The sequence below is a fragment of the Cavia porcellus genome, unplaced genomic scaffold, assembly GCF_034190915.1.
Source record: "Cavia porcellus strain 051 isolate PalLab524CR breed Dunkin Hartley unplaced genomic scaffold, mCavPor4.1 scaffold_29, whole genome shotgun sequence".
Taxonomy (NCBI): Eukaryota; Metazoa; Chordata; class Mammalia; order Rodentia; family Caviidae; genus Cavia; species Cavia porcellus.
This window is the reverse complement of record NW_026947512.1, coordinates 17,447,863-17,500,862: the sequence shown is the minus strand read 5'-3', so window position 1 is coordinate 17,500,862 and position 53,000 is coordinate 17,447,863. Positions and strand designations below refer to the sequence as shown.

General features: G+C 40.3%; 1 protein-coding gene and 1 long non-coding RNA gene across 3 annotated transcripts; one reads left to right on the top strand and one right to left on the bottom strand.

The window, feature by feature from the left end:
* Positions 1-11,515: 11,515 nt before the first annotated feature.
* Positions 11,516-23,875, top strand: LOC101787735 (apolipoprotein R-like). 2 transcript variants are annotated; one of them, XM_063239734.1, is made up of 5 exons: positions 11,516-11,803; positions 18,742-18,885; positions 21,706-21,876; positions 22,587-22,762; positions 23,593-23,875. In XM_063239734.1, the coding sequence occupies exons 2-5, from the start codon at positions 18,801-18,803 to the stop codon at positions 23,746-23,748; spliced, it is 588 nt and encodes a 195-aa protein (XP_063095804.1). In that variant the 5' UTR covers positions 11,516-11,803; positions 18,742-18,800; the 3' UTR covers positions 23,749-23,875. The 2 variants fall into 2 exon arrangements, with proteins under 2 accessions (XP_063095804.1, XP_005006017.2); XM_005005960.4 differs by lacking the exon at positions 11,516-11,803 and having other exon boundaries at positions 18,643-18,885.
* A 193-nt stretch (positions 23,876-24,068) lies between these two features.
* LOC134473905 (uncharacterized) lies at positions 24,069-31,957 on the bottom strand. The gene is made up of 3 exons (XR_010044386.1): positions 31,784-31,957; positions 27,830-27,937; positions 24,069-27,745 (listed from the first exon to the last, which is right to left on the bottom strand). It is a non-coding gene; the product is annotated as an uncharacterized LOC134473905 (long non-coding RNA).
* Positions 31,958-53,000: the final 21,043 nt, after the last annotated feature.

Here is a 53,000-nt window from a genome sequence, read left to right as displayed (position 1 = left end):
TGGTTGTTCCTGAAGAGGACCCTGGGCATGTTCAGCAGCACTGTCCCTTTCCTGCTTCGGCAACTACTGCCTGCTGTCTGGAAACAGAGCTGGTCTTGACCCCAGGGGGAAGCTGCTGAGACACAAGCATCTTTAGAGTGTCTTCCATTTGTTCTAAAGAATTTCGATGTTCCAATTCTGTTGTCATCAGTGACGCATCCTGAAGGAAATACATGTGCTTAAATTCCTGAAAATGATGCTTACACAAGGAAGTTGCATGGTGGATTCCACTAAAACTTTAGAGTTAACTTAAAGCTGTATGACAGATTGGTTAAGGCTGGATGTGCACACTGAACACTACACGGCTATGATCCCAAAAGACCCCTGCTACCAGGAATATGTTTGGGCTGAGTTACTTAGCCTGACTCTGCCAGCCCTCGGGTTTTTGGTCTAACACTCTCTTTCCTCAGCTTTCTCCTTTCCTGTGTTTTTGTTACGCTATTCCTCCTTATACTAAGTCCCAAGTCCATTTCTCTTCACCTTATTGGGGAAAGGATTCTATCTCTTTCCCTCAGTATCAGGGCTTTTATATTCAAACCCTTGTGCAACTATCACATTATCTAATTTCAGCACATTTTCTCTACCCTGAAGGAAACCCAAGATCCTTTAATAGTTGTAATAGTTGCTTTTCATTCCCCTTCTTCCCACGTGCTGGCCACCACTTGTCCACTTTCTCTTTCTGTGAATATATATATTGTACCACAGAATATATATTGTACCACAATATATATTGTGGTACCAGAATATATATTATACCAGGGATCAAACTCACTACCTCACACTTGCCAGGCAGGCTCTTATGCCCCTGAGCTAAATCCCCAGCTAGCTATATTTTTCTATGGAAAAGTTTCAGGGAGGTTGTGGGAAAATTGGAACACACATATAAGGCCTTTGGGAATGTAAATACCACAGTTATTGTGAAAACAGTTTCACGGGTCCTCAAAAAGTACCATACAACCCAACAGCTCACTCCTATAGAATTGAAAGTGTATGCTCATAAGAACATTTGTATGTGAAAGTTCCTAACAGCCTTATTCACGGTAGCTTGTAAATAGGGAAAAACCTAACTGATGAGTGGATAAACAAATGTACATATTTATACAATGGAGCACAATAGCCATAAAAAAGGAAGCACTGTACTGAGGACATAGCTCAGTAGAACCTTAGGACAAGGTAGAACCTTGTCCAGCCCACTAGCATACCACCCCCTGTACCACAAAAAGGAAAAAAAAGCACTCATCCATACTGATACATGCTACAGCACAGATGAATCTTGAACACATTGGGTTAAAGGAAAAAAGTTAATTACAAAATACCACATACTGTTTGATTCCCTGTATAGATGAAATGGGCAAGTTCACAGAAAGGGAAAGTGGACAAGTGATGCTATTTGCTATAAATAATTTTACTACTTTAGCTGGGATGTCCTATCTGTTGTAATCAGTTGTTCTCCCTTCTGTAATAATACTGAGAAGTGCTGGGGTAACAATCTCACCACAGCCATACACCAAAAGGGTGGGGACTGAGGCAAAAGATACCTACATCCCTGATCCAGCACACGGATCGGTCCGTAGGCCTCGCCTGGAGAGGGGACGGGGATGAAGGGGTGGGCAAGAGAAAAGAGAGACGGAGACAGGATGAGATTCCAATCGAGTCTCGTTTGTTCAGGAAGTGTACATGGCTTATATAGAGTCAAAGGGGATGTGGCCTTACAGGATGGGCCGGCTTGGATCTCCTCATATGCCGTGGGCCTATCAGACTAGCAGGAAGTCATACGTAGGCACATAGGTAAGCGGATGTGATGTCAACAAGAGGGGATGATGGGAGAAGTAGGCTGAAGTGGGAAGGTGCTTACATCATGCACATTGTAGGCAAGGGGAGGATCATGGGAAATGCAAGCTGACACACACAAAATGCCCTCAGGTGGGAGGGGCAGGACAGCGGCACCCATTCTGAGCCGCTCCATACACACCCACTCTTTATTCATTGGAAAGGTAGGATGTTGGAATAGACACAAACCAAGAATTTCCTACACTAAGAAGACATAAGAACAGACTTTTCCTACAGAGGCCTTGATTTTAGTGATATAGCTACTCACTACAAAAGCTCACAAGAATGGTCACAGGAAACATAATAAAAAGCTTTTTGAAATAGAAAATGACCAATAAGAAGATGGCGGCTTGCTAGGTAGCTGGGTGGAGAGCCTCTCTGGGAAAAACAGCTCAGACACTGGAATTTGACAATGTGGAGAGGGATTCTCATGACCCAGGAGGAAACTGAGGAAAAAGAAAAAGGGGAAGAGGAAGGAAAAACATGGGTGGAGGGCTGGAGTGGGACATGCTCATTGAGACCAGTCCCGCACTGTGCTGGGTGTGCCCTGGAGTCGGATGATTCATGTCACGTTGAAGCTGCAATTGCCAATAACGGCGGGAGTTGGTGAGTCCTGGGCACTTGGCGGGAGGATGCAGCACAGTTTGGAGTGGAGCCAAGGTGGAGAACTGCATGAATACATGGTGAGTGCTAGAAATTGTGTCCATGGCGGATGTGGCTGGCTAGAGGACATATTGGAGCTGGACAGGATAGGCCTGAGGCCCATGCTACAGGGTCATCAGTCAGCTACCCCTGGCCCAAAGAGGACTGGTGGGATTAGCTTGGGCTGAGTCACGCCCCTGGTTGGGACCCAATAGCCAGGGATGAAACTGTCCTGAACCTGTGACGTCTGCCACAGCACAGCCTAAGTTGCTGGCACTCACCAGTTGACTGGCTCAGAGAAGAGCGCTTAGCCCACAGTCCCTGTGTGCACCTCAGATAACAGCAAACAGGAGAAGGCAGCAAGCCTCCAGCCAGCACACTTCAGAAAAACCATAAGCAGTATGGAGAGGGCCTGAGTCCTCCACCATACCCCTGTCTGAAAGAAACCAGAAACATGACAACAGAAAGAAGTAAGAAAAAACCTCCAGCCACTAACTCTGGGTATTGGAGACCACTATGAAGCAAAGCGGCTCTGAACAGGATTTAAATTTTACTAATTGGCTTTCTATGTTTATCTGTGAGTCTGTCCTAGGCCTAGGTCCCTTGCCTGGCGACGGGAGCTGATTCATAGTAAGTGAACCTCTATGAATCACTGGTAAGCTGAGGCCTGTAGTGGCCTGTGAGGCCAGATATACCTCAAAGGGCACGATAAGGCCACCTCGTGGACACTATGGCTCCAACCCCAATTAACAAGGTAGAGACCACAGCTGCAAAAATTACTCCTACAGTCTCACTTCTACCATGTTTTCATGATAAGGCAGTGCTACTGAATTGACTTAATTCATTACTTGGAGATGTCCTTGAAGTGACTCCCAAGGTTCTGCTCAATGCCTGAACTTTCCTCAGTTTCTTTGCCCTGCCCTGTGTCCTTGGTCCTATTATAACTGGACTGACCCAGAGAATCCTTTGTCTTTACCCTCCAAGCCTCTAGCTTAATTTAAGGGTTTTGACCCTCCTGGAGTCCTACAAATCACACAATTTCTCACTTTTTATTTGACCTCCACTGTATACTCATTTGGGAGATCAGGGTTCTAGGACAGAACCTGATACCAGAGAAAATAAGTCCAGGAGAAGTAATACAGAAGAGATCCAGGGCAGCAACCATGCAATATTAACCACAGCATCAGCAGACATAAAGAAATACCTTTGTGACCTCATAGGTGAACTTAAAACTGAAATTCTAACCCAAGTGAGGCAAGATATAAAAAGATTAATAAAGGAAATGCTAAGCCCCTCTCAATATGACACAGATGGAAGAATGGAGGAACTCAAAAATGGAAGAGAAACCTTTGGTGAAGAACATAAACAAAATCTAGAATATATGAAACAGATCCAAAGAGATTACCAGGAAATTTAAAACTCCATTGAAAGCTGGCAAAATACCCTGACAGAAACTAAAGTTAGCCTTTCAAAATTCGAAGATAGATCTGCAATGTGTGATCATGAAAGAAAAGACCTCTTAAAAATAAGAAGGAATCAGGAAGTAACAATACAAAGGCTAGAATTTGTCAAGAGGATCTATAACTTAAGAATAAAAAATGTGAGTGAATAAGCAGGAGTAAGCACAAATGAACTACAAATGCTATTCACAAAAATAATTAAGGAAAACTTCCCAAGCATAGGAAAAAGATGATATACAGATAAATGATACATATAGAACTCCAGCCAACTACAACCAAAACAGATCTACACCCAGACATATATTAATTAAGATACCAGAATTTACCACAAGAGCAGAGTATTAGAAGCGGTCAGAGAAAAGAAGCAGATCACCTGTAAAGGAAAATCCATCAAAATAATGACAGACTTCTCAACACAAACTATCAAATCAAGAAGAACCTGGAGTGAAGTAGTCCAAGCCCTGAAAGAAAATAACCTCCCGCACAGACTGATGTACCCTGAAAATCTCTCTCAAAATTAATGGGTACAAGGTGTTTGCAAGACAAGCAGAACTGTGGGAGTCATGCCCACTCCTGCCAGCTACAACCAAAACAGAGCTACACCTAGGCATATAATAATCAAGATCCCAGAAATTCAATATAAGAACAGCATATTAAAAACTGTTAGAGACAAGAAACAGATAACCTATAAAGGAAGGCCCATCAGAATAACAGCAGACTTCTTGACACAAACCTTCAAGTCAAGAAGAGCCTGGAACAAAATATTCCAAGCCCTGAAAGAAAATAAAGTCCAGCCCAGATTGATATACCCTGCTAAACAGTCTCTAGAAATCAATGGAGAAACAAGATGCTTCCAAGACAAAGAGGGGAATGCGCAACCACCAATCCAGTTCTACAGAGAATACTGCAGGGCATGCTAGAGAGAGAGAAAAGCACTAGGATTCCAGGAACAGTGGCAGAGAAGCCTCAACAAATGGAGCAGAAATAAGAATGAAGAAAATAAACAGACAACTGAGGGCAAAAAAAAAAAAAAAAAAAAAGAGTATAACAGAAATGAGGCAGAGAAGATTTTATTCAAAACTGATATGATTAATAGTATCAAATCTGAGAATATAGGCAACTACACTGAAGATGACAAGACTCTACAATACCCATTCTGGTTTGATAACTGCCGGTTTTTTGAAGTTCTATACTATATACAAAGTTGTATTTTTATTAATACTGTTATATACTGATATATTCAATTATACTATGTCTGATGATATACCCAATTCTATTGGAGATAACAAGAGACAACACAGGAACCAAAGGAGAACTCTTTGTACAACAGTCTTATATATTTTTTCATTTCATGTGTTTATAAGAATATGTTTTGTTTTGTCTTGCTTTGTTTTGTTTCTCTCTCTAATGAAGAAAGGATAGACATTCATGCATGTGTAGAATCTATAAACAGTTTATGAGAACTGATCTTATGACACATGATGAAATGAATAGATACTTTGAAGAAAAAGAGACACTAAACTACCCAGTGCTGATCCTGGAGTGTCATAATGTGAAACCCAGTAATAGTATTATTTTGTTCAGAGTGATATTAGCCTGCTTAGGTTTATTCAATCTCAACATAATTGAAGATATGGATAACTGCATGTATATTTAAGTGTATAGAATTGATAATCATATTTCTAAGTTTTTGTTGGATAGTTGAACAGAACTGGTTGCAGTCTCACTGTTTGAATCCCCACTTTATATGCTCCACTTTAGTATCTTGAATAACTATTTGTAAGATGATGATTTATAATCATCAACTAGTGATTTCTTACTTTTTATTTTTTTCTTTGAAAGTATGTATTATTTCTGCCTATTTTCTACCTATTTTGTTTAGTCTTTCTTGAAATAAAATTTTTTTAAAAAAGACACTACAGTACCCAGTGCTGATCCTGGAGTGTGATGGTGTGAAATCCAGTAATACTATTATTCTTTGTTCAGAATGATTTTAACCTGCTTTAGTTTGTTTAATCTAAACATAAATGAAGATATGGATAGCTGCATGTATGTTTAAGTGTATAGGATTGACAACTATGTTACTAAGTTTTTGTTGAACAGTTGAACAGAACTGTTTGCAGTCTTGCTGTTCGAATTCCCACTTTACATGTTCCATTTCTGTATTTTGAACAACTATTTGTAAAACAACTATATGTAAACATCACCTAGTGATTTCTTACTGTTTATTTTTTTCTCTGAACGTATGTATCATTTTTACCTATTTTCTGTTTTGTTTAGTCTTTCTTTAAATAAAATTTTAAAAAGATTCCACTGAAAGTTGGCGAAATGGCTTGAATGAAACTGAAGAAACATGCTCAGACCTTGAAGATAAGATCACAACTAGTGATAAAGAAAGGAAAGAGTGCTTGAAAATAATGAAAGATCAGAAAATAATAATACAACAGCTACAAGACAACACAAAGAATAATAATACAAGATTAACTGGAGTCAATGACAAAGCAGGAATTAACACAAATGACAAAAAAACCTATCTAGAAAAGTAATAAGGGCAAAGAATCTAAAATACAGGTAAGAGAGGCATATAGAACTCCAATTAGCCATAATCAAAATAAATCTATACCCAGACATATAGTAAACAAGATCAGAAATTCAGCGAATGCAATATTAAAAACTGTTAGAAAAAAGAAACAGATTACCTATAAAGGAGAGCCCATCAGAATCACAGCAGACTTTTCAACACAAATCCTGAAGTCAAGAAGAGCTTGGTGTGAAGTATTTCAAATCCTAAAAGGAAACAATTTATCACCCACATTGATGTACCCAGCAAAACTATCTTGCAAAGTTATAGGAAAAATAGGAGATTTTCATGCCAAAGAAAAACTGATGAAATTCACAACCATCAAACCAATACTACAAAGGGTACTGAAAGGTATTCTAGATGAGAAATTAAAATGACCACAATTCAAAGAACAACAATAGAAAGAAACCACTAGGCTGTGCAAGCAAAGAATGAAGGAAAAAGCAGGGAATGGACAGCAGGAAAATACCATGATAAAGAGAAGCCAATACATAGCAGTTGCAACCATCAGTTCATCAATCAAAAGACACAGACTGGCAGAATGGATCAAGAAACAAGAACCAACATTATACTGTATATAAGAAACACATTTAAATAAAAAAGAAACTCACAGATTAAAAGTCAAAGGGTGAAAAACAATATATCATGCAATAGGAACCCAGAAAAAAGTAGGAGTAGCTATTCAGTTTTCAGACTATGTGGGTTTCAAACGAAGAATGAAAAAGAGAAATAAAGAAGGTCACTACACACTTGTTAGGGGAAAAAATTAAGAGGAGAGAATGATCTAATTGGATTTGTCTTGCTCTTCTTTTTCTGTTTTTATTTGTGCTTGTTCTATTTTTCTGATGTGAGAATTCACCACTGTAAAGTTTCCTCTTAAAACTGCTTTCATTGCATCCCACAGGTTCTGGAAAGTGATATTTGTATTTTCCTTTGATTGTAGATATTATTTAATTTCTTGTTTAGTGTAACTTGTGGCCTAGTGGTTGTTCAGGAGGGTGTTATTTAATTTTTATATCAAGAAGATTTAAAAATTCTGAATAACCTAATATCAGTTAATGAAATTAAAAACATAACTAAAAACTTATGAAAAAAAATTTCAGGTTCTGATGTATTCACAACTGAGTTTTACAAGAAATTTAGAGAACATTTAATGTAAATACTCCACAAACTCTTTAATGAAATTGAAAGGAAAGCAATTCTCCCTAATTCATTTCTGGAGGCAAATATTACCTTGATACCCAAACCAGAGAAAGATACAAACAAACAAACAAATACTATAGGCCAATCTCACTAATGAAGATAGATGTAAAAATCCTCAATAAAATAACTGGCAAACAGAACACAGCAAGTCATTACACACCATGATGATATACACCATGACCAAGTGGGATTCATTCCAGGAATGCAGGAATGGTTTGATATACCCAAATCAATAAATATAATGTATCACATCAACAGAGCCAAAGACAAAAATAACATGATCATCTCAATAGATGCAGAAAGAGCTTTTGATGAAACTCAACACTCATTCATGATAAAGACCTTACAGAAAATTGAAATAGTCTTTACCTCAACCTGATAAAAGCCATCTATGACCAACAACCAACATCATACTGAATGGGCAAAAATTGAAAGAGCCCAGAACCTGGGACTTTCTTTGTTGGTAAATTTTTAGTTATGTTTTAAATTTCATTAACTGATATTGGATTATTCAGAATTTTTATAACTCTTATTCAACATAGTTTTGCAAGCATTAGCCAGAGAAATTAGACAAGATAGAGAAATAAAATTAATAAGGAGAGGAAAAGAAGAACTTAAATTGTCATTATTTGCAAATGACATGATACTCCACATAGAAGACCCCAAAAACTCTACCAAAAGACTTCTAGAATTAATAAACAAGTTCAATAGCTGGATACAAAGTCAACACTCAAAAATCAATAGCGTTCCTGTACACAAGAAACAAAACTCACTGTGAGTGAGAAATTAGGGAAAGCACACATTTTCACAACAGCATCCAAATAAATGAAATACAGGAATCAATCTAACAAAGGAAATAAGAGTTCTATATATTAAAAATTACAGTACTCTAAAAAAAGAGATTAGTAAGGATATGAGAAAATGGAAAGCTATCTCTTGCTCATGGATAGGGAGAGCTAACATTTGAAAATGGCCATACTCCCAAAATTGTTATACACATTTAATGCAATCCCAATCAAATTACCATTAACATACCTCACATTTCTAAAGAAAGCATTCCTAAAATTCTTTGCAACCAGAAGAGACCTAGAATAGCAAAAGCAATCCTGGGCAACAAAAGCAAGGCAGAAGAAATCACAATCCCTGACTTAAAATTATATTACAAAGTTATTGTGATGAAATCAGCATGATATTGGCAAAATAACAGACCTGATGGTCAAAGAAACAGATTAGAAGATGCAGACACAACTACAAAAGGGCCCAACAAGTTAACTGGAAGATAGTCTTTTTAATAAATGGTGCTAGAAAAAACCTTCCACATACTGAAGACTAATACTAGACCCACATCTATCACCATGCACTAAAGTCCAAATCAATCAAAATCTAAATATTAAAACATAAACACTAAATCTATTGGAAAAGATAGTAGGTAGAAATATTGACGATATATGGTTAGGTAGAGACTTCATGAATAAAACCCAAACTGCATGGGAAGTATCTCAAAGAATCAACTACTTAAACTCATCTTACTAAAAAGTTTTTTCAGTCAGGGATATAGCTCAGTGGCACAGCACCTTCCTGGAAAGCACAAGGTCCTTAATTTGATTCCTGGTACCAAAACAAACAAACAAAAATGGTTTTTCACAGCAAAAGAAATCACCAACAGAGTGAAAAGAAAGCCCACAGACTGGGAAAAAATTTTAGCCAATTGTCCCTCAGACAAATGACTTCTATATAAGGAACTGAAAAAACTCAGACCCCCAAAATTCAAAGACCCACTCCAAAAATGGGGTTCTGAAATGAATACACACTTCTCAGATGAAGTATACTAATGGCAATTAATATATCAAAAATGTTCAACATTGGTTATTTGAGAAATGTAAATTAAAACAACACTGGGATTGTATCTCGAGAAAAATGGCTGCTACCAAGAAATCAACCAATAACAAACGCTGATGGAGCTGTGGAGGAAAAGGATCCCTTCTCCTCTGTTGGTGGGAGTGCAGACTGGTGCAACTACTGTGAAAATCAATGTGGACAGTCTAAAGGTAGGATTAGAAGTCCCATTTGAACCAGCTGTCCCCCTTTGGGCATTTTTCTGCAAGAATTAAAAAACGTCATAAAATGTGGTATTTTTATACAGTGAAGTACTACTCAGCTATAAAGAAGGATAAACGTGAGGCTTTTATAGGTAAATGGATGCAACTAGAGACCATACTTATAAGTGACATAAATCACACTCACGTGTAAATACTGTATTGTCTCCCTAGTGTAAGAAACCAAAAACATAAGTCAGATATAAAATCTGCAAAAAATATCATAAAAGGGAAATAAAGTGCTCAAAATGAAGAACAACTCAGATAGAGGAAAGGAGAAAAGAAGGAAGGGAAAACGAAGGAGAAACCGATGAGCCACTCCTCATTGCATGTTCCTGACTCTAAACCACAGGCTGGTGTCGGGACTCCCCCATGTCCTATCAGACCTCGCCCTTTGGGGCACCCCCATCTTGTCCCATCAGGGGTGACTGCTGGGCATAGATGTTGGCTATCTCTTTCTCTCACACTCATATTCCTTTTCAAAGTGTGACTTGGCTTTTAGCCCTTTGACTCACCTCCAGTTTGGTCACAAAGGGCAAGACCACTTCTGACCAGCAAAGGACACTCCGCTTCGGTGCCTGTTGAGACAGCTGCTTACTCTGTAACCTCTGAGCTCTGAGTAAACACTCTTGGTCTGAGAGACACCTGGTAGCCCACAAATTAGTGTTTTACTACCAGATGGCTTGGCCTCATTATAAGATTGATAATAGCCACCTCCTTCCATGACTTAGATACTTTTTGCTACCACAAGAGCAAATGGTCAGATTCTATATCTTCAGGACTTTCTTGCTCTCAGGGGCCCCCTTCCCTCATTCAGGCATGTGGGGCCGCCCAAATACTTTTGGTTTGCTCCACACTGCCAAAACTCTTACCTGACAATCTCACCTACCTTACAGACAATATGCCCTCCATTCTTGCCCCCCTACGATACCCACAAAACTCTTCTTGTTCTCCACTAATGCTGTTATCTTTTCCTTCACCACCCACCTCCTCGTCCATTCCTCCATCACCATCTTCTCCTCACCCCATCACCCCTTCCCCTTCCTGCTCCTCGTGCATTCCACCATCATCATTTTCTCCACGCCCCCCCCCCACCGGATCGCACTCTTCCACCCACCACCATCTGGCAACCTTCCCACATTCTGTCTCATTATCTCTACCCCACGCACCTTTGACATGGTTCTCACCGCAACCTTTCCTTCCCCCTTGTGAGATAACAGTCACCCAAAGTATCATCCACATTCATGTCCCTTTTTCCTGTTCCAGTCTTTCCCATATCTCCCAGCATTTAATGTCCTTTACTGCTGACCATTACATCAAAGAGTTTAAATTCATCACTCAATCCTACCTACAGAGATATTTATGTTCTTCTCACTTCCACTGTGTCCCCTCAAAAAAACTAAACTCCTGTTTTATTTCCCAAGCAGCTCCAGACATTCAGACTCAGTTCAAAAAGTCAGACCTTGGCCCTCATTCCCCTCAGAGAGATAGGTTTAGAGATGGCTTTCTGTGTCTTCAACAATAGAGAAAAGCAATAAAAACAGGGCCACCTTTAAAAAGGTCGCGTTCCAGGACGACCTTAAAAAGATTGCATTTCAGGCTAAACTCCAAGGCCAATTTCTGGCTGCTTAGGCAATAGCAGCAGCACTTGGGGTTCAAAATAAAACACAGACAAAAAAATCTAAAATCCCGAGCTCCCACTGTGCTTCAAATGTGGCAGAAAAAGAACACTGGATGAGCCTGCCGTGGCCCATGGCCACAACTGGGAACTCATTCCATTTGCAACCAAGAGGGCCAGAGAGCTGGTAAGTCATCGCCTTCCTGCCCTCACAGGATAGGACACTGCCGCCACATGGATCATCACTGGCTGATCTGCTCGGCATCAGCATCTGAAGAGGATTGGAGGCCATTGAGGAATCTCCCAGTGCTCCGAGTCTCACTGGACAGCTCAGGTAAAAGCCTCTCTTTTCTTTTTGACATAGAGGCTACCTATATTATCTTCTTGAGCTTTCAAGCTGATGTTCCTGGTCTACAGTCTCTGCTGTTGGAGTTGATAGCCAACCTACATGACCTCTCCAGACAGGACCTACTCCTTGCAGATTCTAAATTCTTTTCTTTACACATCATTGTCTTGTTATCCCAATCTGTCCTGTACCTCTTTTAGGCAGAGACCATCTCCAAAATCTCAATCTCTCTGATACTCTCTGTCTCTCCATGGCTCTCATAACCCAAACCTAACCATCAGGCCCTGCTGAGTCAGCCCCTTCTCTGCCCTCCTCCCTCATCAACCTTCCAGTCTGGGTCACCTCCCGTCCCACTCGTACCACCCATATTATTTCAGTGCTAACTCACCTCAAACACTCCTGAGTTTTCCCTTGTGTTCCCCAATACCCAGTAACCCCTAAATATCAATGGAGGCTCAGAGCTATAATCTGCTGCTTGTTAACTAATGGGTTTCTAAACGTCACTTACTCACCTTACAACACCACTATTCTCCCTGTCCTCAAATCCAGTGGCTCCTATCTAGTCTAAGATCTCAGAGCTATTAACAATGTGGTAATGCCAATTCACCCAGTGAATGCCAAACCCTTACACTGTACTGTCTCATATTCCTCCATGTGCCTCTTACTTTTCTGTATTAGACCTTAAATATACATTTTTCACTATTCCCTTACACCCCGATTGCCAAGATTTCTTTGCCTTTACATGGACAAACTCGTTCTCATCTTCACTGCCATACTTTGGATAATCTCTCCTTACAAAAGAAAAACTTTTCTATTTCTCTATACCTTTAGACTCAAACACCTCACATTGCCTAAAATAAAGCCCTCAATCTTACTCTCTCTCCTACTATTCCTTCTCATTCTCCTTCTAGGACACATAACTTTACTGATAATCTACTCCACAATTATCAAACTCAGTATTCCTCTTTGCCACATACATCCCAACTTAAAATATCAAGTTCAAACCAAAATTCTCCAGTAATATGATACACAACAAATAACCCCAACTCAAACCAAGCCTCTCCCAACCCTTTATATGAGCTCCGACAAGGCTCCCACCTTCACCTCCACCATCTCCAAAACTGATAACAAAACCCTTGCAATGATTTATTACATGGCCATCAATACATTTGTTACTCTTCATTTCCTGTACCATCAGCTTTACCCTTCCACACAAACATGAGACATAACTATAACCACTAACAAAAACATCACTTCAGACATGATCATCAAAAACATCTCCTTTTACCAATACTCCTTAGGCAAAATAGAGATATGTCTTTTATAACAGAATGGGTTCCCCCTCAGGCCTCATATTTCATTTGAAGTCCTTTAGAATCTCATTCCTAAGTACTCTTGCTAATATTGTCTCTCCCTCTGTATGCCTGGACTCCCCACACCTGGACTCCCCACACCACAGATCTCCATTTCTTCTTTCCTTAAGTAGACATTTGAGACTGTCTCCAGAAACATTAAAGACAAGACTTTTCCATATGGACTTTTCTGAGGGACTGAGCCCCTATCTCCTCCCTTTAATGCGACCTCTCATACTACTCATCATATTTTTACTTATAGACAACTGACTTTTAAAACTTTTTTCAAGACTTCTTCAATCCATGATATGCATCTTCACCACCAGAGAGTTCCTTGTCCTGGATGAGACCCCTGGCACCAGCTCCTTCCTGGGCCTAACCCATCATCCTGACAACAGCAACAGCCCCACCAGGAAGCCCCTCCCCAGCAAAAAGCAGTCTAAAATGACCGCCACCCCTGTTCACCCATAAATCAAAAATATGGAAATAGTAGATTCTGCCAGCCTGAAGTTTAGCGGTCTCTAACATGACATCAGCCCAACTCGGTACCAGGCTCAGAGAAGCAACTTATCTCTCCAAGAGTAACTTCTATCCTTCTAGTTCCGGGAGTAAATTTCTCATTCTCCCTTTTGCACATGCACTGAGCCCTCTCCAACCCTGACTCCACAACCACTGAAGTGCTCCACCCCCACCCCCAGTAAATCTTCCTGTTTCCTGTTTTGCACATGCAGATGCTCCTTCAAGTCAGCCATTGATGTATCATTTTGTCTACCTGCCAAGCCCTTCCTCCAGCCTGACCTGATAAAAGTACTTCCACTTCTGAGGATGCCTACATCTCTTCTGCAGCCCTTCCATGCCCGCAATAAAGGCCTCTTTTCTCCTTTCTTTGTCTGTCCATCGTGCCAAAATCTTATCAACATGTAACCTTGGAACATTCTTTTGTTGCTTTTTTCTATTGATTTTTTTTTATCTGTCTATTCATTATTAAGAGCATACACTTATCCACTTCTAATAACTGTTTAAAAACACTTGTGTGCTAATTCCAATATGTGGGTCATCTTGATTTTCTTTTCTTTTAAGATATAATTTGTTCCCACCAAAACATATGTTGAGTGTTGGTCCCACTGTATTGATATTGAGGAGTGGTGACAACTTCAGGAGGTGCTTGGGTGGTGAGCGACCCATTCTTATAAAAGGGTGAATACCATCTTTCAAGAATAAGGGCTCACTCTCCTGTGCAGATTAGTTACCATGAGGACACCTCATGATAAAGTAAGATTATTCCTTGCATTTTGTCTTCTCCAACATGGCCTTTTCCCCTCCCATTTTCCATCAGGAGTTGATGGGGAATGTGGCCCTTACCAGCTTCATGTTGGACATTCCAGCCCCAAGGATTGTGCTGTGTAAAAGCTCTTGTCTTTGTGAATGATCCATTTTCAGTTGTTCTGCTAGCAACAGAGTATTAACTGAATTAGATGATATGATTTCCCATTTTTCCTGGCTCCTTAATTTCTAGATTCTCTTTCATTTTCCAGTGGTTGTCATTATTCCTCAATCCAGAAAGTCTCTCACTTTCAGAATTTTAGGCCACCCATGTGTTAGGGTTTGTACCTGGATGTCCTCTCAATGGCTCCTGAGTTCACAGGTGGGGCTTTAGGGAAGTGACTGGATCGTGGGTGTGTGGTACTTGATTAGTCCATGAATGGGCTTATAGCTGGGTGCAGTGTTGGAAGCTGAAGCCTTGTGGGAGGAGGAGGGTCACCAGATGTGTGGCCTGGAAGTATTTAACCTTCCTACCCGCTTGATGCCTGCTGCTTCCTGCCCGATATGTCAAGAACTGTTTGAACTGTTTCTTTATGCCTCTCTGCCTAATGCCTGTCTCAGATCCAGCTGACTGTAGATGGAAACCTCTACAAACTGTGAGACAAAGGAAATTTTCCTCCTTTAACTTGTGGTGTCAGGTATTTTGTGCCCACAATAAGAAAGGCACTGCACCATACCCACTTGTATCTTTCTTTAAGCAAAAAGGCAGAACAAATAGACAACTCTATGTATGTTGCTCTATTCTCCTATGAGTGATGACTTCTCTAAAATACATGTGAAATTATTCACTCTATAGTTCCTTCAAGGAAGATCTTTGCTGTTTTCTTCCCTTTGTTCCTCAGAGTTTATAATTGCTGTCATTCAGATGGTAGGACTGGAAACTTACAGAAAATGGAATTCTGTCTTCTTGTTCATGTTCAGTCTTTTGCACTTATAAGACATTAAATTCAATCTTCAGAGAAAGTTTAAATTTGGCTCTTTTCAATGCCCACCCTCTTACTTATGCCAAGTCTTTACTTAAGAATCATTTATTCTAACAGTTCTTCCTGATCTACCTTATCGGGTACCCTGCTCCTGGCACCTCATGCACTACTTTCCAGTCCGTTGAGTGCATTGTTTCTTTTCATCATCTTCTCTTCCTGATTTTATGCTGTATATTGACTTTTCATTCTGTTTTTTTATATTTGTATTCTTCACTAGACAATAAGCTCCATGAGTACTGGAATTTCCATTTCCTTTCAGGAACATAATATTCCTTGCAACTCTGCTCACCTCATAGCAGAGGCTAAATATTCATTCAATGACTAGCTCATGCTAGACACATAAAAATACACCTATACCCAAATAAGTTCAACTAATATATTATGAAAGATAGCTTTTTTGACAAATAGTGGTAGAGCAACTGGACAGCTCCAAGGAAAAAAATGAATACTGATCTAAAACTCATTTTTTATACCAAAATTAACTCAAAATAAGTCCTTTAATTAAATGTGAAATTTAAAAATAAGACAAAATTTATTTTTAAACCAGGAGAAAAATCTACAAGATCCAAAAATTACACATAAAGTAGAAAACTATAACTGAAACTATACACATAAGAAACAGTTGATAAATGGGACCTCGTTAAATGTACTTTGGTCAATTCATAGACTTCTCAGCAGTAAAATAGAACTGCTGACATTCAGAAAAGCCATGAGCATAAATAAAATAAAGGATTTTTGTATGGCATCCAGGGCTTGTATCAGTATCAGTGTTCATTCATTCAGGACTTCCGCTTTGTCCTTTTGTGATGACTGGAAGGAAGGAGGTAGCACTATTTGCTTTCTAGATACCAACCCCATTTCCTTAACTCCCTTGTCTCTATCTACTCACCTATTTCCCCTTGGCAGTTAGTTACAAAATTAAAATGCACTGGATTTCAGTGGAACACACCCTCTGGTCTAGATTCTGGCACAGCCACTTATTATCTGTAGTCATGGACAAGTATTATTTAACTTTATTTTTGGAACTGAGATTTTAAAAGCCATAGAGTGGTTATGAGACAGATGAAAGCAACAGCCTCATTCAGTCTTTGACAGTGGAAGGGAGGAGGGTGGTTGGCCAACAGCGGACGTGTTCCTCCCCAGCTGCTCTAGGACAACTTGCCCCGTCCCTGGGTGTCCTCCTGCCATCCCCCTGAGGTTGCTTCCTGGCTGCTGTCCTAGCCTGTCCAACAGGAGGAGAAGTTTGCAGCCGTGACACCCCCTCCCAGCTCCACTGCTCCGGACTGAAGTATCAGGGAATCACTCTAAAGTGCCTAAATCAGGGAGGGCATGGTTGTCTCCATTCCTAACATCCCAAACTCCCCAAACTCCAACAGCTGTGACAAGCACAGCCAGAAATCCTGAATATTTCTGGGTTTCAGCTCTTGCCATTTTTCTCAAAAACACAGCAGCTGTCAATCAAACAGCTCCAATCATACCACTGCCACCCTCACCCCCAGAATCACTGCAGTGATAGATATAGCTGTCCTGGAGTAATGCACCCATTTGGACTAATCACAGGCCTGTACTTGGGCCAATCAGCAAGCCTGAATTAGAACCAGTCATAGGCCTAAATTTGAACCAATCACAGGCCCACTACTGCTATCTGAGCAAAACTCTCTGGGGCATTTTCTGTGTTAGTCTTGGCGGGCTCCCTCTGGTGTACTCAACCTCCTTGTGCTGCACACAGGTCCTGTTGAAATAAATCCTTGGTCTTGTGGTCCTGTCATTCTGCTTGTGTTTTATTTCTCTGGTTGTGTGGGCTCAGAAGGTCATGTGAATGGCCTCAGGATACGGACTACAATGGTGTGGATGAATCATTTGTTTTAAAACAAAGGGTGGTAAATAATACAGGCTGGTATCCCTGACCTGCTCCAGAGAGAGCTCCCAGCAAAGTCAGTCAATAGCATGGAGCATGAGTAGGCTTCTTGAATTGAGCAATTCAGCTGAGTTTTACAACTAAAGGAGATCGCTGATGGAAAACTCTTAGATCTTAAGTCAGTGCTGAACAAGTAAAAGGAATGAGTCAAACTACTCTTCTAGTGAATGTTTTAAACTGCTTCTTACTTGATTTTCTTGAGTTCTTTTTCTAAAATTAAGCAAATCATGGTGAATCTATTTTCGTTCTCTTCAGAAGGTTGAAATTTAATCATGTTACAGTCCATGTTGCATAATAATCTACCCAGTTATTTCTCATAAATTGCAGCTAAGCACTTTGATTTTTGACCTCTTGTAATACACTTGGTGGGTGACCTGAATGGGAAGGTCATTTGTAGATATTTCCCCTAACTCATCTTCTTTTAGGAAGCATCAGCATATCTCTCAGTATCACTTCCTATGAGAGAGAGCTTCTCTTTCATTCCTTCACTTGCAGAGAGTAATACAAGGCTGGATATACCATGTAGTTGACTGAATACCGCACAGTCTTAGGGACAGTCTTGTGGACCCTTCCTCTCCTCTTGGCTCGCCACTCCCATCTGATCCTCTGTGTGCTGGAGAAAGTGTCCTAGTGCTTCAGAAACTATTGTTCTCTCTTAACAGATGAGAATGGCACCAAAGTCTGATTCACTAAATGAGTGGGGGAAATCAGGTGTGACAAAAAGGAACCTCCCATTCAGGTACTATCTTATCAGCTCGTCATGCCTATCGGTACTTTGGAGTTTCTCATATTTCTTTTCCCGCTAGGCTTTAGGACTTTGGGAAGGAAGCTTAACTTTTCCCACCATTTTTTGTTTTCTTTGTCAAGGCCATCCTTTTAAAAGTCACAGGTTTTCTGAATAGAAGTGCCTCTCAGGAGTACCTTCCTCTCCCACTGTAATGTCCAGATTCCCAAAGCAGACTCGGCTCTAACTTGCTTGAGGGTGCTTTCAGGATGACTGAGACTGCCCACTTTGAACCCATGTCCTTGTTTTAGCACTCACAGGTGAATTATTTTTATTTCTTTGTCCACTGCTGCCATGAGCAGATGAGGGCTACCCTGGAAAGGCCCCCAGAGCTCCACAAGGTTGCTTGTTCCTGACATAGATTCTTCATACTAGAATTCTTGAGATTTCAAAGGTCCTTTGGCTCAAGTGATTCTGGAAACCCCAGTTCTGGCCTCTTCCCCTAATCTTCTTCCTAATTCAGCCTCACTCTTGACCCGGTTTCTCCCAGGCTTAGCTGTTGTAGATTGCTGTGCAGCTGCCCTCTGGTTTGACTGTTGTTTCCACAAGTTCTCTCTTCCCTCAAGGTATTTCAAGGCAGAGCTGCAACCTCTGAACTTCTGGTGGTGCATGGTCCACAGGTGCCATGGGGCTCACATCGGGGAGCAGGTGCCCATCTCTGAGCCTCTTGGGGGCTCTGACCTTACTCCTGTGCCCCTCCAACTTACAAGGTAAGTAAAATGGTCTTGAGAGCACAGGGCCCCAGGATAGCCTGCAGGAAGGCAAGGTCAGGTAGTCTCTTTATTCTGTATCAGACATTTTGAATCTGTGGTCAAATCATGATTTATACTATATTGTGGGAGGTGTGATACATTGTTTTATTAAATTGTCATTTATTTTTAAAAATTTTACATTTTTATTTTTTAGCATGTGTTTGCAGTTCATGCAATTTATAGTCATCTTCAGGAGTGGTTATGTGCACAGACCACAGCTTATTTTTCTAATCCCTTTGCTCTCCCCTTCAATTCCCCAATCCCATTTTTCATTCTTTTTGATATCATTAATCCTGACTGATACTATGGTATATAAGGTTATACTAACTGAGGCCATTGGGTTCCTGTGCATGACAAATCTTTGTTCTACTCAATTCCCCTTCCCCCCCTCCTCAGCCTTCCCGCTTTTTCCCTTGGACCACATCCCTGTTACAAAAATTCATCTCCTTGTCTCATTCTCCTGTTTGTTTATACTTTACTTCACTCAAGTGAGAAATATCATATGGTATTTAAACCTATGTGTCTGGTTTATTTTGCCCAACATTATATTTTCCAGGTGCATCTATTTTCCTGCAAATGTCTCAAATCTATCATTCTTTATAGCTGAGTAGTATTCCATTATATAGAGATACCACACTTTCTTTATCCAGTCATCTGTTGATGGGTATGTAGGCTGTTTCCCGGATTTTGCTATTATGAATTGTGCTATTGTAAGCATTGTTGTGCATGTATTGCTATAGTATGATGTCTTAAACTCTTTGGGGAAGATTCCTAGAAGGGAGACAGCTGGGTCATATGAGATTTCTCATTGCAGTTCTTTGAGAAATCTCCACAATGATTTCCATAATGGCTTCACTAGTTTACATTCCTACCAACAGTGCAGAAGGTTTCTTTTTTCACTGAAGCCAGAATTTGGATTTTTGGTTTCTTGATGATTGCTATTCTTTGTGGAGTAAGTCAGAATCTTTGCATTGTTTTAATTTGCATCTCTGTAATGGTCAGAGGTGTTGAATTTTTTTTACATTTGTTGCTACAGTCAATCATTTATTAACAAGTTAAATGTTTTATGAGTAACAATAAATTATTAGTTTCCATTTTAATAATGACAAAGTTTTACTATGAAATATTTTTAAAGATTTTAATATTTTTAGATATATGCAATTACCATTTCTAGAGGGAAAAGATCTTGGTCTGGAAAAATACTTGGGATTTACTCTAATAAACAGATAAGAATAATTCTAAAGAACTTCATCACATCTAAATATGAAAATGCTTATAATTCCTTCTTTTTTAAGTGAGTTTTTTTTATCTCCTGCTATGTTTGCTAATTTTTTCACCCTTTACAATCTGTAAATGAAATATAAAATGATTATTGCCTCAAATTCTGGAAAAATCAACTAGAATTAAAGTTATAAGGAACTGTGCATGAAAGTTCTTTGTAAGCCATAAAATATTACACAAATACAAAGTTTTATTTTTGCAATTGGTAAGTAAATTGTATTATCAAGCATGTAAAGCAAAATTTCCCAATGACTCTCTTTTGTAAAAGATTTAAAAACAAGTGCAATTCTTGGAGTTAGTGGGAGAAAATTGCTTGGGTGTTCTGGGCTTGCACAGCCCTTAAAGGCTTTTGCAGGGCAATTCCTCCATATCACACATTTCTCGAGTAGAAGACTCCTCTTCCACCGATATTAAACTTGATATTGAAAGGTCCTTCTTAGCCCACCAGAGCACCTCCTCTTACCCTGGTGCGCTGTGCAGGGCGTGGCCTCTGTACAACAAACTGCACTGATTCTTCTCACATGCTGTCTGACCATGGGCAAGCTGCCTCACCTCTCTGTGTTCCTGTCTTTCTATTTATAAAATGAGAACAATAATAGTTACTTTATGGAATTGTTTGGGAGGAGATTACATGAAATTTTTTATGGTGTTTAAAGCATTGCCTGACACACCATCACAAGCACACACACAGAGTTAAATATTTAGAAGTACTGAAAAAAATAGTTCTACATATAGTGACCAATTGTACCTTCTGTAAATACATGCATATAAACCCTTATTCCTTTGTTGTTTCTGCCTGAGAGGTGGCACCTTTACTTTGTGAATTGTGCTGTGTTGTTTCACGAGTAATAAGAGTAATGGGGAAGAAGAAATATCAGCTAGTAAATCTCCTTGTGCTAGGAACCTTGAACATCCCCACAGATCCATGTGTGAAAGCCTTGGTCTCCAGATGGCACCGGTGGAAGGTGTTGGAGACTTAAGGGTGGGCCTCAGCAAGAAGTCTTCCTGTCACCAAGGGCACCCTTGATGGGAACTGTGAGACTCCCAGGCTCCCCCCTCTTTCACTTCTGAGTCATAATGTGAATGATTTTGCCACAACACACACTGCCAGTGATGTGCTACTCCCTATGGATCTGACAGCAATGGCTTCACCTGCTCATGAACTGGAGCCTCAGAAACTGTGAGCCACAATAAACCATTTCCCTTTCTCAGTTAACTAGCTCAAGCATTTTATTACAGTGATGGAAAGCTAACATTCCTTAATGAGTCCGAAAAAATTCTTAGCTAGATCAATGATTCCAGCCCATAATATCAGCACCTTACTAGGCTGAGGTGAAAGGACCAAAGGTCTGAGCCCAAGCTGAGAAATTCAGCAACTCAATGAGACCCTATCTAATGATTAAAAATTTTTAAAAGGCTGGGGGTGTAACTCAGTGTGAAGGCTCTGGGCCCAATTCTCGGTATTATAAGACAAAGTTCTCACTTTCTGTTTCCAAGGTTGCAGCTCTCCCCCTGAGATTCCACATGGGAACTACGCATACCTCACCGGATACCTGGTGTTCACTACCCAAGTGCAGTACGAATGCAATGAAGGATATGCTCTGGTGGGAGCAGCCATAATCTCCTGCGGGTTTTTTGGGTGGTCACCACCAGCTCCTCAGTGTCAAGGTAACCTCGGCTCCTCAAGTACAATAGCACTGCCGAGCAGCTCAGACGTAACTCAAAGAAAGAAGGGTCTATCCAGCTGGAGCAGAGTCTCCCCAGTTCATGCTTGGCCCATGGTTGGCCATGGTGTTCTTCCCAGTACCCTAGAAACAGTACCTCTGGGTTCTTATATACTCCGCTACCTTTCAGAAGAAAGTTGACTTCTCTATTGGTCACCCGGCTGTTATGGCAGACTATGCAAAAATGTTCGTAAGAACATTGTTTATATCTTTTCACACTCAACAATTTCAGAACCTAAATTACTGGCACTGCTTTTGTTCTATACAGAAGAAAATCGAGGCAGAAGTCCTATATATAAATAAAGAGCTCAGACTCTGGAATTAGTGCACACTCTTGCTCTACCCCTTCGAAGTACTGTGTGTGATTTGTGGTGAGGTATCTAGCTTCTCCATGCCTGTTTCCTCATCTCTCTAATCAGCATGTCCATGCCTTTCTCAAAGGGCAGCTGAGGCTTCATGAAGTAACGTCTGTAGCATGCTCAGCACATAAGCAAACACTGACAGTGGGGATAGTGGTAATAGCACCACGGTGGCAGGAGCAGTGTAAAAAGAAAAGTAGATTTCAACAATATTTCTTATTCCTTTTGTTATCAGTGTCAAAATGTCCTTTCTTTGAGATGAATAAGATAATAAGGTAATATATTCTACTTACAGCTTTGTGCCTAAAGCCAAAGATACCAAATGGAAGGCTGTCTGTGGAGAAGGAGCAGTATATCAGCCCTGAAACTGTCACCATCCAGTGTGACCCTGGCTATAGGATGGTTGGCTCCCAGAGGATCTCCTGCTTGGAGGACAAATCTTGGAGCCCAGCTGTGCCCAGCTGTGAAAGGGTGAGTAACACTCAGTCAATGAATTTTCTGTCATTCGACACTTATCTTAGCCTGCTTTTCCATTTGGGGACAAAATTCCAGACACCTGCAGTTTAAAGGAGGAGAAGTTTATTTTGACTCACAGCTTCAGTTTGTGGTTGGCTGGCTCCAGGACAGAAACAGAATAGCAAGGGACATTGCAGAAGGAAAGGTATAGCAACCCTTAGCAACAGGAAGCAGAGAGAGAAAGAGGAAGCTTAGAACATGCCCCCACGCACCCATCTCTAATCAGGCCCCGACTCCTAAGGGAACATTCAGCTATGAACTTATCAATCGATTATATTATTGATGATACAACTCCTGCTGTGATCCAACCACATGAGAATCCTGAGGAACATTTTAGATCTAAATTGTGACAATACCTTAAAACAAAATACAGATCAGGTGGTTCGTAAAAGGAGAAAAATAATGTCCTAAAGTATCACCTCAGTCATTCGGGCCAATGTACTGTTTGTAGGTACTGTTCTTATTGTACCTCTTTGTTTCACATACAGACAGCCCAGGTGGGCAGCAGATTTTATTAACAAGATATCCTGGCTCTGACCCTAGTATCTGGTTAGCTTTTGTTTCAATTCTCGTCAGTGAGTAGATCTGACAGAGCCATTGTCCTTTCACACATTTAGCATCCTTGTAAGCTTAGACTCCCTCTGTGCTTGACCTAAATCTGATGAAAACCTACAAACAGATTATGGATTAGGCTCTTGAAAAAATACTTCATCCCAAAAGATGCTTGACCCTTTACAGGAAATGGGAAAGCTTTCTAAAATCATCATTTTGGTTTTCTTTTTCAGCAAGTTCCTGAAGATCACAATATTGTCCAAGCAGGAAAAAGTCTCTTACAGTGTCTCCCAAGTCCAAGGGACTCAAAGGTGGCCCTGGAATTATATAAACTTTCTCTGGAGATTGAAAAACTGGAGCGAGAGAGAGACAGGGGGAAAGTCATTTAAATATACTACAGCTCTTTTCCTAGGAAGATGAAGCAAAGATTTGCTTTTCTGTATAGCTGAGAGGAAACCTCAGTTTACCAGCTCTATTTAAACATTTATTGCAATAAATGTTTATTGAAATAAACAACTTTGGTAGAACTTGTTAATATGCATAGTGACCCTGGACTGAGAAATTATTAATAATTTATATCATTGGGGCTGGGGATTTAGCTCAGCAGCATAAGCACCTGCCTTGCAAGCAGGCAGTCGTGAGTTTGATCCCTGGTCCAATTGACAAAAATTTATATCCTCAACACTGCTTAAATTTTCATACTTCTGGATTTGGTAAGCTAGCTGAAATAAATAATTACCAACAAAAACAATTTTTCCTAGTTCTAACAGTGTACTGGGGTGCCTGATGGTACCTTCTAGGTTCTTGTCTTATTCAGTGAACTGGAAAAGACAAGAAAAAATGTAGTGAAGATTTACATTTATTAAAGATGAGAAGAGAAGGGAAAAGAATTGCTCTGAAAAAGAAGTGTTTTGCAAAGTGAGTATGGGCCCATGATAGTAAACTAAGAACCATCTGCAGAGTGTTGGCTGGGCTGGTGAAATGCTCATGGTGGCCAGGAGGTAAATGGCTACTCTTTTATACCCAGTTCTGATGTCAGATGTAAAACCTGCTGGATCTTGTGCCAAAAAAATCAAAGATGGAATTCTCTGACAGGCACCAGGCTCAGGGATTAGGAACTGCCCTGAGCATGTGTGCTAAATCTCTGTGATTGACAGGTTGCTGTGATTGATGCATCACACACAATTGGCCAGCCACTTTGTGCTCTAATCTGCCTCATTTCCCCTGAGAGACAAAAATTCTTACAATTCTTTATGGGCTGTGGAGGATGTGGCTGTCTCTGTCTTCATGTGACTATTTCCGGAAGAGCCATAGGCCATACCTCCTAGGAATTACGTGCTCTCTAATGTCCTTGGGGTGTCATGGCTAGGTTAAAAGCAGGAAAAACCCATCAGAACACAGTGAGAAAAGTTAGTGAACTGATGAGCTGAGAAAAGTTGGTGAATTTGTCAGGAGGGTCATGGGCTATACCTAGATCACTGTCTGAAGCCTTGAATAGATAAATCTTACCATTAGATTGGAAATTCAGAGCCCAAACATAAGGAGGAGTAGATCAGAATATTTCTTGGTTTGTCTTAAAAGATTGACTATAACTCATCCAGCAATTAGAGACATTAAGCTTTATTTCTTTGCTTCTTGTGGAGGATAAAGCATGGTGAATAGAGATATTCAGTAAATTGCCGAGAGTCTACATATATTCTTAGAAAAATTACTCCCATTATCGACAGAAGCCCCACTAGAAAATCCCATTTGGGGGCTGGGGATTTAGCTCATCGGCATAAGCACCTGCCTTGCAAGCAGGCAGTCCTGAGTTCAATCCCCGGTACCGATAAAAATGAAAAAAAAAAAAAGACAAAAAAAAAAAAAAAGAAAGAAAGAAAGAAAGAAAATCCCATTTAAGCTGCGATGGGTTAAAGGTCATTCCTGACTGTCTATAACCAAAGCAGAACTGGAGTCTTGTTTTTTGAAGAGGATCCCCAGACTTTCCAGAGGTTCACAGAAGCTGCAATTTTTCTTTTAGAAAAGGAGATGATGTGAGCTTTCCAGGGTTATTACAACCACAAATGTGCAAGTGTTGCAGGTCTATCGGGTGGTCACCACTATTGCAATCCTGTGAAAATCGACCATCTTCCCACGTAGGGTTTTTATAGCTGGTCACTGTGTCTCATGAGGAAGGACCAATTCATTTTCTAGATTGATCCTTATAGTCCGTAGGAATTAGGAACAAGGCTAAGGTCTTGAGGGGGTTGTCAGACTGCCCTTCTTGTCTATCAGCCTTTTGATTTCTCAAGGAGACTTTAGAGGAATCTCTTTGGTGTCACTTGCAATGCAGGACAGCAACCTGTCTGAGAAGACAGACTGGCCCAGGAGTTGCAGTTTCCATCTCCTGCTTCATTTTCTCCTAAGGCAGCGGGACTCTGGCTCAATTAAAAACTCATGGCTGAACAAATTGACTTTCTTTTTTTAAAATTTTATTTTATTTTTATTCTTTTAAAATATTTTTTAAAATTATATTTTATAGAGATTAAAAAAGGAAAATAAAACAGAATAAAACCAATCAACATAAAGCAGTATGAGTGATACAGGACTTCAAAACCTTAAGAAATAACAATAATTACCATATTGCCTTTTGTTGTCTTCAAAATAGCTGAAGATACCTTCGGATACAGTAAAAATCGGATAGAATAGAAACAATAAAAACAAAACAATGAATGCAATAAAGGACTTCAAAACAAGCCAGTAGTAAATCCAAAATGGTAATGTGTCTCGCTATGTTTGAAATAGCTGCTCATTCCATCAGATTTAACATAATCAAACAAAACAAAAGAGAATAAAACCCAGCCCAAGAACACGATGAAGATGCTATGGTTTCCAGGCAAAGATCGCCTCCTGGTGAGGCCTGGTTCCACTGCCCCCCAGCAGTTGGCAAATGGCACTGACTCATGGAGAGAGGCTTCAGCCATAAAAGCCTGAACATAGGGATTTTACACCACCTCCCTTTTTCAGAAAGAATCTATCTGAAAAATGCATTGTATTTCAACTGCAATTCTGTACCTACCTTTAGTTCATTTCATAGTTTATTCCAAATTTTGAAGGACACAGCTGAATGACAAGTTCACTGGGATCTACTGGGTGTTTCCCATGGCATGCCCTGAGGCCTATGGAGAGCAAAGACCAGGCATGGAGTTCTTCAGATGGTGTCCGGTCCAGGAGGAGAAGACCCAGTGAGTTCACAAGGCAATCCTTGCAAGAATTGAGTACTACTGAATGGTGTCTCTTATTTATTTTTGTGCTTAGAATTGTTCATACCATGGCCCACCAATTTCCTAGGGAGAAGAATGAAGCCCCCACCGCCACCACTAGGGGCCTGTTAGAAACAATAAACTCCTAAGGTACCAAGGAGCCACCTTGCCCCAGAGCAATGATCTTGCATTCATGGCAATAATATTTCAGTGCTTTTTCTCTTTTTAAGGTAGTAGTAGAAACCTTTTTTTCATCATTTAAGAGAAGAAAAGGGGAAAAAACCCTTAAAAAGTTCTAAATACAAGGCATTCTCACCACCAGTTGAGTTCATTCTTCCCAAAGGCCCCCTTTGCTCTCTTCAGGCCCTCAGGTGCTTTTTTAGATTTTCTGAATTTCTGTTATCAGGATGGCTACCTGGAAAAATGACTCATAGCTGTTTTTCCCAAAAGAGTAAAATAACTGAGCAGCTCTCTGGGGGGACTCAATCTAGGTGACCACAGAATACTCCACTGTGAATGCAGCAGGCCTTGGCCTGAACCCCGCCAAGCGGCCAAGCGAGTGGGGTGGTGGGAGGCATGAAGGAGAATGGTGGTAGGAGTGGAGGGAACCAGCAGGCTGCTGAGTGGCTCCAGGGCCACCAGCATTAACTGCCCCTGGGGCTATCAACCTGCTCCCTTGGTCTGCATTTAGCTGGACTCTTAACAGCCTTCTGTGGAATCCAAAATCTCCAGTCGCCACACCCTTTCCTTAGGGCACTAGGACTAGATGTGACTTCGTCTGCAAGCCCAACCAGCTAGCAGAGCATAAGTGCTCAAACAGTACCATCTTCCCAAAGGCCCACTAGTACCTGGGGCCACACGGCCCCGGGTTTGTGGCTGTGGACACCCCCAGCCAGTGCACCAAGGGCACGTACCCCAGCCCAGTACAAGGCACGAAGCGAAGGCATAAGCTTAGCTGGGCTTCACAGTGGGTTCTGAGCCAAGCACCCACATGGGGCTGTACCCCTAGCTGCATTCTGTCCCTGTTCCATCTCTAGTCAGCTCTTCAGGGTGTGGCAGTCCACTCTTACCTGCTGGCTGGCTCGCCAAAAGCTATTAATGGGGTACTGATGATCTCAGAGGTCCCTTCCAGGCTTTTGCTGTCCTGTTCAAAGAATTAGGCAACTGAAAAACGTAGTGAGGTTTTACATTTTTTATAAATAGTTAAGGCATGCATGGTGGCACATACCTGTAATCTCAGCACTCAGGAGGCTGAGGCAGGAGGATCACTCTGAGTTCGAGGCTAGGCTAGGTTACAAAGTGAGTTCAGAGTCAGCCTGAACTGCATAGTGAGACCCTGTTTCAAAGAAGACAAAAAAAAAAAAATTGAGATAAGAAAAAAAATGAAAAGAAGTGCTCCAAAAAGATGTGCTCTGCAGAGTGAATGCAGGTCAGTTAAAGTAGGAAAAGAACGATCTCCCACAGAGTGCAGAATGGGCAGGTGAAAAGACTCACAGAGGCCACAAAGTTAAAGGCCAACGTCTTAGACGCACGCCTGATGTCAGATGTAGGCCATTGCATCAAAAACCCACCTGATCTCATGCCAGAAGAATTGAAGACAGCATTCTCTAACTGACACCAGGCACAGGACCTGGAAGCTGCTCTGCCTGTGTGTCCCTGAATCTCCATGACTGACAGGTCTCTGTGACTGACAGGTCACACCCAATTGCCCAGCCACATTGCCATCTCCTAAACTCCTTCCATACTAGTGATGCTGTGATCAATGAGGCCCAAGACGGCTTGCCAGGTTCTTGTGATGACAGGTCAAGCATTGGATATTGTTTACAATGGTACAGAAAAGGCAGCTAGCTATTTCATGAAGTTTAAAGGTTGAAGTTACACTCAGAGCAAGGAGGGTGATGCCAGTAGAAATTAAAAACAGCAGGAATGGAAAGGAAAGGAAAATGGCATGCATGGTGAACGCATGGCTGCTCTAGCTGGTCTAGCACTCAGGCATCATGGTGTGGAACTGTAAAAATCTTCCAAGGTAGGTCAAAAGCATCTCTGACTTTCTTATCTCTGTCTCTGGATAGTAGACCTCGGGACAAAGGTAGCGCGTTTGGTCCTGGGATGTGGCCAGGTTTGGGTGGGTAGAGGGAGAGTGGTCACGTTGTTATCATATGTGCCGAGCTCATGGTTCTGCACATGTTGAAGAATGAAGTCGTGAACCGAAGGAGAAGGTTAGGGGAGTTTTACTGGCAGTAACAAGAGGACTAGCGCTTCCAGATTCCCAAAAGATTCCTGAGTAAGTGATGCTTCTGTGTGAGGGGCCAGTTATCAGTGATCAGAGCACAGCAATTGCCCAGTTGTTGGTGGCCCTCTTTCACGGATAGCCCTGTACATTTAAAATGACCAGTTGGCACTCAGGATTTCTAACCCAGTTCTTCAACACATAGAGTTTAAAAGAAACTGAGATTTTAGGGAAAAACTGGCTATTTTGCTTTTAAGTTTTCTCAGAACACAGGAGCTCAGTATGGAGTGGCTGAACCCCCCTTTAGCAGGGAGAGGGCTGGGTTCCCTCTTGGTGGAGAAATTTCATCCCTGGCCCACAGTCCTAATTCAGAGGCTGTGTTTTTTCGTTTCCTAGCAGTGTGGCTAGTTACCTGGCCCTATCTCAGGCCTTTCCCCTAGATAGCTCTCTTACTCATAAGCTAACTAAATATTCTTTACACCATAACCCCAAATGTACTAGCTATATTTCTAGTCTTCATTTGGAGACCTGTGCTGTGTAATACATGTGCCCTGCACACATTCCCTCCCTGCACTTAGTTGTATTTCTTTTCCACATTATGTTGTCTCAGTGACTAGGAAGGGCCATGTGTGATGCTCTTCTTGTTAACTCTGGGAGCAGTGAATCATCTTCCTTGTGAGATGTTACTCTTCTGGTCAGTGCAAACATCTTCCATTTTCTCCCCTTATCTGTTGATTGTCACTCTCTATTTCCTTCTCTCTGTTACCCAAGAATGCACTCCAATGTGGTAAATCTCCTCAGACATGCAAACAAGTTGTGTGTGTATGTTCTCTCCACATTCCTCACTCTACAGCACCACATAATACTTTACCAAATGCATCCCTGTGTTGTGTTTCTCCATTCCCCGTGATGAACACCTATGTTACCTGAAACTCTTGTTTACTATAAACTGGTACTATAAAATGGAACTTTAAAGGTTAGGGTTTTTCTCTAGCACCCCCCCACGCCGGGTAAGAAGTTTCTCCAGACTTTCCTCTCCCAAGCACTTAATCAACACTGTCCTCAACCTAAAGGAGGGACAGTACATGCAGATGTCTCAGGAGGCCTCAGCTCAAATTCTTTTCACAAGAAAAGGCAATGAACTGGAGATGACCAGAAGTGGTAAATCAGGTGTGAAGATTTTCATGGTCTCTCTGTGCTCCCCAACCTTTGCCTACCTGGACAGGAAGAGATGGTACACACAGGCCCCTCATCCACTTGGAACTAACTTTGAGTAAATTCTTTTTCCCTTTTTACTAAAATATATGACCTTCTTTGATATAGTCAGCAGTGAGCAAAGGAACCTAAGCCTATGAACCTAAGTGGCTAAGAACAAAATGCCTCTGTGTTAGCATTCTTACAACTGTCCATTTACCAAATTGCTTAAGGCTTTGTTTTTTGTTTTGTTTTGTTCATCGGTAGATTGGTTGTTTGGTTCGTTTTTGGAAAGCAAGGTCTTGCTATGTAGCTCCAACTAGCCTTGCAGTCGCCCTGTAATCCAGCTGGCCTGGAACTCTGTAATCCTCGTGCCTCAGACTCCTGAGTGCTGCAGTTATAGGAATGTACCTCACACCCAGCTCACTGAGGTTTTCCCTTTATAGTTTTTTAATTTTATTTAAAAGGAAAAAGAGAAAAACACTAGACAAAACAAAGCAGTATAAGGGTACAAGTAATACAGAACTACAAAAAAAAAAAACAGTAAGAAATCACCAGTTAATAGATTACATATTATCATCTTAGAGATAGTTGCTCAAATCACAGTATCAAAGCATACAAAGTGGACATTCAAACAGTGAGACTGCAAACAGTTGTGTTCAATGATCCAACCAAAAACATTAATATGGTCAGCTATTTAACACCCCTAAACACACTTGCTGTTGTATCCTTTAGAGCTCTTTTTTTCCCTCTCTTTTTTACAACAAAATTTACACATTTTGGGTTTTATTACTCCTTAGTTCTTATTACTTTTTTGGGGAGGGAGAGAATAAAGTCAAATATGGCAAAACAAAGCTGTCAGTCAAAACCAAGGATAGACATAGCACATGATGTAAAACAGAGTACAAGGTTATCAACAATGGTTATCAACAATGTCTCTTGTTTCCTTAAAAAGAATTGTCTATCTCATTAGATATTATAAAGTTGAACAAAACAGTAGAGAACAAGACCAATAAAACTTAAGCATTGTAAACATTACAGGACTTCCAAAGGAGACAATAGTCAAACCAGAATGGGCATCTTAGTGAATCTTATTGCCTTCAAAGTAGTTGCCTATACCCTCAAACTTGATACTATCATACAGAATGGAACAGAGACTAATCAGTCAAAACAAGATTGTGGGAGTATTACAGGACTTCAAAACAAGTTAATAGGAAATCAAAAAAAGTTACTATTATATATCCTGCTAATTTTTTAAATTTTTCCCCTTAATTAAAAAAACATAAGAAATAACTAAATAATTTTTTTAATGAATAAGGGAGAGATTGAGATAAAACAGGACATAACAATATAACAATACAGGTCAAAGCATGACTGTTTCAGCAACCTAGTGCTTCACCACCAAATAACCCGACTTAATAGTAGTTACCATAGTGTCTGTCTTTTTCCTTGAAATATTTGAATAAAACTTCACATACTATAGCTTCAAATATTTCCATATCAAGAAGCCCAGAATAAAGCCTTTCCAATTAATAAGTGAAAATTTTATAAGGCTTCAAGGCCACATAATGGGGAATCATGATTTGAATCATTACTTACATTAGGGAAACTATTTGATATTCACACATGCGAGATTGATTTATTTCAGAGGTTTTCCCTTTAATACATGACCTAGAAAGACACTGCAGTTATCGATTTACTTTTGTGTGCAAGAGTTCTTTTCTTTTCGTACTAACAAACCAAGCAGTTTTTACTTACCTTGTAAATGTTTATAACTTTGATTTCTTATGATCTTCTCACTGTCTGTAGAATATATAGTGATCTCTCCTGATTTTGTTAATTCAGCTTCTCAATCTTTTTCCTTACTGATCAGTCTGGCCATCCATTTCTCAGCTTTGTTGATTTTCTCAAAGAACTAGTGTTTGCTTTGCCTGTTTTGTTCAGCTGCTTCTTTCTGTGCTATTTCAGTGATTTCCACTTTAGTCTATGTCATTTCTTCTGCTATTTTTGGCTTAATTACATTTTCTGTTTCCAGTATCTTAAGAGGGGAAAACAGTGATCTTTGACTCCATGCTGACTTAGGAAATAAACGAATACATGAAAGAAGTGTGGGAAAGGCTTGGTCTCCTCCTGCTGCTGCAGACCCTGTGCTACTGTTGTCAGCTGTGAGGTGCAGGAGTCTCCTTCTCGAGGTGGTTTCTAGGTTCTTTTGTCCCAGACAAAGAATTGGTCAAACGAGCAAAAAGGTAGTGAGGTTTCACATTTATTAAAGGCAGGAAAAGAAATGTGCTTTGTAGATGATGTTGGGCCAATTAAAAGTAGGAAAAAGTGTGCTGTTCAGGTGAAAGGGGACCCCTGGGAAAGAGAGAGTGCAGTGGCCAAGAGCACAATGGTGGCCATCTCTGTATCTCCAAATCCTCAGACCAGTGTCAGGTCTAAGCCATCCTATTAAAAACCCACCCAAATTCTTGAGAAAAGAACTGAAAATAGCAACTTCTTATTGGTTTCAAGTGCAGGGCTTTTGGAAAATGTGTACATGTTTCCTGGAATACTGTGATTGACAGCTCACACCCACTTTCTCAGTCAGTTTGCCACACTCCGATTTCTGGCTTCAATACAAGTAGCTTCTCAAGGGGATGTAAGTGGGAGGGGCTCCAGGAGAGACCGGAAGAGCTCTCCTCTGCCCTCTGCAAATATTGCCATGAAGCAAAGTAAGCAAAGAAGCTGGAACCTAGAGAGGTTGCAGAGGATGTACATGTCACTGACAGAAGTAGATCACTTTTAGAGAACTTCAAAGAAAGAAGAACAATCCCATTAGGTGTCTGGAAGAAGAGTCAATTATTGGCGAACCTTACTGACCATCACACTGGGACTACAGAAATTTCCAGCCCAATCTGTACCATCATATGTGCTCATCTTTTGGGTTTCTTATGAATAACAATCAGTGCTGTTTCTGGGTTCACTGGCCCAAGCAACAAAACAGGTCAACTCGGCAGATGGAGTCAGGAGCACATAAGACCAGAGCATGTGATTGGTGAAGATGGCCTTATCTAGAGCAAGTTGGACCATGTTTATGTATACTAGCAACAAATTGGAGACAACCCACATGTTAATCAATAGAGGACTGGCTTATATGATGTTCTTACAAATAGCGGAAATTACTCATTTACACATTCACATAATACCTAGTACATGTCAGGCACTTTTCTAAGCACTGAAGACAGAGCAGTGGCCATTAAAACATCACCAAAATGAAATGCAGCCATTGAAACAGAGGAAGTATGTCTGTGCGTACTGATGTGGAAGGGTACCTGAAGTCCCTAAAATGAAAACTCATGCAGCAGAGTGACATGCATCATATAATTCAATGTGTGAGAAATTCTTGCACACACATACAATCTTGTGGAGGTTGTCTCTTGATTACCTGTTTGGGAGATGGTTAAGATAAGAAAAATTAATTTGATATTTGTGTTCATCTGTTGTTACCTGAGCATGTTTTGCTATATATAGATTTCATGTAATTTATTGCTATTAATTTTATTTGTCTTTATAAAATAATATTTTTATTAAATTACTACTATAAAAGAGATTTAACTATGTTACAAAAAGTGTATTTGGCTGCTAAAAAAAGGACAGAAAGGAGGTAGCATCTGGAACAGGGTACCAGGTTAAGGGATGATTTGCCTAAAGGAGAAGGTGAAGAGAAGGAGGTAGACTAGGCTGGTTGAGAGAACAGAGGAAGGTTTTCCTGACAAAACCATACGGGATAAAAGCTAGAGATCAACTGGGAGAAAATGACCTGAAGTAAAATTATAGACATCTCCATTTCATGGGAAGGTAAGAGAAAAACAGTTGTTTTATTAGTCACTTTTCATTACTGAAGCAAAATGTCTGACATAAACAGTTTAAGTAGGACTTCAGAGGTTTCAATCATGGTCAGTTTAGCCCTCATGTTGGAAATGCATGGCGGAGGAAAACTGCTCAACTCAAGGTGTTCAAGAAGCCAAGAGCAGAGTAAGAACTGAGAGGAAGGAGCCAGGGACCAATATAATTCCCAAGGTCACATCTCCATGACTCAGCAAGGCAAACCCAGGGTTATACTCTACTGGTATCCTTTAGTGATCTCAAGGCAATCAGCTGGACAATCAGGATCAACTTTTCCAAGTTTGGTACTCTTGGTTGTCTATCCAGGGAGTTTTTTTGGCATCTAGTCCCCTAGATGTAGGAGGGAAGGGCATCTTAAAGATGGGGAAAGAGAAGTAGGAAAGTCTGCATTTCAAGAGAAGAAGACAAGCCTTGGAGATGCTGTCGCAAGTTTACAACCTGATTAAATAGAGTTAGAAATATCAGAGCATGTGTGGGATGATGAGCATAAATGTGGAATGCTACCTGCCGCTTAATTTCATGCTTTCTTTTCAGAGCTTTGTTGGCTTTCAATAGCAGTTCCCAGTTCACTCAGGGCTACATTTTGTCAGATATGAGGAAAGGATAAAAGGACAGAGATATTCAGTAAACTGACAGAAATTGAAATGGTGCACAATTGCCTCAGTTGGGAAGGAAGGAAAGAATGAAAAGAGAAGCTGGTGAATGGTCAGCCTGAAGAATAATATTCAATAGTAAAAGATTATTGATAAATAAACAAATAAATTGGAAAGGCCAAATTTCACAGTCACAAAGTGGAATACACATAGAATAGTGTGCCAAGCAGTGACAAAATCTAGGGAAGAGAGGGAGTGGGTGCTCCCTAGGAAAAGTACAGTATCACTGGAGGCTTGGGGCTCACAGGACTGAAAGCCCAGGCTCTGGCTAAGGTCATTTCCTAACCTCAAGTCTTGAAGTTAGGAAACAGCAATGTCAGGGAAGGGGTTTGTATTTGGCAAGGAATAATTTAGTTCTTCCTGAGTCCCCGAGTAGACCGCTATTTATGGCCACCCAAGTCCCTGCATGATATCTAATAATAAGATCCCTGGCTCTCTGGAGATCAAGGCTCCTTGCTGTAGCCCCTGCCTTGTGAGACCTAAAATTCCACTACTGGCTCCTGGACTGACTGATCAGTGCTCCAGACCCTCCAGAAGGGAAGGCTCGGACATTTTGCAGCAAGTCTGTTTCTTTTATCATGCCTCTTGCTAGATTTAGTTTATAAACTGTGCCTCTTCACTGCCATTGGAAAATATGGTCTCAAGAGAGGATTGAGCCTACCCCTCCAGGAGGTGGCAGCCCTAGAGGGCTAATCAGCAGAGGCAAGACTGGAGGTATTTTCTCTTTCACACAAGCCTTGCTTTGCATAACTTTCCCTGTTACCCTCTAGGGCTGCCCTACTCCAAACTGGAGAATTTGCATGGCGAGTAATCTAAAGTAATTGCAAGGCTTATGTTGTGATTTTTAAAAAATCTTTTATCAGTAATATGAGTTCCTGAAAAGAGTGAAAGTAGTAGTTCTTCTGACGTCCTGCCTGACACCGAAGGAGGAAAAACAACTTGCCATTCACACAAAACCTGACAGCTTGCTCCCAAAACACAGAATGACTATGAACACTGTTTGGAGTATGTCTAGCCTGGATCTTTACTAATGTATTATTATGTTTTGTTTTGTTTTGTTTTTACCAAAATAAGGAGAATTTTGGTAACATGGGACTGAATTTTTACCCAGAATTTATTCAGGGATAATCCAAACAATTAGAGTACACTTCTAAGATGTTGATCAGGGCCCAGGGAGACTCTGATGGCATGTTACAATTGATAAACTTCAGCTCACCACCGTCTGCAACATATGTGCTCAGAGTAGGCAGGCCTGATAGAACCTGCTCTGTGTTTTAGGAAAAACATCACACTAAACTTTATAATACAGCAACTCCCCTCAGGCCATATAATACTGGAAATACATGAATAGCCTCAGTAGCTGGCCACAATTTGCCCTTCAGTTTTATCATGTAGTAAGTTAAATAACAGAATGCTTCCTGTAGTGTAAGTTCTGGCATCCTTGAATGTCACAGCTAAGCACAATAGCAAGTGTATAAATGAGATGTCACTCAGGTTTATAGTTACAGGAGGATGTGTTCTTTTAAATATAGGTAGATTAGTTCAGCAGCCCAGCACCTGCCTGGCAAGTGCAAGGTCATGAGTTTGATTCCTGGTACAAGACACACACACACACACACACACACACACACACACACACAAAGAGAGAGAGAGAGAGAGAGAGAGAGAGAGAGGTAACTCAGGGGAAATCTCCTTTTATGTTTTCTGTTAAGCTTGTATCATTTAGTTGAAGAATAAATATATTATACCTACATTTTTACAAATACTCCTGTGATTAATGACTAAATCTATGAATTGGGCATACAATACAAAATCTTTTCACATTAAAATAAGTAGACAGCTTTTGATATTAAAATAAGTTTAACAGTTAATGTCAATACTGAGGACATTATTTAAATAATATTAGAGAAAACACAAATTGTACTCAACAAATATGTTCACAATTACATAATTTTACAATATAGAGCAATAAATTATATTGTACCAAAGTGGTATCTTTTCTATAATTGTTTGATAAAGTTGGCACTGATGGTAAGCATGATGACCTTTAATAACTGTACTGACTTATTTTATTTCATTTAACCCATAGTACTTTAAAAAATTCATAAGAACGCACCAAAGCAGAATGAGGAAAATGTGAACACTGTTCTCTCTTGATAAAAAGAAAAACTTCCAAATCATGTTATAATAGGCAATTAGTTTAGATAGAAATTAATAAATTAATCAAAGAGGGACTGGGCTCTCTAGGAAGTCAGTAAAAAATAAAGACATCAGAACTGTGGCTGGAGGTACCTCTAAGGAAGACCAGACCTGCAGATACAGATGAAATGACCAGGCCTACATACCTTCTTAAGGGATTATATTATAATTAGCACCACTTGGTCCAGGAGGTCCAGATAGGCATCAGTCACCCAGGTGGTGACCAGAGCTTCTGGTCTCACCCTTCCCCAAAAATGCCTTTGTTCTCTCCATGTGCTTGTACTACGTGACTCAATTCCCTATTGGTATATGTGTGGCTAAATAGATGACTCAGTGCTCTATCAGATCGATGTTAGCTAAGCTGATATGCTTATAAAATCCTATAGTGGGTTGTTGTCTGACCCCCGTTGTACCCACATTGAGATTTTCCTGTATAAATACCCCATGACAAAGGGCTTCAGTGGCTGCAGACTCAGGACTCCTTCTGTCTCTCTCTGTCAATAAACCTTTCCTAATTAACCTCCATTGGCCCATATTCCTTCTTCGATTCCAAGGGATATAAACTCACCATATCTGGCATCTCCTAGGCTGAAAGCTACATTTCTCCCAAATAAATATGATGAATATTGTCACCAATCTGAATAGAATAAATTATTATCTGCTATATAAAAGGAAGAAGGTATTGTTAAGAAAAAAATGAATTTCCAAACATCTTACTCTTGCCCTGCCCTCAGTTGGTCTATACATGTTACCAATAAACAGTAGAGTAACTAACCTTCAGAGCAACTGACAGCTGCCTGTGTTGACAACCCTGGATTTTACATGAAAATACCAAACTTTAGAATGTGAGTATTCAGCTTGCATTATATGTTTATACTTACTGCTTATGATAAATTTCTAATTTGTTTATGCTATGGCTTCCAAATGTATTCCAAAGAAACTGATAGCAAACTTTAGTCTTGACTTGGAATAAATCTACTTCAATGCCTAGCCATTCAGATGTTAGATCAAAATGTGCCTTTGGTGCATCCCTAGAGGTTCCCTTTTCAAAATGGTATGCCTCTAACTTACAACTAAGTACCGAGCTTTTCCCATAGATCATTCTATTTCCAGATGCCACCTTGTTACTTATATAGCTTCCCCTCCTAGGGCTTAAAATTTATAATGGTTATTAAATATATATATATGTATTTATTGTGTATACTGAAGATGTACAACAATTTTGATGAGCATATCCAACTGAAATGATTACTACAATCAAGCAAATTTACATATCTACCATGCCATAGTTACTTTGTGTGTGTATAAATGGTCTCCTAAAATGTATTGTCAGCAAATTTTCATTATCCAGGAGAATATGAACTATAGTCCTAATCCTGTACATTAAATCTCCTATTCATTTTATCTACTTGCAAATCCATACCCGTTGGCATATTTTTCTCTGTGGCCTCACTCTCCCAAAACTTGTAATCACTGTTCTATTCTGTTTTTTTTTTAAAACTCCTAAAAAAATACAGAAAGCTCTCTTGATATTGGCTTTGGCAACAAGCTTTCAGACATCACATCAAAGGTTCAAGCAATCAAAGCAAAATTTAAAATATGGGATTGCATCAAACGAAAAACTGTGTGCACAGGAAATGAAGTAACAAAAGCAAAAGAAAGACTGTAGACTGGGGGAAAATATTTGCAAACTGTACATCTGATAGAAGACTCATATACAAATTATTTAAGGAACTCAATAGCAAAAACAAATAATCCAGTTTAAAATAGGTCAAGGGACTGAGTAGACATTTCTCCAGGAAAGACATATGAATGGCGCCCAGGCCTGTGAAAGCTGGTCAGCTTCACCCATCCCCGGGGAAGTGTAGGCTGAATACCTCATCCCTGCTAGCACAGCTGCCATCACAGTCAAGCAGTGAGTATTGGTGAGACTGGAAAGAAAGAGAAAATTATTCACTGTTGGTGGGAATATAATTGGTATAATCATTGTGTAAAACAGTCTGTAGGTGTTCTAAAAATTCAAAATAGAATTATCATATGACCAGATGGTCCCTGTGTTGGGATATACGGCTAAAGGAATGAAAGTAGCACCCTGTACAGACATCCACATGCTATGTTTATTTTTTTATTTTTTATTTATTTTTTGTCTTTTTCATTTTTATCGGTACCAGGGATCGAATTCACAACCACCTGCTTGCAAGGCAGGCAGGTGCTTATGCCACTGAGCTAAATCCCCAGCCCCACCCATGTTTATTGAAGCATTACGCACAATACTCAAGGTATGGGATTAATTTAAGTGTCTATAAATTGACAAACAGACATAAACTGTGGCATAAGAATAGCATCTCACCTTTTAAAAGAAGGATAGTTTGCCATTTTCAACATGAATGAGTCTACAGGACATTACACTGAGTAAAATAAGTACCAGAAGACAGATACTGTATGATCTCATCTATGTCTGGATTCTAAAACACAAAGATCTCTTTAGCTCTCTTTAGCTGGGCATGATAGTTTTTTGCCTGTAATCCCAGCATTCTGGGAGGCTGAGGCAGAAGGATCACAAACTCAAGCCCAGCCTGGACAACTCAGTGATTTAGTGAGATTCTGTCCCAAAATAAGAAAATAAAATAAAGTGCTAGGGTGATACTTCAGCACAAAGGCTCTGAGTTAAATAAAAAAAGAAAAATCCCTCTAATGCTCTCCACAACCGTCCAATGAACAGTCACACAAAATGCATCAACTGACCCTGGAATAATTTCTCGCTGCCCCCCAGTATGAAGGCCGTAACAGTTAGGACCCACTTTCCAGAAATGTTTTCTCTCCTGGAACACATAACCTTACTTGTCTTATCCTTTATGCTTCACCAAACCAGTGAACACCACACAACCATGACTTCTTATTAAACTTGATAGGCCTTTCTGAAAGACCTTCAGAGTATTCTCAAAGCGTAGTCGAAAGGATGGTCATTTAGTTACTAAGAACCTGAAAGGGAGGAACCAGGCAGAAAACCCACCAGCCCTCCTCCATAAATGGGCAGAATGCAACTCTGGAGAACTGGACTTGTGTTCTAGAAGAACCCTGAGCCACAGGCTGGAACCAGAGTGAGGCAAATGCAGTAGGCCATAAAACTGACGAGGAGGAGCCAAAGCAGAGTCAACAAAATTTATACTTGAATATAAAATTCTTAAAAATTTAAAATTATTGCCAAAACATTGTCATGAACAACTATTTAGGAAAGAACTAAACATAGTTTTATCCCCTAGCAGCTTGTTTTTTCCTTCATATCACTAACAATTTATTCCTGAACATTTTTCTGTGCCTATTTGTGTCTTAAATCTTAGCCTCCACCAACAGGATTTCAGCTCCCAGGGTAAGGATATTGCACTGGGCTCCGGGGTCCCTCCGTACTATGACATCACCACCCTATCTCCTAAAAGTGAACAAATGAGCAGAATACACTCATTCTCTGAATCACCCAGAGTAATAAATCTTACCTAGTACTTGGCAGACAGAAGAGAAAAACCTAAAGTATATGGCATCATTGCCCCTGGTTGATTTGTCACGACTCCTTGGAGATTTTGGGAATGACACCAATGTACCAGGCATGGAGAAGACCCCCTGGCTGGCAAGCCCTTCTGTGTGGCAGAGACATTCTGAGGCCATGTGAACATGGGCAGGCACTCTCACCAGGAACAAGTGCTTTAATGTATAACCTAAATGTAAGCATCCTAAATATACATCCATAGACACTTCCTGGTTTGGAAAAAAAAACTGCCCACACAAAAGTAAATAAAACCTAAAAAGAAATCGTGAATATTGTAAAACAAGGAAATACTTTTTAGAACATAAATGCCAGAAATAAAAGTTTTCCTAAAGGTATTTCAAATAATATTTGGTAGTTATTGTGCATAAAAGTGATCACTAACAGTAGAGGACATGACTGATGGTCATATTTAAAGAAAATATAATTCCAAATAAATCACCAGTGTACATTGAGGGATGTTACACATGCAGACCCTGTGATTCACTGTCAGTTCAAATCCTTGTCCTCCATCTACCTACTGTGTGTCTTAACCTCTTTTTGCCTTCTACTTCTTCTTATGCTTAAAATGAAAATTTGGAAAGTATTATTGATCTATAAAATTGTGACCATTGATGAAATAAATATTTACTGATCAACTATTATGTATTTCTACAATAAGGTGAAAAAGAGACAAAGGTTTCTGCCCTGTAGGATTTACCAATCCTGAAAAGACAGGAATTAGAAAGTGGAATAAAGCAGTAGAAACTTTAATGGATTAGACAATGAGAGTGGCTTTTTATTTATTTATTTTTTTTACAAAAAGAAAGTATAGCAGGTTAAGAGCGATTGCAACTGACAGGGGTGGTGATGCAACTTTAAATAAGATAGGAAGAGTAAAATTAAATAATGTGAGAATTAAATGCAATACCAGATACAATGTCCTTATTATAATGAGTGATACATTATAAATAATACATATTAGCCAAAATTAATAATGATGTTAACACAAATGATATGAATCTTGTGAGTTGCAACATATCTTTAACAAACATTTTATTGTTACAAGTTATCTTCTCCCCATTTTCCTAAAATAATATCAAACCACAATTCAGACAATAACTTGAGGTGGCACCATTCAACCACCTACACGCCACCATGGCCCAGGATGCTCAGAGAAGCAATGGGTGTATGAAGGTTTTCATCACCACACCAGTCAGATCAATACTGAAGGCAGGTGAAAGGCATTGAGCCAGCTGTCTGCCTCAGCTGGTAGCAGTCTTGCCACAGTTATATCAGGAATTTTCTGTGGCACGATGCCCACAGGACGGAATAACTACTGCATCCTAGTGAGTAAAACATCTCTGACCATGTGGGGCCCTGTGCATTACTCTGAAATGGAGCAGAGGCAGGTTTACCAACAAGAGAGAGCCAGGAATGGACAAAGACAGGGCAAAGGGTGAGCTGCCATATGTGGACCTGTAGGCAGTTTGGCATGGTTGAGCAAGATATGACAGTGGACAGGAAGTGGCAATCAGAAGATAAAATTGGGAAGATGCTGTAATAAAGAACTCAAAGCAGATGACATAGGAACTTATCCTATGTACGAGGAGGAATCATTCAACAATTTCAACAGGAGGTGATACTATTGGATATGGAATTTAGAAAGTTTTTCTAGTTCCTGTGTACAGAGTGGATTCCTGAGGAGAGATGAGATAGAAACTACTTACAAAACCATGACAACAGTTCACTAAAGAATTAATGAGTCTAAGAGCTATAGATATAAATGAACACAATCAGTACCCAACTGAGGAGCTAGTATACGAGGATTAATTACTCCATTGTGACTTGTGGGTATAGGGACGGAAAAAGGGCTTAAAAGGAACAACAGAAACAAAAAGCTATCAAGCCTCCCTGAAAGTATCTATCAAAAGAGTGCACAGCCCATTAGGAGTGAATTAACATGTAGTTCTAGACCTATGAGGAAAATAGAAGCTGCATTTCAAGAACTTTAAAGAGGGAAAAAAATAAGATGATGGACAAATGGGCACAAAGTCAAGCAAAATCTATCTCAGGTTTAGAATGTTTTAAAGTCAAGAAAAAGCAGCGAGTGGTAGGTCGTAATGGAAGGGCATGGTCCAAAGGGGAGCTAAAGAGGGAGGGAGTAAGTGATCATTGCAGAAGCTGGGAGTGAGTATGGTTAGGGAAAAATATTCTGAGGACGACTGAGGGGAGGCCCAGTGAGTGCATCCTGCCTCTGTCAAGCCTGAGAGGAGATGACCCAAAGGGGTCTCATTTGGTCTGGGGTCTTGGCTGTTGTGGGGAGGACCCCAGGGAGCAAAGGGTTACTTGACAACTATGCGACAAATTTGGCCTTTAAAAAAGGCCAAGTACAAGGGAAAACAGATAAAAGAAAAAAAGGAGATTTATACTACAGCCTTAAAACCCAACAAGAGTTGGCCAAATGCTTTTATTTTCGATGCTGTTCTTCCCTGGAACCCCTCCCTCCTCCATCTTTCCTTGGTTCCAATCTTGTCTTAGAAGGAACTCTGGTCCAGTGGTTAGGGTAGGAAAGGGAATTACACCCAGGGGATTCAGGGTGGCTTTCCCATCATTGCCATTGTTCTTGGCTCTGCTGTCTCACTTGAGACACTGACCACCACCTAACAGTGTGGGCTCTGATCCTCTCCTAGGTGGCCCCTGCTGACCTCACAGATCCTGCAGAGGTAGTGCGGCCACAGTGACCACTCCCAGCCTGCTCAGGGCTCCTTTTCCATATAGCTGCTTAGGTGCCTTGTCCACCAAGATCCCCAGTTTTCTCCTCCCCTGCCAGGGGATGAACATTTCCCTGCAAAGTACCACAGCTATTCAGTTCAATTTGGCAATCACCTTTCTTTTGACCCCTAAAGGATGGCCTTGCTTCCCATGCAAAGATCCAGCCCCTTCCATGTAGGACCAATTCCTCCAGACCACCGCTGAGAACCTATGGCACATGCCCTATAGCAGGCCCTTTCTGTCAGCACAGAGGCCAAGTGCATGTGCTGTTTTTGTTTTTATTTTCCTAAACTAAAACTCAGGTTCGATTGCAGTCATGGCACTTTGCAATAAATAAATGCATTTTGGGTTGCAGTTTGGGCACTCAGTCTCTGAAAGCTTTGCATCACTGTCCTAGAAGAGTGTGGGGTGAGAGATATTTGTGTTAAAACACCCTGTCACATATTGAGCTTGCCTAATGTCTGTGCAGAGTTAAGGCAGCTGTCATCTTTTTGTGTAGGTATCCAGGAGCTTATTCTCAAGTTCTGTCAATCCCGATGGGCATTTTCTCTAAGGGAGTAAACAGTCCATCTTGATGATCCAGAGGTCTCCAAAATATATAAACCAAAGCTCACTAGAACTCCTGATACAAATGGTATTTAAGAAATAAAGGCCAGGTATAATGGCATCCGCCTATAACACCAGCACCTGGGAAGTTGAGGCAGGAGGATCATTGCAAATTCAAAACCAGCCTGGGTTATAAAATGAGCTCAAGGCCAGCCTGAACTGCATAGCAAAATCCTGTCTCAAAAAAAAAAAAAAAAAAAAAAAAAGAGGAAGAAGAAGAAGTATAATGACAAATAGATGTTAATTATATAACTTAAAGTGAGTTAAGTGCTCTAACAAGCCCTTAGTTTTAATGGCATAACACAGTGGAGGTTTCTTTCTTCTTTCTCTAAAGTCTAAATGGTTAGCCCTCAGCAGCTCTTCTCCAGGCAGTGATTCAGGGACTGCAGTTCCTGCTCTTGTGTCTCCTTCATTGCAACACATGGCTTCCAGAGCCCCATACTTACCTGCACCAAATCAGGAAGGGAAAGAGTATAAAGAAAGCAAGGCTATATTTTGACATCTCTGCCTGAGAGTAGCATGGCTCACCTGTTCTCATATTCCCTGGACTTGGAATCTGTCTGCGCACCGCTCCACAGCTCTTGCTGCCTTCCATGGAAGGGGATGGCTGGCTGGTCTTTGAAGAGAAGCTGTCTCGGCCATCCATCAAGTGAGTCAGATTTTCGTGATTCTAGATCTGTCCTCAAGAGTACTAAATCCTGGGCCCAAGAGTAGAGATCACGTATAAGACACCATGGATGATTCACAGTTGGAAAATGGCAGGGCAGATACGGCAGAAGGCGGGCAGAACGGCCTCTTCGACACCTACCTTGGAAAATTCTAAAGAAATCTCAATTTATCTTTGCCCCAAAGGCACCCTTTGCCTTCTCTGTCTGCCTTGCCCACTCCTTAGTCACCAATGTTCTTTTCTCCCTGTCATAATCACCCTTATCAATAGCACCATGAGCTACCCAGGGCCCAGGTGAGAATTCTGGACATCACTGTTCATTTCTTTCCCTCTTTTGGATTCTCAGTTTAATCTACTTCAAATGCTGTTGGACCTCACTTGCAAAATATATTTGAAGTTCATGTACCATCTCTTCTTTCTATTTCTTCTGCCATGTCACTAATTAAGCTGCATTGTCTCTGATTGATATATAAGGAAGCTGTCTAATAGTTCTCCCTGCCACTCCTGTCCCTTAAATCTGAACAGAACAGATCCAGAGATCTCCATAAAATGTAAGATTTTGTCACAAAAATCTGTTGCTTACCACCTGTAATAACTTTTCATTGCACGTGGAACAAATTCCAAACACCATAACATGGACACCAGATTTTGTAGGCTCAGGATCTGTCCTAGTTACTTTTTACTCATTACTGAGACAAAATACCTGATGCACCAAGTTGGGAAAGGAAAGGTTCTTTTCTTACAGTTTTTGGAGGTTTCAGTCCACACTCAGTTGGCTCCAAGGCAGAGTGGCATGGCAGGACCGCAGTTCATGGCAGCTGCAAACAGCAAGGCAGAAAGCGGCAAAAGAGAAAGATATACCTTCTTCCTGCCATTACATTGCATGCTGGCCCCACCCTTAGGTGGGTATAACACTGACACCATCAATCCAAGCTCTAGCAATGAACCAATCACAAATGCACAATGCAAATTCATGAGGCCTGAGGGCCACAGACATAAGCCATGACAGGATCCATTTTAACCTTTTGAGTTCATTTCCTGTTTGGGTGCTCTTAGCACTTCCCTAACACAGATCCTGTGTATACTCTCTGGATATACAATGGGTCCCCCATTATTCTTGCTGTCCTTTGTGAATCTTAACTTGCAAGTAGTCATTTTATACTTTTATATTTACCTATGCATCTTTTCTGTTGAGTCATAAATTTCAGAAAGCCAGAGATCTTCTCTGTTTTCTTTTGAGCTGCATCCCAACCTGTAATTGAGACACTACTGAAATTCTAGGACTTGGGGTTCAACTGGATATTGTGTAACTATGAAAGATTGAGTGGGGAAAAATTAAGACCTCAAAGTTTCTGGTGATGATTACAAGTTGGTTCAGTGTGTGCCAGCAAATGGCAAAAATATGGGCCAAATTACAGACAATAAAGGGATTTATTATAAAGGGGAATGTGGATTTGAGGGAGGGTCTGGTTTTGAGAGATCTGTGTAGGTTGCCATGATAAGAAAGGCAGGGCAAATGAAGATCAACTAAACTGAGAAACAGGAATAGGGACTTGAGAGTACTGAAGAGGTTAACGTGATAGATGCAAAAGTCTTGCCACACCATGCGTAATTTAAAGAGGTTATTCCACACAAAAAAAAAAAAAAAACTGATAACAGGAATCTGGGTGAAGAAGAAAAATAAGAGAACTAATTTCATCAATAAAAGTCATAAAAAATATGGGCTCCAAAGGCAGAAAGGACTTTTACTAGGAAGATATACTGTACATTGCTCTTCTACCATAAAACAAGTGGAAAATATAGGTGGGGCTTTCAAAAGAAAAGCCAGCCAGGCATAAAGTATCAAGACAGCAGAGTTTCTGCCTTATCTGTAAAATAAGAGGAAATGACTGAGCACTGGGCAAGGGTAGGAGTGGGCACAGGCCTGCCAGCGCACAGAGGCAGAGAAGAGAGCTGCAGTGCCAGGACTCCTGAGGGAAAAGAGGGGTAATGGTTCTGGTTGGTTGGTTTCTACCTCATTGCTTCAAGTAGTAGAAGCAGAGGGAAGGGAAGGAAGAAATTAAAGGTCTGAATAGCAGTGGGGAACAAAATTCAGTATGAAGGCAATGGAGAGACAACTCAAGCAGATGCTGTTTGTTTAGGGAGTTGTGGCGTGGGTGGCATGGAGGTGGCAAGTGGATAAGATTTATTCATGTAGGTGTAGCCTACTCCAAATAAACACCCTGCTCTTTGATTAGTATTCAGCAGTTAAGCAAGAACTATTTTTCTGGAACTATCTCCTCTTTCAGTGAATAAAAAGTACTTTGTGTGTGTATTCATGTTTGGGAACTGCACAGGGTCAGCACATCAGAAGACCGTATCCTGCTTTTCTCAGCAGGGTCAGTAGGTTAGAGAACCACATCCTGCTCCACTTGGGCTTCAGAGGCCAAATATAGGAAGAAAAGCCTTTCATTTCAGTTCATTTACCATAGTTTTGGATGAGAAGCAAGCTCTTGCCATAATTCAACAGATTTCTTTTCCTACTCACTGGCTTCCAGACATTTGCCCAGGCAGTTAGGGTGACTGAACTCAGAATGATAAAGTCCTCACCCTCAGCAAGGACCAGATCATCCAGTCCTCTGTCTTGGTGACTTGAGTCTGATCATTGCAAGCCCAGACTCTGCAATGCAACTGTCTTCCACCTGTACAGACTCGTTCAACTTTATCAAACAAAGTCAGTTCTTTATGGGTTTGGTCAAGCTGATCTCATGAAAGCAGGGCAAAAGAGAGACTTCAGTCATGAGATATCAAATATAAATAAATGAGTAGGGGTCATTTTAAGTGAAAAACACAGTGATGAAAAATACATTGAGCCTCTCTGCTTTGGTCAGCACATGAATGATGCCTGCACTAAATAACTCCTGGGAAAGAAAACGTGAGTCATTCCAAATCTTAATTTAGGGGGGAAGTGCAGAAGATGGCAACTAGATAGGTAGCAATTGAGAAAAACAACTCAGATGCTAGAATTTAACAACATGGAGAAGATTAGACCAAAGGAAAGGGACTCTCATGACCCAGGAAGAAACTGAGGAAAAAAAAGAAAAAAAAAAGAAAGGAAAGAAGGAAAAACATGGATGAAAGTCTGGACCCAGATGTGGTCACTGGGACCGATCTCGCACTATGGTGGGTGCCCCATAGAGCTGGATGATTCACGATCGCACGGAAGTTGTGGCCATTGAAAACGGGAGTTGGTGATTCCGGGGCCCTTGGCAGGAGGATGTGGCGCAGAATAGAGTGTAGCCAAGGTGTAGAGCTGCATTAATTGGCAGTGAGTGCTGGAAATTGGATCCCATGGCAGGTGTGGCTGGCTGGAGGACATATTGGAGTTGGGCAGAACAAGGCCTGAACCTGGAATCACAATGGTGTAAGTCAGCCGCCCCTGGGCCAGAGAGGACTGGTGGGATCTGCTGGGGCTGGGTCACACCCCTGTTCCAGACCCAATAGCCAGGAAAAAACTGTCCCTAACCTGTGACATCCGCACAGCACAGACTAAAGTGCTAAGGGCACTCGCTGGTTGACTGGCTCAGAGTAGAGGGCCAGCCCGCATCATCTCTGTGTACACCTCACATAACAGTAAACTGGAAAAGGCAGCAAGTCTCCAGCCAGCACACTTTAGAAAAACCACAAGCAACATGGAGAGGGCCTGAGACCTCCACCATACACCTGTCGGAAAGAAACCAGAAACATGACAAGAGAAAGAAATAAGAAAAAGCCTCCAACCACTGACCTTGGGAAAATAAGTCCAGGAGAGGTATATACAGAAGACATCCAGGGCAGCAAACATGCAATATGGACCACAGCATCAACAGACATAAAAAAAATACCTTCCTGACCTCCTAGATGAACTTAAAACTGAAATCCTAATCCAAGTGAGACAAGATATAAAAAGATAATAATAATAAAAGAAATGCTAAGCCCCTTTCAAGAAGACACAGATGGGAGAAGGAAGGAACCCAGAAAAAGAAGAGAATTTCTACCTTTGATGAAGAATATAAACCAAATTTAGAATACATGAAACAGATCCAAAGAGATTACCAGGAAATTAAAAACTCCATTGAAAGCTGGCAAAATGCCTTGACAGAAAGTAAAGTTAGCCTTTCAAACTTCGAAGATAGATCTGCAATGTGTGATTGTGAAAGAAAAGACCTATTAAAACTAACAAGGAACCAGGAAGTAACAATACAAAGTCTAGAAGATGACAAGAGGATCTATACCTTAAGAATAAAAAAGTCTCAAGGTTTTCCTTGAGAAACCACAAATCTCCTGCGAAGAAGCAGGAGAAACCACAAATCAATTACAAATGCTATTCACGGAAACAATTAAGGAAATCTTCCCAAGCATAGGAAAAATAATGATATCCAGATAAATGAGACATACAGAACTACAACCAACTATAACCAAAACAAATCTACACCCAGACATACAATAATCAAGATCCCCGAAATCCACCACAAGAACAGAATATTAAAACTGGTCAGAGTAAACAAGCAGATCACCTATAAAGGAAGACCCATCAAAATAACAGACTTCTCAGCACAAACTATCAAATCAAAAAGAGTTTGGAGTGAAGTACTTGAAGCTCTGAAAGAAAATAACCTCCAACCCAGATTGATGCACTCTGAAAAACTCTCTCTCAAAATTAATGGAGAAACAAGATGTTTCCATGACTAGGAGGAACTGTGGGAGTTCATGACCATCAATCCAACCCTAAATAATATACTGAAGGACATTCTAGAAAAAGATAGAAAAAAATACCAAGATTCCAGCAACAGTGGCAGAGAGGCCTGAGTGAAAGGGGCAGACAGTGGAATGAAGGAGAAAAGTAGACAAATAATAGCAGAAAAATAGAATAACAGAGATGAGACAGAGAAGGTGGGCTATAATCTCTAATATAGATAGCCTTGATACACTAACAAAAAGAAACACAGACAGAATAGATCAGGAGATAGGATCCATCAAGATACTCTGAATAGGAAATACACTCAACCTGAAAGATGATTAATAAACTGAAAGTCAAAGATGAGAAAATGATGCTCTATGTGAGACGGAACCAGAAAGAAATAGGGACAACTCGTCCAGCAGCTGCAGATAGGTTAGAAAGTCATGACACTTGTGCAGCACAACACTCAGCTTAGAAGGAAGGAAAACCTTGAGGCTTTAGTAGGTAAAGGAATACAGTTCAAGATCAAGCTCAGGGATAGAAAGATTCAGCAGCACTTAGGTAGATGATGGGTTGCCCCCCTAATCTAAAAACTAAACGAGTTAGTGGGACCCAAAATGTACAAAGCACCCTGAGAAAGGGAAAGGGGAGGAATTGTCCAAAAAATGAAGGCAGAGGATCTTTAATAGTGTTAATAGTGTATCAGGATTTAAAAGACACAGTAGTCTTATCACTCTGTTTAGTTTGATTTTATCTTGTTCTAGTCTATCTACTCATACTAGATTTGAGGGCACAGACAGCTATCCCAAAAATATCAGGCTATATCACAATAACTATCCTTAATTTCCTATTAATTTAAACTGAAGCCCTGTATTACTTACATTGTCTTACTATGACTAATCTTATTTGAAGCTTGTTTGTTAGACCGCTGTTTTGCCTTGATTGATTTTATTTGAATTTGGTATGCTTGATAGTATCAAGTCTAAGAGTAGAGGCAACTACTCTGAAGATGACAAGATGTAATAAGATACCCATTCCAGTTTGATTATTAACTGCTTTTGGAGTTCTACAGTGTCTCCAATATTATGTTTTTATTAAAATTGCTATATAATGCTACATTCAATTATATTATGCCTGATGATGCACACAATTCTATTGAAAATAACAAGAGACAGCATAGTAACTACTGTAGATCACCTAGTATTGTGGTTTTATATGTGTCTTTCATTTCATGTTTTTCTAGGAATTTGTTTTATTGTCTTGTTTTGATCTGTTTTTCTCTGTAATACAGAAAGGATAGGTATACCATGTAGAGATTCACACATGTGTAGAATTTCTAAACAGTTATGGGAGAGGATTATATAATGCACGATGTAATGAACAGATACTCTGAAGAAAAAGAGGCATTAAGTTACCCAGTGCTAATTCTGTAGCATTATGATATAAAATCGAGCAATACTATTATTCACTGTTCAGAGTGATATTAGTCTAGTCTCTTATGTTTAGTTTCAGCATACATAAAGACAGCTATTTCGAAGAGAATGAGAGACATTATGGCAGTCATTATTGACTTGCCCAATGTCAGGTCTTCAAGACCTAAAATGCCTTCATCATCCTGTTATGATTAGATTAGTTCTATGATGTATTCACTGTGTGTGAAGATGGAGACAACTATTTGGAAGAAAAATAGAGACAATAAGATAGACAGTGAAGGTCTCCAGTGGTCTTGCTTTGAAATCCGTGTTTCTTAAAATTGCTTCCCTATGATCTGTTTTGTTATGTTTAATCTTACCCTCTTTAAAATAAAAAAAGAAAAGCATGTAGTGGTTCTGCTCCTTTTCTGTGTCTTTCTTGTGACATCTGGAGAGCATGTCTCCTAGCAGCTCTAATCTGCCAGCTTTTGCATGTGAACAAGCCCCCCATGGAGGATAGAGAGAAGGATCTGATCTCAATTTGCAAGAGACACTGCTGTGTAGCTCAAAATGTTTTTGGCTGAGCTCAAGGCATTGTTGGATGAGGCTGAGATGGGAAAACTGTAGCTGTATATAATTTTATTTCCAGAGTCACACAAATGAATTTTGGCTTCATTCTAAATTCCCCTCAGAGCACAAAACTATTTTTTCCTGACATGAACATCAATAGGCCTCAGTGACAGTAAAAGAACCATGGCTGTTAAGAGTTATCTTCTTCCCACATCCTCTAGACCCACATGGCCACAGGAAAACCATGTCACCTCTGTTCCTCCTATAATGGCATTAAGAGAGACCTTGAAAAACTGTGATATTCTGAGGTGCACTTAAGAGGAAAAGGCAATTATAAAGTTGAAAGCCAAAATCCTTCACTAAACTTTAAGGCTAAAATAGTCTCTCTTCAGCCCTGAATTCCTATGAACTGCCCTGATACTCAACCACAATACCTCTAAACTTCCATTAGTTCTGTTTTATGCTCTCAAGTTGTTAGAAGGTAGAGACTTTGTTTTAGTTTTCTCTTTATATCCTGGTGACACCTGCTTTAATAAGCTCCTGTTAAGTGCTCATTAAGTGCTGTCTTAATTAATGAATGATTTTTCCTCCATCCTTCTGCCAGTGCCGTCAGACTGGATTAATTCCCTCCACAATTTATACTCTAGAGCTCAACTAGTGACCTGTTTTTCTAGTCCTGGCTATTAATCTCAAAAAGACCAACTGCAGTAAAATCAAACTAGCAATGTCTGGAGAGCAGGATGGGAACCATCCCAGCAGGAGACAGTGCTCCTGTCATGTTTTCCAGCATCCAGCCAATGCCTTCCAAGAGCAGTTTCCAGCTTGAAAACAAACAGAAGATAACAAGAAAATCTGGGATTCAAATTTTACTAAATGGTTCCTTTCCTGATTGCTGTCACAGAGGTCACTTCCATTTACAAACCAGAAAAACATCTCTAGTTCAAAAAAACAGCTATGACCAAGGCTGAGGTAAAGTTTGTCCTAAATGTAGTACACATACTCTTCCATCCCCAGTCCCAAATGCATGGCAGGAATTCAAGCATTAGCTCAGTCCAGATGTAACATACATATATCTTTTCTATTAGAGGCAGGGAGTCCAAGATTTGCACAATCAACATGCAGAAACAACAGCAAAGAAAACCTGTTTCACTTGAGGGTAGGTAACTGTTGAGATCAGGTGTTCATGATGCTGGCTCCAATTATAATAAATGCTTTATTTTATTTTACTTTATTTTATTTCTAAAATTGAAGAATAGATATTAGGAACAATGTAGGTTACGAGCAGAGTATATTTATTAAGAGAAAGAAAGCTTCTGTCCAAGAGAGAGACAGAAAAGGTCCTAAGTGGGTTGCCCAGTAATAAATGCTTCTTTACAGAAATATGAGGGCAAACATTTCTGGCCACATGACTTATAATTGTTTTATTTTGAGCCAGACTTGGTGGCACATGCTTATAATCCTAGCACTCTGAAGGTTAAGGCAGGAGGATTTGTATGAGTTCGAGACCAGCCTTGGCTACCAAGTGAGTTCAAGGCCAGCTCAAACTGCATAGTGTGATCCTGTCTCAAAAAAAAAAAAAAAATTATTTTAAAAGGGAGAAGTCAGGCTGGAGGTTTAGCGCAGCGGCATAAGCGCTTGCCTGGCAGGCACAAGGTCATGAATTCGATCCCCAGCACCAAAAACAAGAACAAAAACAAAAACAGGAAGAGGTCACCTCACCCAGCTTTTTGGTACCTAATATCCTAGAATGAAACAGTTAAGAGGTCTGCAATGACTCTCGGTCCTAAATCCAAAGTGATCCTTCCATGTCTGAAGTCTGAGCTTATCTGAGAAAAGAAAACTAAATAGACCCCTTAGTAAAAGGGAATGCAGCACTATAAACTTTTTACTTTGCAAAGGGGTCTTCTAAGGGAGCCCAAGAGCCAGCCACATGGTTCAGCCTCTCCTGACCCACCTTCTGAAGTGGCCCTCCCCTTTGAATTGGCTCTA

Bases quoted from the DNA above. Each gene is read 5' to 3' on its own strand.
- LOC101787735 (XM_063239734.1), top strand. From the start codon at position 18,801: ATGGGGCTCACATCGGGGAGCAGGTGCCCATCTCTGAGCCTCTTGGGG. The intron at 21,877-22,586 runs GTAACCTCGGCT...TTCTACTTACAG, and splicing joins ACCAGCTCCTCAGTGTCAAG to CTTTGTGCCTAAAGCCAAAG. The intron at 22,763-23,592 runs GTGAGTAACACT...TTTCTTTTTCAG, and splicing joins CTGTGCCCAGCTGTGAAAGG to CAAGTTCCTGAAGATCACAA.